The sequence below is a fragment of the Polyodon spathula genome, chromosome 2, assembly GCF_017654505.1.
Source record: "Polyodon spathula isolate WHYD16114869_AA chromosome 2, ASM1765450v1, whole genome shotgun sequence".
Classification (NCBI taxonomy): Eukaryota; Metazoa; Chordata; class Actinopteri; order Acipenseriformes; family Polyodontidae; genus Polyodon; species Polyodon spathula.
In genome coordinates this window covers 7793314-7865402 of record NC_054535.1, presented here as the reverse complement: position 1 = coordinate 7865402, position 72089 = coordinate 7793314, and the positions used below count along the sequence as shown (strand labels likewise).

The 72089-nt window shown below is 37.3% G+C and overlaps 2 protein-coding genes across 3 annotated transcripts in view; both read left to right on the top strand.

The window, feature by feature from the left end:
• The first annotated feature begins 14890 nt into the window (after window positions 1-14890).
• On the top strand, window positions 14891-54963 carry LOC121329659 (tyrosine-protein kinase Tec-like). 2 transcript variants are annotated; one of them, XM_041275377.1, is made up of 18 exons: window positions 14891-15034; window positions 16092-16281; window positions 26995-27099; window positions 28457-28538; window positions 30317-30445; window positions 30591-30640; window positions 31412-31608; window positions 33581-33646; window positions 35379-35433; window positions 36006-36085; window positions 36605-36738; window positions 38222-38296; window positions 39069-39240; window positions 47385-47601; window positions 50083-50147; window positions 50375-50493; window positions 51621-51778; window positions 53590-54963. In XM_041275377.1, exons 2-18 carry the CDS (start codon window positions 16105-16107, stop codon window positions 53662-53664), a joined length of 1956 nt encoding a protein of 651 aa, XP_041131311.1. In that variant the 5' UTR covers window positions 14891-15034; window positions 16092-16104; the 3' UTR covers window positions 53665-54963. The 2 variants fall into 2 exon arrangements, with proteins under 2 accessions (XP_041131311.1, XP_041131304.1); XM_041275370.1 differs by lacking the exon at window positions 14891-15034 and adding an exon at window positions 15107-15248.
• Window positions 54964-61866: 6903 nt separating this feature from the next.
• Window positions 61867-72089, top strand: part of txk (TXK tyrosine kinase) — a 22462-nt gene continuing 12239 nt past the window's right edge. Inside the window, exons 1-4 of the mRNA XM_041275387.1 lie at window positions 61867-62053; window positions 70638-70680; window positions 71104-71179; window positions 72038-72089. The exon at window positions 72038-72089 is cut by the window's right edge and continues 136 nt beyond it. Coding sequence (XP_041131321.1) covers window positions 62038-62053; window positions 70638-70680; window positions 71104-71179; window positions 72038-72089 — 187 coding nt within the window. The 5' untranslated portion in view covers window positions 61867-62037. The remainder of the gene's footprint in view (window positions 62054-70637; window positions 70681-71103; window positions 71180-72037) is intronic.

Genomic DNA, 72089 nt, shown 5'->3' with positions numbered 1-72089 from the left:
ATTGCACTTTATTAATTCACGTGCTGGGATTCAAGTGAATAATTAATTGGTAATTGAATCCCAGCACAACAGTATATATAGATGCACGTTGTCACATACTCAGGGTTGGGTGTTCGGTGAGTGGAGAACGGGATTGGAGACAGTGGAAATAATAAGTATAATAATAATAATAATAACATAAAGTATCTGCTCACCGTATTTTTGTAAAGTGTTAGTCCGTTTTTGTTTGTCTTTTTATTTTGGCATAGAGTTCCGTTTTCTGTTTGTTTAAACCCTTTTATTTACAATAAACCGGCGCAAGCAAGCGGCATCATCATTTCAACTCATCTGTCCTGTCTGTGTATTTCATTCCTCTTTCTGGTTATGACGCCGCCCACTTCGGCCGTCTCTGTGACAGTACCCTATACCAAAGAAGTAGCCATTGGTAAACTTGAGAGGAATTACCTTCACAACCACGAGCCTGTTCCAGCCTCCAATAGTTAGTCCAAAGCCAGGCCTTAAAATCTGCCATATTGAGTCTGTAAAATCTAAGATAGGATCGCACTCACTGGAGCCCCTTGAAACAGGGTCCAAGATTTCTGGTCTAATGGCCAGTGCCCCTTGAAGGTTGCAGACTTACCAACAGCTACAAAGCATCCCTTATTAGAGCCTAGCACTAAACCCAAAAACAGAAGAAAAGCTGCTCGTCTTTCCTAAAAGCCTTGTGCTATTAATGTGGCAGGACAGAGCCGATGTACTCCTGGCCGACGTCAAGGTTGGAAGAAAGGTAGTCTTGACAGAGAGATGTGTTACCGAGATTGTAGCCCTTCAGTAAACCTGGGGGGAAGCTGTGGGCTGTTACACCAAACACTATAGGCCAGAGTAAAAAAGATTAATATAACTAGTAAACAGTAACGAGCAAGCAGTGTGCCAAGCGGCCTGCACTCACAACAAGCCTAGCACTAGATTTACAGCAGCTGCAAAATATGAGCCCAAGCCTGGTATCCCACAACTAAAAACTGCCTTGTCCTCAACAGTTGCAAGACTAATAAAAAAAAAAAAAATATGCAAAAAATCTATTGTAAATATTTGTTGTGATTCAAACATAACTGACATTAGTGAAGTAGTGCCGTTTGTGTACTAAACTGTGCCTAAACTTGTAAAAGCAGGCACTGTTATCTAAGCTATAATGTAAGTGGAAAATAGAATGTATACAAGACAAAAAAAACAACTTGTGCTATCTTGTGAGGTAAAAACATTTGCATACACTTACCGTAAACATAGTTCTGAAACCATGCCAGGGGAAATCAATTTCCTGAACATACTAAACCTTCAAAAGATATACTCAGTGTCACTCCTGCATAATCCAACATTATCCAGCTACACTCCTTTGTATTTTTTTTTGACACCTAAATACAAATACATTACCTCAGGGGTATTTGTCCAGGAATCTGTTTTTCCTTGAGAATTCCTTGAGAATCTGGTATACAGTATATTTGAAACTGAACTTTCTTTCATGTAGACTTCTTACCAAATGTTAATTCCTGTAGCTTGCTGCTTAAATCCCATTGTAATGCCAAGCTCACATTTCATTTCACAGCTATGGTTGCTATAATGTAGATACACAATGTTTTTAATGAACACGACTTTTATTCAATGCGATTGTTAAAGAATTTGCCTTGTTTCTTTTAGCATTATTACATCTTAAAATGGAGTAATCTGTAGTTATTGATGTATTAATGATATGAATGTTATCGATGGTAACTCTTGACACTTCCATGTGTCCCCTTCCTGCATTGTGAATGGAAACAAATCTTTCACGGTTACAAATGTCAGTCAACATTTTTTATTTCAGCCTTGGATTTTTAACTATTTTTTTTTTAAATAAAAAATAATATAAATGAAAATAAAGCAAAAAATTTCTTTTATTTCATGGTATTGCTGGGGTTTTTTTGAGGGTTTTTTTTTGTTTTTTTTTAAAGTTGTGATAGCTGGACTGCGGTCCTTGGCCTGCATAATTTAAACAATCCAAATTCACCCAATGCACAGAGAAGACGCATCAAGAGAATTATTTATTATAATGATATTCCTTACAACGGTGATTTTGATTATTCTGTCGCTCTGCTGGAGTTGGAGAAACTAGTTGCATACAATGACTTTGTCCAGCCTGCCTGTTTACCTCCTAGCACTATTCAACTTTATTCTGGTCAAAAATGCAGTATCATTGGTTGGGGAGCAACAACTGTAAAAGGTAATATTTCAGTGACATTTTTTGTAAAGTCTGTTCATGAATTGGCTACCTTTATACAACACATGTCTGAGGTCTGCAGCACTAAGCTATGGCAATGTAGGTAAAAATGCATTTCACTTTTTGAAATCCCAACCTTTACCTATTACAAAGCATCCCACTTCACAAACCAAAAGCACTTCAACAATACAGTGCTAACCATCTCTGCTCCAGGAATGTGCAGAATGTGAATGTGTTCTATTTACAGGTTAATAGGTGATCCTAATATCAGCAATCAGCCAGTGATCTGTGCTCAACAGAAAATGATTCACCCAATCCTCATGCAGGTTGTTTAGCTGTCTTGTCTTTGTTTTATTTTAAAACAACAGATATACATTAAGGCTTAACTGGGAAAAATCTGTAGGACCACAGACAGGTCCCTGGACCGCAGTCTACTGCTCAAAACTATACAAATACTGAGGAAAGGTGGATAATTGTACTGAAGATAACAGCACTGTATATTCTTCATTATTGTACAAGACAAAGCATCATTACATTTTGTAAACCAAATTGTTTTTTTTACACAATAAAGTGTTACATTTTTTTGTTACATTACACAATAAAGATTACAGACTTTGTCAGATAAAAAAGATAATTTGATCAGTGGCAGTCTTTCTAGTAACCACAACACCATGTTAAACTTTGAGAAATATAGTAAAGTCAAAGGTTATACAATGTCTCTGGGAACGAGTAGCTTCAGTCAATAATAATGACAGTATACTGTACTTCTGTTATTACACCCCCTTCTTATATGAATACAAAATATTATGCAGCAATGGTTATATGAGTTTATTGAAGGGCTGAATGGCTGTATGTTTTTTACACAAAGTAAATTTGCATCTGTAATGGACAATGCATGTAGTAAGTCTTTCATTAGAATAATTATATAGCTGATATTCTGTTACTTTGACGACACAAATTGTATTTTTTTCTTCTACAAAAGCCAGAAGTTAAGGCTTAGCAGGAGTACAGAAAGGAAAATCAGTGTCTACTTGCATTTGTTTATCTATGACTGGTTGGAAAAATGTGGAGAAAAAATTTCTCTGTATATATAAACAGACACTCAAATGCTGTGAATTTTGCCACTACAACATGTTTAACCATCATTTTTTCAGCGGAAAGGTAAACTCTTATTTATTTAGGCGAGTAAACATTTGAATGCAGTCATTTATCGCTGAAGAGAAAGTGAAACAAGCAAACTTGTCATTACAGGACATATTTTAAGGTTTCCGTTTCATAGTAGTTTGAGCCATTGCAGCTTTTACTGTGAGCTTGATTAGACACCTGATCGTAACTTGTCATGTACATAAAAATTAGACTCACAGAAAAACCTGGCATGGCTCAAACTGTTATGCAGTCCTTTTTAAGGTTGTGTTTTTGATGCCGTTAAAATTAAGTCTCTATATCTAAGTGAACGAATCAGTTGTCCTTAACCTAAGTCAGCAGAGATTGTGTTTTAAAAAAATACTGAGAGCAGGTTGTTATGGTAACAGACCCACCTTTTGGTGGTCTAGTTAAGGCTTTGGCCCACAGTTTTAATACATTTGGTGCAGAGAGACCAAAAGAGACCAGGCCTGTGATTGTACAGCAATTGATTTTAAAACTTGGTCCATTGAAATACTTTATATATCAAACCAAGGAACTGCAGGGATCATATCAGGTGACAACAGAGTCGTTGATAAATCATATCTGAGTTGGGAAATGTGCATTTATCATTGTATTGGGAAATTAGCCCAACATTTCGTTAACACATTTTCTGAAAATAAAACAATAAAGAGTGTATGGTGCTTTGCATTTAACTGCCTTTCAGTTGAAACAATTCTATTATTACACAGAGTTGGATCTTGTTTTACTTACAGATAAGTCCAGTTTTCAGTTGACCTATATGTATGTTTTAAGGTGTAATATGTTTTCCCTTTAAAGATGCCCTCTTCCTTTACCTAGAAAACTGTCTGAGATGCCAATGTTTAGGATATTTCTATATTTCTTTGAGTCCGCAACAAGGAATGTTTCCCAAGATTTACTACCCTTATGGAAGGAAAATATATTTTGTAAATATATTGACATACAATATATTGTCATTTTAGTCTTAATGTTTTTTATATTCTTGAATGTTTTTGTTGTTTTTTTAACTACTTTAAAAGTATTCACATGCAAAAAATAAAATAAAAAAGTAAAAAATGTAATATTTGAGTAGGATTTATATATTGTACAATATAATGACAATATATTGGCATTTTATTCTAGAATACATTTTGTAATCTTCACTATATTGAAACATTTTAATCAATATATTACATTATGTTTCTCAAAATATTAAAATATATTTTTAATTCCGTAAGAGTATGTTGGATTACCAGGTATTGTGCGTTCTTTAGATTCTTCTGTGAGTAGTAAAGATGTATCTTCCAGTAGATGCGTTACCCCAAGTTAATTAATATTAATAAAATATATCTGATTAAAAGATGAAGCAGGAAATGTGTATTTGCCATTTCCCCATCTGTAAACACTATTTAAATCCAATGGTTTTAACATACAGGAAGTTTGTATTTTAAAGAAAGAAAACCGCAGTGTCCTTCATCAAAAACTAGATGGCAGTAACTTGCAATTTATTGTAGGAGTATGTTGTGGATCAGTTTTATCCTATAGGATTTGTAAAGGCTTTTCAAACAACCCAATATGCAATTTGTATTACAGATAAACACACGTTGTGGCACAGAATGGTACAAATGCACTAACTGGACAAAAAATATTGAATGTAATTAAAATAAAAAATCATACAGTCTGCTTCTACACCTGTTTCTACTTTTTGAGCCAGTCAGTCAGTCAGTGTATGATCCTTTGACAGGACTGGTTATCCTTGACTTCTTTTCTTTCTTTTAGGACCTCTGTGGATCACACTAGTACTGATACAGAAAAGCCAAAAGGTATTATTACACACTGAATAAAGTAAAAACAGAGCTGTAAACCTCCCACATGAAAACTGTAAATAGAATAGCTAGCTTGTGTCTTACAGAATCCATTCCTTTTATTTATGACCTGGTCACCCCAGCATGTCCTTTTAAATTTGACTGCATACACGTGTGCATTGACTCGGTGCAGTCATTCTTTCTTGTTGGTTACTTATTTATTAGCACTCTTCCTTTAAGACAGCAGTGGCTACAGATTTGCTTGTGGTTTTGGGTGTTGGGTGCCTGTATGCAGAAACAGGAACACCTACATTCTTCAAATATATATAACTCTGTTTATGAATTTCAGTTTTGTTAAACAAAAAAAAAGGAAATCATCCTAACATTCATATTCAACCTGTCAAAATCATCAAGCCTGCTTCCAACTTCACATTCATGTTACATGTTCTGTATACAGTGGGTGTGATGAGCACCTTTTCAGAGAAGTGGGGTTTTTTTCCATTCCAGTTGACAAATTCAAGCACTAAAGGCAAGTTTATCTCCATTCATACTGACATTATCAATATAAAAAACATGGTGTTTCAATTAAAAAATGTCACAACACTGTAGATGTACAATTTGAAATAGGCATAATAAATGTTTTACAATAACTCTCTAATGAGGTATGTTTTTAGATTTGACTTTTTGGTCTTGTTAAGATGTGCCAAGTGGCCAAATATGGTATTGCAGGGAAGCACACGGACAACAGAAGTTTCGTTTGCAAATTCTCTTTTTTCTTTTCCTTTTTATTTTTCTACATTCCAGGAACTGAACAGAACAAAATCATAACAAAACAATTTAAGAAAAAATAATGTTTTACAAAACAAAAGAAAAATAAATCCTAAGTGCAGGATGATTAAACTGTTTTTGGCAGGGAAACAGTAAAAAGGGTATATCTATATTTTGCTATGTCTAGCCGGGACACTCATGCAGCACCCATCTCTCTAAACCAGTGGTACACAACTCAGGTCATGGAGGGCCAGCGTCCCTCCTGGTTTTTCTTCTAACCATACCCTAAATTTGTCCCACAGAAGGAATGGGAAACAACTAAATTGTCTGGAGGATAAAGCCATGGCAAAAAAATCTACTCTTACACATACAACTGAAGAAGAAAAGCAAATCATCTATCTATATATATTTACAGTGTGTATACTAATGAGAAAGAATTATTAGTTAAAGATGTTGTTCTTTATTCAAAGGTGAGCTGCCAGCTTTGCTGTTTATTGCACCCCAGGTATTTAAAAGGACAACAGCCATTGTTTGAAAACGTAATGATGCCTCCAGAGCCAGACCGACATATTGTATAGCTCTGTGTGTGAAGGGACCATGTGTCTCTATGGGCTTGATTTGTACTACATTATGCATTTTCAATATGAGAACATTTGATCAAGAACTTCAGAGAAGCTATGGTGTTACAGTTTATTCCACTTGGGTTGTAAAATATGATGACTTTTTTTTTAAATGACACCTTTCTTGACAACAGTTGTAGTAGCATAGCCATGTGATTAATCCACCCCCTGTGTTTGGCCTACAAAAACGGTTGTTTTTGATTAAGTTAAAGAATTTTTACCACACCTGAAAAATTACTACTATGATTTTTAAACAGTAATTAGTATATTTTAATGGCTAGAATCAGCTGGATTTTTTTAAATGATGTCTGAATCTTGGGGGGGGGGGGGTTACGACGACTGTAAAGCCAACCATGAAATCTAACTAACTCATGACCACACACTTGATGTTTTATGTTTCCATCCCCACATTGACCACATCCTGATGTGGCTCTTATCTTACTAGTTCATACCTTCTTGTAGCACTTGCCAAACCTCAGTACACACACGTGTATGTTTCTTTATAATTATAAATACCATTATGTTTGTAAAGGTTTTATTTCTTGTGTTCCTGTGAATACAACAGTCAATGGCAACGTTTACATGAGCAAGTTATGACAGTTTGCCTCACGACTTGTTTGCCGTCTTTTTCAGGAAATGCGTTGCTATGCAGTTCTGATTTAGGAAGAAAAATCGGCCGTACCAATGCAGTCATTCGGGGAGGGGATATTTAAATGTCAGTGTCTGCTTACTCAATAGGAAAAGAACGACTCTGAATATCGTGAGGAGAGTTTCATGCACTGCCATGGAGATAAAAACATTTAACAAGAGAAATTAATTCATGTGTTGTCTTTTTACCTTTCTAACACACACACACACACACACACGCACACACACACACACACACACACACACACACACACACACACACACACACACACACACACAATTATATGAAATATAACTTCTACTAAATATGAGTTTTACTAGTTAGAATTTATATTTGTGTGTGTGTGTGTGTGTGTGTGTGGGTATATATATATATATATATATATATATATATATATATATATATATATATATATATATATATATATATATATAGTATTCACTCCCTTTGGACATTTTCACAGTTTGATTTACACAACCTACCCAACACTTTCAATGTGTGAAAAAATGGGGGGGACGACAACAAATTTGGCCTTTGCTATGACACTCCTAAATAAGGTCAGGTGCAACACATTGCCTGCAGAATTCACACAAGTTAAATGGAGTCCATCTGTGTGCAAAAAAAGTGGTTCACATGATTTCATATTAAATACATCTGTCTCTGTAAGGTCCCACAGTTGGGTAATGCATTCAAAGCAAAGATACTGCCATGAAGACCAAGGAGCTTTCAAAACAATTCCGGGATAAAGTTGTGGAAAGGCACAGACCAGGGGAGGGGTATAAAAAGATTTCAAAGGCATTGAATATCCCTTGGAGCACAGTCAAGTCGATCATTAATAAGTGGAGGGTATGCGGCACCACCCAGAATCTGCTTAGAGCAGTCCGTCCTCCCAAACTGAGAAGCCAAGTAAGAATGAAAAGCTTGTCAGGGTAGAGGGCAAAATGGTTGGCACTAAATACAGGCAAATCCTTGAGGAAAACCTACTTTAGTCTGCAAAAGACCTAAGACTGTGACGGAGATTCACATTTCTGCAGGACAATGACCCCAAGCACACAGCCAAAGAGACACTGGAGTGGCATAAAAACAAGAAAGTAAATATCCTAGAGTGATCCAGTCAAAGCCCGGACTTAAATTTGAATCCGTCTGTCACAGGACACAGACCCTAGAACAGCCCCTCTCTAAGCAATGTCTGACACATTGGATTGTGGATTCAGTCTCGACTGTGTATAATGGTGCTGGCTTGCCCCCTTCGGGTAGGATAGCCGCACACTCCACTAGAGGGTTGGCTACATCTTGGGCCGTCTTCAGAGGTGCCTCGATGTCTGATATTTGCACAGCGCCAGCTGGGCTACACCGCATACTTTCTCCAGGTTCTACCGTCTTAATATGGTAGACCCTGCCCTGCCTTCATTAGGCACGAGGGTCCTTGAGGGTGTAAGTTCACACCACTAACCACTGGGTTAGGCAGTGTTGTGCGTCCCTCTTATGGTGTCGTTTCTTCTCCCTCGTGACGGCTCTGTTGTACATTATCCCATACGTAATGTAATTGGTGGTCATCTTCGAATTGAAAGGGCGCGTTAGGTTACTTACCGTAACCCTGGTTCCCTGAAAGAGAAGACAACCATCAACCACGAGGTCGCATCGGTCGATGGTAAAAGAGAAATGGCTTCCTTTGGATGACAGTTTTATCCCCAAGGTGCACGGGACATCACTTGTGTACAGCTCAGCACTGGGAGAAAGTGGTGGAGAACAATGGATACCACTTACAACTCCAGCATATTATTTGCAGGGATGTCCAGCAGTTCGGCCAGGATCCGTGTACTCCTCTGCCTTCCCAGACCGCTCCCCAACCCAAGTTGGAGGCGTCTGTCATCACCATTTGGCGGTTCAACACTACTCCCATTCACACACCTTCGCTCATGTGAGAGGTTGTCCTCCACCAGCGTAGGGCTGCCAAACACACATGAGACACAGTCAGCCAACGGTGTCTGTCGCGTTTGGCATTGAGGTGGAACGCATTGAGCCACGCTTGCAGAGGGCGCATGCGAAGCAGACCCAGCTGAATGGCTGCTATGGCCATCAGACCCAGTAGTTTCTGGCACAATAGGAGGGTGACCTGTGAATCCTGTTGAAACAGGAAGAGGCAACCCCGGATAACTGCAACTCTGTCGTCTGACAGGTATGCACACATCGTACTGGAGTTCAGATGAGTTTTTGGTAAACTGTCACTTATTTGTTCACACTCACATCAACATTCCCCTTAATGTTGCTTTATTTACCCTTTGTGAAAACAGCCTAATGATACCGGTGTTACATCATCAGAGGAGTAGAGCAGAAGTACTAATAATAGCTGATCTGTAGAGCTAGCGCGTCTACTCCCAGAGGGCCCCCGTCTCTCTCCATGGAGAACCATAGGGGGCAATGAGTGGACTCGGCTGTGGCGAAGAGGTTGACTCATGCAGGTGGAAACCTCTCCCAAATCTGTTTCACCATTCCGAGCTGTCTGGAGCATTTCTGGACAGGAGGTCTGTTGCCTTGTTGTTCACACCGGGGAGGTGAATTGCCCTGATGGAACGCAAGTTTCTGTGCCTCCATGACAGGTGTCTGTCCAATGCGTGGTGAAGGCCCGGCGAGCGCAGGCCGCCTTGATGGTTTATGTAGGCTACCACTGTAGTATTGTCCGTCTGGACCAGCACATGTTTGTTTGAGCGTCTGAGCCTGCGCAGGGAAGGTGAGCCCCCTCAAGTGGTACCGCCTTGGCGGTGACCATCTTGCTTCCCCTGAGAGGGTGACCCACTGTGGCGGGTGGGGTCCTAGAGTATGCAGCCGATTCAGTTGCTGTGGTTGCGAAGGGCAAGCGTAGCCGCGCTAAGAGAGCCTGAAGCTTGAGAGAGGCGCTAGGCCCGAGCTGTTTTTTTTGTTTTTTGTCGCTGTGGCCGATTAAATCGGCATAGAGGACGACGCCACGAGCCCGTGGGTTCTCCTTACAGCACCAGAACAGCTCTCCACACAGTATTTGAAAACTACACAAAGCCGCTTACCAATCTCCAAAGAGGGGTTGAAACCAGCTCTAGTCAGTAAACTGACACAATAATTAGGTAGGAGCACTCTCACAAACGCTCGAAAGCGTGATTCTACTGTGGATTAAATAAATTTGATGGTAAAAAAAACAACAAATCAGCCAAATTCGGACAAAGAAAGCACAAACCAATCTGTGAACTGTCTCAGTGAAGTGAAAGAGAAAATGGAGATATGCTACTGTGAGGATGTCCCTCTTCAGCAGGAGGTGGGAGGGACTTTCCCCTCACAGCAGGGCCCTGATAGGGCAGCTTTTTTATATATGCTCAGTGATTGGTGGTCAGAGAGGGCTCTTCCCACTCGGTAATTACTGTCTTTCCATTGAAAGGGAACTTTGTACTCTTACCACATGTTACAAATATGCTATAGATTTGTTGAATTTAAAGTACTAGATTATATAGCTAACTAAACATGATAAAATGCAATAAAAACCAATTTATCTGCCTGGGACTGTCAATAGTAAATCTTTTTTTTTTTACAGCCTATAAAAAAGGGTGCCATGTTTACTTAAACTCTACAGTAAATATAGGCTGCCTGACATATACTATTTTTCTGAGCTAATCTAGTCATTTATAGAACACATGTTATTCAACTGCAGATTAAGAGAAAAAAAGTAATCACAGGGTTCAAAAATCGATTTATTCCTAATGTGCTAGTCCTTCCTTTGCTAAGTTGATGGATGTGCTGTGACACTTCTATAGAATTTCTCCAGACATTCAATTTGCTTTGACTGCCATAGTATAAGATCACTTCATGTGCAGCAGGTATTAGGACCCCCAGGACCACTTAGAGTCTGTGCTGCATAGAATTTTAGTGAGAGGCATACACTGTAAACCCCAAAATCATTTTAAATAGATTAAATCAAGTTGCATTTACTTAAAAATTCAAATTTTATTTGTTTATTGTGTTGTTGTTTTGTCTATGTGCGGTTGCACAAGTGTGTTGTGTTAGCTTGTCTCTTGTGCCCCCGACTGCTCCCTTACATGTGTTCTCCTTGTGTTGTATGTGGCCACCCCTGTTCAGTGGTCAGTCTGCGGATGTGACCTCCCCGTCTTCTCCTCCTATCTACATCTCTGCATCTTCCTGGTTTCAGCACTTGTAAATGCTGCACTGGCAGCTACAGTGGTTTGCAGAAGTGTTCACCCTCTACCAATAATGTCACATTTTGTTGAATTACAAATAATTAATGGACAGTTTTTCAAGCAAACTTTTTTTTATTCAAAGCTGTAGTGGTTAAACTGAACACTGTTATATGAGGGGGAGGTTAAATGTCAGCAAAACTTGCAAAGAAAATGTACAAAATGAAATTTACTGGTTGCATAAGTATTCAGCCCCCTAAGTCAATACTTGGTAGAAGCACATTTTGCAGCAATTACTTCTATGAGTCTTTTTGGATAGGTCTCTACTAGCTTTGCACAGTAGGATGGTGAAATTCTTGCCCATTTATCCAGTTCTGATAAGTTTGTTAGGGATCGTCAATGGACTGCAATCTTCAAGTCTCATAATAAATTTTCGATTGGATTCAAGTCAGGACTTTGACTGGGCCACTCAAGAACATTAATTCTCTTCTTGGTCAGCCACTTCAGTGTGGCTTTGGGTTTGTGTTTCAGATCATGGCCCTGCTGAAATGTAAATTTCTTCCCCAGTTTCAATGTCTTGGCTGACTCAAACAGGTTTTCCTCAAGGATTCACCTGTACATTACACCATCCATTCTGCCCTCTATCCTGACAAGCTTCCCAATCCCTGCTGAAGAGAAGCATTCCCATAACATGATGCTGCCACCACCATGCTTGACAGTTGGGATAATGTTGGTCTTGCGCCAGACAGAATTTAATTTTTGTCTCGTCTGACAACAAAACCTTTTTCCACATGTCTGCAGTATCATCTACATGCTTTTTCGCAAACTGCATACGTGAGGCTTTTTGGGTAATAGCTTCTTCTTGCCACCCGTCCATACAGGCCAGCTTTGTGTAGGGACCGGTTCTTGTTGATGTGTGAACACTGACTCCCATTTCAGATACAGTTTCCTGCTTGCCTGGCTGCTCAGTTTGGGAAGGAGACCTGATCTGGGTAGTGTCTGGGTGGTATGATGCATCTTCCACTTCTTAATGATGGACTTCACTGTGCTGAGAGGGATAATCAGCACCTTTGAAATTTTCTTGTACCCTTCTCCTGCTCTGTGCCTCTCTACCACTTTATCCCTGACTTGTTTTGAAAGCTCCTTGGTCTTTATGGTTGCTTTGTTGGATCACTATAAGTTGCAGCTTGAAAGTCTTTATATACCTGAGGGAAATTATCTACAAGTTAAACCACTTTCAGTACACAGGCTTTCAAACAAATCATTTGCACCTGAGCTGATTTAGGGCTGAAGTAGCAAAGGGTTTAAATATTTATTCAACTGAGATTAATCTGTTTTTACCTGTAAATCTTACTTATTTATATTCTATATGCATTTCTTAACTTTATCAACGTGGAGTAGTTTGTGAAGATTCTATATGAAAGTCTAATTTGAAAGCATCATTGTGTAGGCTCAGGTGCCAACAAAGTGTGAACTTTGCAGTGGGGTGAATACTTCTGTAAACCACTGTAATAAAATAGCCTTTTGGTTGCACATGCTGTTGCCTCAGCTATCTTTTCATTGTTTAAATGAAATAAAAATGTTCAAACTAACTTGACTATTAAAGTAAATCAGTTACAGTTAAGTTACACGAATATACATGTTATGAATTTAGGCAGGCCCTGATAAAGTTGTCGTAACAAATACTAAATGAGTAGCTAAACTTAATCATATTAAGGCAATGAATTTACTCAATTTTTTGGAGTAAATTTGACTTATCAGTGTTTACAGTGTAGGTGAGGGTCTAATACATTTAGTTGTAAGAGCCGTGTTTAAGTGTTGTGCCAGTCAGTGAATATATATTTTATTTTTATTTTTTGACAATGTAGCCATGGTGTGCCAATATAATATAACTGTAGGTTTAAGAATTATACCAGTTCAGTGCATTCCAATGAATTGCATTCATGATAATTGCATATTCCTGTTAACTTTAAAAAAGTGAAGCACATTTTCTATGAAAATGCACATGCAGTCGATTGCTGTAAAATGCATATCCCGTGTTCCTCACAGCTGTATGCATTTAATCAGAATAACAAACATACATTTTCAAAAGAAATGTACTTCACAATTGTATGCAATTATCAGGAAAACAATTTAATGTATTACACAGTATATGTTGCTGATAATTGCATAAAACAGTTTCAGTAGGCACATGGGCAATGCAATTAATAACAATCTAATGTAATATGACTTCACATGATGTGCTTCTGGAATTATTTAAAGTTGGGTTTCAGTATCTCTTAATAAATTCAGTAGATATTGAACATTTTACCAGCCTAATTGTTTGTGTTTACAATTATAAAAACAGGAACTTGAGCCCTCATACTAAATTTTTTGGGGTGGATCTGCAACACTGGAAAGGGAAATCCACCCAGTAATCACATAAGTAATCAAACTGTCTTTTAACTAACCCTCTCGTCTACACCTCCTGGTCGTTTCTTTGTTTGGGCATCTGTGCCTCCACCTTTCAGCGCTCCTTGTCTAGGTGGAAGGTGGCCCAGAGTGCCACTTGTCCTGCCCACTGGCATTAGTTATTCTTCAATCAATCAATCTACATTATATCATAGATCCACCAGAGCATAAGGGCGGCTATCGACCTCCAATATACAAGGCCATGGGCCAAATCATATTACGTTTCATTATGGGCATGGTCATCTGTCAAATGCTATAAAGAATTGTTCATTTCAAATCTTGTGGATGTCTCCTTTCTGAACAGATGTAGTGTTAGAAAGCAGTGAAGTGACCATTCAAATCTGGTACGTTATACTGTTTTCTGTCTTTTTCATCTTTTATAATTTAATTTATCATATTTTAACACCATTAAGAAAATAGTATGTGAATATTTATCATATACAATACATTGGGTCTTGTACATTGTTTTACTTCTGCAACTTTGCGGTGGCCTTCTCATTTTGTCTTGTTCGTCGTGAATTTTCTTTTTAGATAAATTGATTGTCTGTTTCCAGTTTAAGTTTGCAAAACAATTATGTATAATTTATGGTATGCAAAAAAATGATTTATAATTAATAAGCTACTAACAACCAAACGAGCAAGATGGGCCGAATGGCCTCCTCTCGTTTGTAAACTTTCTTATGTTCTTATGTTCTAATTTTAAAGGTACCTCTGTTTGACAATAGCAAAAGCCATCACATCGGAATTGATTGCACCTGTACCAAAATCTCACAGCATACCACTTTCAAACTTTCAGTGACAGCATACAACATTATTTGGTACGTGTAAATGCTTTCAAATTAATGCTTTCAAAAACCTGTTCCTGTGGTAGAAGTGTAAAAAAATAAAATAAAAGTGAATAAACACCAACAGCTATAGCATTGGGCTATTTAGTTTAATTAAAACAGCAAGGCGTATTAGTACTATAACTGTATTATCGTTCCTTTTCTCGGTGCTTCAGTCCTCCCTGTGGATATGCACAGGATTTTATATCGCAACTTCCTCGTTTTTTTCTTCTCTCTTCACTTTTTAACGACAGCAGGCAGCAGTTGTTAAGATTGGTGTTTCCGTATCAGGGCCAGCCAGAAACTCAGCAGCAAGAGCACGGTGTGAAAAACGAGCTGTTTGAGACTTCACTAAACTTACCCCAGCCAGGAACAAGGGATACGTACCAGGTAAACAACACAAACAGATTTGTTAATGGTTAACTATTTTAAACGGAACTAATGATTCGGTGTTCCGTGGGACATATTCTAACGAGTAAATATGCCTTTTCATTCGGGTTAAAACTGGGGTTTCCTGCTGGAGATAACTAATATATCAAAGCTAAGAATATAATTTTGGGAATATGAACTGGAACCGCGGAAGCAAGCTAGTTTCACTTGACAGGTGTGTGCTCTCTCTGATGACTGGGCGCTTTATTTTAAATTTTAAATGTTTTTTAAATCTGTGTTTGCATTTTACGGTATAGTAACATAACGGATAAATTAACGACTATATATTATATATATATATGTTTGTGGTTGTGTCGTGGTGTTTACACTGTGTGTATATATATATATATATATATATATATATATATATATATATATATATATATATATATATATAATGTGTGTGTGTGTGTGAGAGCCTACCTGTGTATCATGTTATGTGTAAAAAAAAGATTTGTTTTTCTGAACATTTTTTTTTAATTATAATTAAAGCTGTCATGGACCTATGAAAACTGTGAAAATTGCGTGTGCTGCTGCTGGTACTTTAAATACCATGACTGAAAAATTGAGGGGTAGTTTTCAACAGTGGTCATCGGTATTAATTGCTACAACACATTCTCGAACACAGTTTCGCTAGTTCTGGTTCATAAGACTTGCTGTTTTGAGGTCCACGAAGATTTTTGATGACTCATTGAGAGATATAACCCGTAAAGGCATATACCTTTCACTCAGTTACTGTACACGGAATTGTACTGAATTAAGTATCCTATCTCTGTATCTATTTGGCAGGGCAACTTCACAAATTCCAGAGTTCACATAAAGGGTTTTCAAAAAAATGTTAATAAAAGATTGTGACCGAAGAGGATATTGTGTGGTCTTATTGTCACGATGGGTAGGCCTGTAAGCTGTAATTATAAATGAAAATGACATTGTAACCATAGTAAGAAGAAGAGGAAGAAGAAGAAGCACATAAGAAACTTAAAAACTGACGCAACGGTTTTTTTGCCTGTGTTTCTAGTTTTCCAGACTGGATGCTCAATGGCAGGAGGGACAGTGTGCAGGAGGACGAGATGAATACCGATCCAATCCGAGAAGAGACTTTGATAAAGCGCTCACAGCAAAAGAAAAGAACCTCGCCACTCAACTACAAGGAGAGGTTCTTTGTGTTGACCAAGACCAGGCTATCATACTATGAAGGCATCGCAGAGGTAAGCAATGTCGATCCTGTGCTCCTACTCATACACTGTTGAAGAAAATGTAACATTTTGGAAAATGTAGTACTGTAACGTTAAAAGGTAACCTTGTGAAAATGTGCATTATTTTATGTAACTGTACAGACATTGCAAAAATAGTTTTCTATAATTTTACACAGTATTTCAACAGTATGTTAAATATTTCTGCTGTTCATCGTAACACTTGGATTGCTCCCTGCCAGCAGTGTGCAGAGTAAAGACCAGCATTGTAGTGGTTGTACATTTTGATCTGATAGTGAACTGCACTGAGCTTTCATTTCCTGCACCAGTCCAAATAATCTGACACCAGGATAAATGTCTATTTGTTTTTAATGCCTCTGAAAAAAAGAAAAAAGTAAACTTGGGGTGGCGATCTGAAAGATGTTTCATTTAATTAGTGTTATTTCCTCCCTAGTTTTTCACTTTTTTTTTTTTTTAACAATTACTTTGATTCATTTTCCAATGTTATATATATATATATATATCCACCAGGTGTGGTTCAAGCAGAGAGGTCGTAAGTGGGTAATGACGACGTTCTTTACAATGCAAAGGGTAGTTCACGTTTCCATTCTAAAGTAGGAACTAAGCAAAAATGAGTAAGCATATTTCATATTGTTTTTAAAGCACAATTACAGAAAAAAAAAAAAAAAAAACCCTACCAAAAATACATGGTATCAAAAAATCACAATGTTTTTATTTTACCCTGACTTTATACTGGATACTGACCTACACTTGCAAGCATTATAATTCTTAGAATTTAAGCGTACCAAACAAACTTAGTAAACAAACTATCACTATTACCCAGGACAGAAAGATAAAAACATGTTTTATCATAGAATGTCTTTTAAGATAACATTTAGGGGTAGATGTACTAAAGTGTTGTGTTTGTTGCAATAGTTGCAAACCAGTTGCAAACAAGTCTACAGAGTCTCGAGTGAAATGTACTAAACATGTGCGATGCTGTTAGTGACTTTTTAGGGAATTCTCTGTGGCAACAGTTTGATATTTAAGCGATAGAGCCCGGGCTCTACCGTGTGGTAGATGACCACGACTGGAGTTATGTGTCCCGAGCTGAAGGCGACAACAACGTAAAACCCTGCATCGAGAGGGCTCTATTGCTATTAGAAGATGATTTATTTCTTTATTTTCTCTTAAAAAAACTTTAAAACCTATATTTACCTTGAACTTCTGGTGTTTCTCTGGGTAACCTTCCGCTGAGGAAAGTAGTCCCTAACATAATTTCAATATATAAAAATGACATACACATAAGAAAACTTTATTATTATTATTCAAGTTATTATTATTTGGCTAACATATTTATTTATCTGGGTCTTACTCTTAGTATAATTTATCTGGATATGTGCAATCTTTGACTAGTCCGAGTTGTATTGAGTCGGACTCGAAACTTGTTGGAGGCGGGGCATCATTCAAGCAGGCAGGGAGTGGATTGGCTGGTGCGGAAAGAACTGAAACAGGGTTGGCAGTTTGGCTGATTTTGAGGGAGGGTGTTGTTTGGATCCAGCCGATGACAGAATTGTGAACCAATCTTGTCTTCCCTGTTGATTTGCTGTCCAGTAGCTGCGAATTTAGCTTTCATTACGATGTCCTGTCACATACATGATTTCTCTTGTCTCCAGACCAGCATCAGAACAAGCCACACACTCTGAAAACGTATCTATTTCAGGAGTTCTTTTGGAGTAACCCTTACTTGTAAAGTCTGCTGGTGCAATTTGTATAAAGGTTACTGTTGATGTTTAGATGTTTCTGCACTTAAGACCAAAACACAAACATAGGGTGTTTGATGTCAGATACATGTGTGTGTTTGTGTACTATAATGCTGAGTAAATCGACATTTACCAATACACGTTAAGATTTACCAATATTCAAACTTTTACTTTAACATATACACTGAATTACAAACTGTCTGCAAATGACTAGAAAAAAATAAATAAAACAAATAAATAGTCAGAGCACCTTTTGTGTCAATGTAGGTGTTATTTATTTGTTAGTTACAGTCTGTATTTCATGTTACCCAATGACTTGGCAAACTGCTCTTGTGTGGTTTGTGAATAGGCTTGCCTCGGTAGACAATGATCATATTGCTGATCTAGACCCAAGTAACAGGCTGCATTGGCTGTGCATTATCTAGCTGAAATATAAGGTCTGGCTGGTGTTGATTGTAAAAATTGATATTTTATCACCTCCAAACAGAGCTTACACAGCTTAAAGCCTTCAAATTCAAATGATTAACGCTCCGCACTATTGGTGTGCCAGTGTACCGTGCATATATTGTACAATACTGTTTTATGGTGTGATACAAGTGGTGTAAAAGGTTAAGTTTTACCTATTGAATGTTCATCATAATACATTGTTTCATTTTTACACAGAAATGGTTACAATATGATTTTCCTGAAGAATAATTTGGTATTCACAACTAGTCACTTCTCAGTCTCTCCTTGTGGCTTTCACAATGGGGAACTAGTCCTAAACTTGCAGTACTGAAACACTGTATTCGAGAGCACGTGCATTCCATTTAAGCTCTACATGACTACAAATACCTGAAAGTTACAAATCAGAATGAACTGGATGTTGCCTGAGAATTAAGTTGTTGCCTAATGCTGAAGTCCATTGCTCTATAACTACTGCTACTCTGGGATTTTACAACATATTTCAGTGTTGTGCAATGTCAATGCAATGCAGGGTAGCGCTGGGCACATTTTTATGTGGGAAGCAAGGAACAAGTGATCTTGTTAAATAGTAAATCTAGCCAGACTCCACACCTTATTAACACCTAATGTGAAGTTGTTTATAAGTAGGGCTTCTGAGTTTTATCTAAATAATTGTTTTTTGGTCAGGATTTTCATTTTTGACATACTGTACAAAATTTGTGTTTGTTATTTTTGAAAAAATATGTAAAGTAGTAAAGTACTTGCACACTTAAGTTGTACCTTCTTTCCTTTGCTGTCTTCCACAAGAAATCCCTATGGTCAGGGGCACAGTCATCTGGATTTTGTGTGTGTAGGTAACTTTGTACATTTTGCCACAACTCTTTTAAATCCTATATATCTTAACTGTAATATATCTTAAAATGGCGCTAATAAGCCTCCATCTTGATTGTAATCTCGTTTTAAAACTTGCAAAAGGAGTCTCCAATAGAAATGTAGGAATGTGCTGTCACTCAGTAGTTGGGGCGGGCTTAAAGTATTCAGAACAAATCAATGTTAGATGCAAGTCAGGAAGGCTGGACATTGCCCACTGGGAAATACATGTATTATTATTTTTGTAGTAGGTTTTATTTTTTAGTGGAAAAAGGATAAAGTCAGCATGAATTGATTAACCATTTCCACAGTTTGGTGTTTTCCGGTGTTTATTGTCTATCAACCGATTTCATTTTTTTTGTAAGCCTATTTTTTATAACCCTATTTATAATATAACTTATGTCTAAGGCGTTTAAAAAGTTTGTATTCGCTAGAGATTTCTTTATAATGTTATCTTCTACCCATAAAAAGCCTATAATATATTATGTAGCTGTCCATTTCACAAGATCGAATTCTTGCAAAGAAAGAGAAAAAGAACAGATTTTTTAAAAAAATCCTTTTGGAACAGTGCAAAATGGAATACCAGTCAGTTTAGATGACTGTATGATGAGCAACACGATGCATTATAAAGTACATACTTCTAAGCACTACTAGAATTTTCATAAAAGACCTCAGACCCCTGCGTATGCTTGCTGTGGCAGCTCATGATAGAAAGTACAATACTATATAGCATACACTGTGTTGACTTTTTTATTTGTTGCACTATTTTTCTAATGTTAATGCAGTATGAACAGAGGTGCTATATTGTTGCATAACCAGTCATCACCTGCATGTTTGGAATTTGGTAGTCAAAATGATAACTTGGCTTACATACATGCTTCAAGAGACAGGTGGACAGTTGCCAATAATCACAGCATTGTCTGGCCAAAATTCCAGGATATTTTTGAATAACCTTTTTGTTTTATGATGAAGAGGAATATACCACACCAGAGGGCAAAATTATTTAACTCTCATAGCAAACCAAGATAACAGAAATCATAACAAAATGTAATCCTTTCCTCACCAGTCAACAACAACAAAAACAGCTGTTAGAGCTACTCTTTGGAATTAGTGCTGCTCTGAGCTCACTCTCCAGACTCATAGCATTGCATAATCATCCCCGTATTCAACTGCCAAATTAGAGTTGACTCTCATGGTTTTTCTCGGGTGGGGATTGGATGCTTCTAATGAAAAAACTGTTGTCCCTTACTAGGCTGTGTAAATTCTCTTGGCCATACAACACTACTGTGGAATAGTCCTCTACCTGGAATTTTTCCAGAATGTTCCCTTATGTTATCTTCATTGTTATGTTTTATAATAGCTTATTTGCCTACTGCATTGTACATTAAATTAATGTTTTTTTTTTTTTTTCTGCAGCTAGTATAGCTGTGTTACCATAATAACACGCAGTTATTGGTTTTGAAAGGGTTTGTTTGCATTGTGTGTTCATCTAGGATTATCTACTGATATTTACAGTCTAAGCCAGTGGATACATCGATTAATTATAACTACAGTTCCCATGAGTGACTGACAGTGCTGCTATGCTGCAGCAGTGAGGTCAACTCCTTTTATAGTGTACGCTGTGAGTGTGTTTCATTGATGACACCAATTGCGATACAAACTCTTGCTGGCAATTGGTGGTATCTGGGATACTATAGATGAATGAAACACAATGGCCCTGTGGGTTTCATACATGTTTTAAAAACAAGTTGGCCTTATTTAAGACATACTTCAGTCCTAGTAATTAATTTTTTTTTTTTGAAAGGATTGCTCAGATCACCCTGCAGGAGAAAGGTCTCTCTGATATGGGAAAACTTTTTCGTGTAAGGTAAATTGTTCATACTTGAAAATAAAAAAAAAAGCATGTACACCACTACGAAAGTAAAAAAAGGGAAATGAGTTATTTTTACATGAGCTGACCCTTGGTTAAACAAGTATGGCACATAAGGAGAAATCTTGTGTTTGTACATTGATGGTAATAAAAATGTAAATGAGATGAATAACAAGCCTGCTTGTAAGTATCTCACAGTTGCCACCATTTGTGTTGTAGGTTAGTGTGGCAGAGTGTCCTGCTCCTTCATGTTTATTAGTGTTTTATGTTGTCTGTATTGTGTTAATGTTGGTGTTTATGTATAAAGTACACAGGATATAAATATGGGGTATGAGCATGAGTGTTATAAAGTGTAATTTGTATTTAGGCACGAGGATTGCACAGCACTTCACGTGCAGGTAAAATAATATGTGAGCACAGGGAATTGCACTTTTATTAATTCATGTGCAGTTGTACCGAGACTCCAGTTGAATGGTTGATTTGCAATCGAGTCTCGGTACAGCTGCATAAAAGCTGAATGTTTTCACGTTGGGTTCGTCCACGTCCATTTTCGTCTGTCTGTTTGTTTGGGCAACGCGCCCTTTGTTTTGTGTGTCTTGTTTTGTTTAAGTCTTTTGTTTATTTATTATTTAATAAATATACTGATCACGATAGTGTCTCAGTTTTCATCTGCCACTCATTGTTTGAAGTCTGCATTTCTGGTCTGATGTCATCCTGTTCACAGTTGGCAAGGTTAATAATAGACATTATAACTAAAGAAAAAATATTTTGTGACATTGCGTGGTTTCTCACCACTTCTTCGTGTGTAAAAACAAGTAACAGAAATAAACCCACCAGTGGCCAAAAGCCAAATGACTCTGCACACGCCATGTAGTCTTAAAAGTTTTATTTTTCAGTTACTGGGGAATTTTATTTATTTATTTTTTCTGTATTAAACAAAAGACATTTTAAAACCACAACATGACATTTTACAAAATGTTTTTTTATGTGTCATATATTATAATGAAAACTTTTTTAAATTGTTATTTTAGGTGTTTTGTGTTGACTTCACCCAAAGGTGTAAAGCTCTTTTTATGTTCCTGTTGAAAAGAATGTGCACAGGTATGCATGGCAGTGAACAAATCAAAGATCATTGTGTATCAGAGAACACCTGATAACGTCTAATGTGTAACGTCTAGTGACAGGTGTAATATAGGACACGTGGATGCCAGAGGTGAAACATTAAGATTCTTTTTGGTATAGTTGTGTTTTGATCATTATCTATTGTTAATGAACTTCCACAGTTTAGAATTGAGGTAGTTGCATATTTTAAATAGTCATCATGCTGATTAAAACATTCATGAAGCACAGAGGAATCACAAGTGAAAATTGTAAGACAAGATGAACAGTTTTGGTAGAAATTTCAACTGCAGTTATTTCAGGTTTTTTTCTATATGCTGCCGTGTTTTAAAATTCACATAAAAGAATGGGAAGCCCCATTTTATTTTCAGGTTACGTGTTTGAAATTTAAGTAAAGAGAAGTTAACTAGAGCAAAAACCTACTTTGAGATGGCTCTGTAGTATTATTAAACAATATAGGTAGCGTGTGATCCATATTGTTTTCTTTGTTTTGTGATTTGGTCTGTAAACATTCTTGGACTTTTCTCTGCTAATCAGAGTATTGGGAATCTGTTACCTGGTTAATCATAAGCATTCGATTAATAGCACGATTGTTTATTATTTCAGGCAGGTGAAAGGACACTAATTTATTATTATTAATCTTTTTTTTTTTTTTTAATTCTTTATAAAATGGTTTGGATAAATTAAGTGCTGTGATTGGCTGAGCAAGATCACATGACCGTGCGGTAATAATTGTCTTACCGCATGGCTATGACATCATAGACCAACTTACTTACCTAATGTATTAATATTACTACATATTAATAGTAACAATTATCTAAACAGTGTTTCTGTAGGTAAAAATGTCAACATACAACTGAAACAAGTGAAATCTCTCCTGCTCTCTACTGATACAAACGTTGGGCTATTCGGAATAGAATCCTATTGGGCTCGCCGCGGACGGGAAGGACTGCAGCACTGTGCAAACTGACACGGGAGTTGTTTAGACCACACATCATCTGATGCTGGTTTACAATGGTTGTCTGAGAGTGATGGGGATGAATATAATATTTGTGGATATACACTGTATAGGAAAGACAGGCAGGACAGAAGAGGAGGAGGGGTGGCGCTATACATAAGAAACAGTCTTGAAGCCCAGGTGTTAAACCTGGACAAAGAAAATAAAACCAAATCAATATGGGTCAGAATAACGGACAAAAATTCAAAGGGCATAATAATAGGAGCATGCTATAGACCGCCAGATTCAGACGGTGAGCAAAATAGTCTGTTACACAATGACATTAGAAATGCGTGTAGCAAAGGAGAAGCCATACTAATGGGGGATTTCAACTTCCCCCAAATAAAATGGAAAAACCCAGGGGGTAGCACGAAGGATGAAATAGAAATGGTGGAAATTACAAATGACTGCTTCCTAACACAGTTTGTCAAGGCATCGACTAGAGGGGAGGCATGCCTTGATTTAGTCTTTTCAAATAACGAAGATAGAATAACTAAAAAAGAGGTCAGAGAACCACTGGCAAACTCAGACCACAACATGGTCTCATTTGAAGTGTTTTTTAAAACCCCAAAAGTAATGACTAAAGCTAAGGTTTACAATTTTAGAAAAGCAAACTATGAAGGTATGAAACAGAGAGAAGTAGATTGGAGTAAAATAGAGAAAACACCCACAGAAGAAGAATGGTTGTTCTTCAAAAATGTAGTACTAGAGGCGCAAAACAATTACATCCCTAAAGTAGACAAATCTAAATGTAAAACTAAATTGCCAAAATGGTTTAATAGATCAATTAAAAAAAATATTCTGCGAAAAAAGGCACTTTACAGAGCATTAAAAAAGAACCAAAAAGAAAGTACGCAGAAAGAGTACACAGAACTGCAAACGCAAGTCAAAAAGGAAGTTAGAAAGGCCAAGAGAGAAATAGAAATGAACATTGCTAAGGGAGCTAAAACCAATTCCAAAATGTTTTTCCAATATTACAACAGCAAGAGAACATTCAAAGAGGAGATTAAATGTTTAAGAGATACAAATGGCAAAATCGTAGATGAAGAAAAAAAAATAGCAAATATATTAAATGATTACTTTTCTCAAGTTTTTACAAAGGAAGATACTGACAACATGCCCCACATGTCGTCCAGTTCCTATCCAGTTTTAAATAACTTTAGCATAACTGAGGCAGAAGTGTTAAAGGGACTAGGAGCTCTTAAAACAAACAAATCCCCTGGGCCGGATGAGATCCTCCCAGTAGTACTCAAAGAAATGAAAGAAGTAATTTACAAACCGCTAACCAAGATCATGCAGCAGTCTCTTGACACAGGGGTGGTACCGACAGACTGGAAAATTGCAAACGTAATACCGATCCACAAAAAGGGAAACAAAACTGAACCAGGTAACTACAGACCAGTAAGCCTGACTTCTATTATATGCAAACTTATGGAAACTATAATAAGATTATAGACTTATAGACTATAGACTATAATAAGAAAATTACCTATATGGTAACAGTATCCTGGGAGACAGTCAACATGGTTTTAAGAAAGGGAGATCGTGTCTAACTAACTTGCTTGATTTTTTTGAGGATGCAACATCGATAATGGATAATTGCAAAGCATATGACATGGTTTATTTAGATTTCCAGAAAGCTTTTGACAAAGTCCCGCACAAAAGATTAATTCTCAAACTGAACGCAGTTGGGATTCAAGGAAACACATGTACATGGATTAGGGAGTGGTTAACATGTAGAAAACAGAAAGTACTGATTAGAGGAAAAACCTCAGAATGGAGTGTGGTAACCAGTGGTGTACCACAGGGATCAGTATTAGGTCCTCTGCTATTCCTAATCTACATTAATGATTTAGATTCTGGTATAGTAAGCAAACTTGTTAAATTCGCAGACGACACAAAAGTAGGAGGAGTGGCAAACACTGTTGCAGCAGCAACAAAGGCCATTCAAAATGATCTCGACAAGATTCAGAACTGGGCAGACACATGGCAAATGACATTTAATAAAGAAAAGTGTAAGGTACTGCACGCAGGAAATAAAAATGTACATTATAAATATCATATGGGAGATACTGAAATTGGAGAAGGAATCTATGAAAAAGACCTAGGAGTTTTTGTTGATTCAGAAATGTCTTCATCTAGACAATGTGGGGAAGCTATAAAAAAGGTTAACAAGATGCTCAGATACATTGTGAAAAGTGTTGAATTTAAATCAAGGGAAGTAATGTTAAAACTGTACAATGCACTAGTAAGACCTCATCTTGAATATTGTGTGCAGTTCTGGTCACCTTGCTATAAAAAAGATATTGCTGCTGTAGAAAGAGTGCAAACAAGAGCGACCAGAATTATTCTGGGCTTAAAAGGCATGTCATGTGCAGACAGGCTAAAAGAATTGAATCTGTTCAGTCTTGAACAAAGAAGACTACGTGGCAACCTAATTCAAGCATTCAAAATTCTAAAAGGTATTGACAGTGTCGACCCAAGGGACTTTTTCAGCCTGAAAAAAGAAACAAGGACCAGGGGTCACAACTGGAGATTAGACAAAGGGGTATTCAGAACAGAAAATAGGAGGCACTTTTTTACACAGAGAATTGTGAGGGTCTGGAATCAACTCCCCAGTAATATTGTTGAAGCTGACACCCTGGGATCCTTCAAGAAGCTGCTTGATGAGATTCCGGGATCAATAAGCTACTAACAACCAAACGAGCAAGATGGGCCGAATGGCCTCCTCTCGTTTGTAAACTTTCTTATGTTCTTATGAAATGATGCTGCTTACTGGGCATCGGTGTGAAAACAGCCTCAGAAATGATTGGTCAGCTTCTGTTGAAGACCGCAAAGCCTGAGTAGGATCATTTCCTACAAAATCTAAAAAAAATAAAATGCACTCGGAAGCTCCTCCCTTGATGTTAAGTGGAGTGTTTGGCTGTTACATGAATCCTCCCTCAGATGTGGGAAATCAGTTTGCTTTCAATTCCCAAATGCTATTTAATCTGGAAAATGTTACTATAAATGGCAATGTTCAATGTAATGTTTATGGTAAATAAAAAAGTATAAAATATATGTTACAATCAAACAGTCCTCAGGGACTATTTTTTCTTAGTGGAAGGATACATAATATATTTCTCTTTTTTTTTCTTAAAAAAGCCAGTTTGTGTAATTATTTAAAAAAATAAAAAAGTACTCATTTTATAAGTGAAATAACCCACTCCAGTGTGTGCGCAAGACAATTCTGACCGCACTTCCCAGGGCATGTGGTAAGAATTGTCTTACTGCACACCCTGTCGTGGGTTATTTCTTACATAATTCTGCAATATTGTTTTTTCAATAGTGTAAACTCGTTGGTAACTAGCCAATACATAAATGTAGCCTGTCCAGCCTAAGGATATTTCATGTTTTTAACACACCTAAAGGAGAAGATGGTGATGATGATGCTTAATCTAATATGGTTTCTGTCATAAACCACCAAATGTGAAATGCCCTGCAAGCACACACTATTTTTTATCATGCACACAATTTACAAGCCACTTACTATAGCCCCTCACTGATAACATGGAGCCCCAGTACTACATCTTAAAACTGTGGTGGAAATCTAATTCATCAGTCTTTGTGAGCAGAGTCCCCGGTACAGCATGTTCTACTGTTGTATCTTATATTTATTTCTACAGAAGAAGTCCAAAAAGGGATCTGTTGATCTACAAAAAATCAAATGTGCAGAGATTGTGAAGAACAATGGGACAATTATTCCATGTCAAAACAAATACCCATTTCAGGTAGGTGTTGAGTGGATTCATACATGTTGTATATACTGGGGAAGATTTTTTTTTCAAATCAAGAGGTCAACCCTTAACTGATTTTATTTATTTATTTGTTGTTGTTTTTTGCTTTTAAATCAATGCTGTATACTTTATATCTCTTTGCCTTGCAATAATAATAATAAAAAAGCCCTGAAAAACTATTATTATTATTAATATTATACTTTTAAAATAGCATACCATGGTATGCCATGTTTTCATTTGCTTTGCCATACCTCTCTGGGCTTTTACCATGTTTAACCATGCTTTTAAGCTATGGGGAAACTTGTGTAATTGCTCATTTATCCTGTAGAATACGCTGTATGAGTGATTCCATTATTTCACAAGTACAGTAATGCAAGTTAAGGGGCTGTGACAAAGTGCCCGCCCCTGTGTATATTATCTGTTATATGTTGCATGTGGTGTGTTAAATGTTGGTGTATAGTCATTGGTACATGGGATATAAACGAGTCTGTGTTTCACGTGTGTTTAGAAATGTATAATTGTATTTAGGTGTCGGATTGTACATCACTTCACATGCATTTAAAGTAGTTAATATGTGAGCACGAGGTTGCACATAATTCATTCATGTGCTGGGATTCAAGTGAATAATTAATTAGTAATTGAATCCCAGCACAACAGTATGTATAGATGCACGTTTTATTCACTCGGGGTTGGGTGTTCGGTGAGTGGAGAACGGGAGAGAGAGGAGAAATCGTTTACAACAATTGCTATTGCGTGCTGGTGGGACCAGCACGATACTTGTTTATTCAAAACTCACCGTGTTTGTCAGTGTGTCTGTCTGTGCACCGTTTTGTTAAGTATAGTCTGTTTTTGTTTGTCTCTTTTATTTTGGCGTAGAGTGCCGTGTCCTGTTTCTGTTTGTTCAACCCTTTTATTTTGCAATAAACCGGTGCAAGCAAGCATCCTCATCATTTTAATTCATCTGTTCTGTCTTTGTGTATTTCATTCCTTCCTGGTTCTGACGTCACCCACTCGGCCGTCTCTGTGACAGGGGACTATCATTTCCAGGCTTCACTTTATCTCTCCTTTTAAATATTAGTACAACGCTTGTGGTCCACCAGGCAGCTGGGACATTTACTGACTATCTATCAATTTGTCAAAAAATATCTGCCAGCAGTTTAGAGAGGAACAGCATCTCAGCGTTTAGCTGCTTATTTCTTTCACTTATAGATATTCAAATTGTGTTTTTTTTTATGTGGGAGACAGTCAAGATCTATTAAAAAAATACTTTTAGACCAATGTCCAACTTTCTTCCATGAAAAGAATAGTAGAATGCGTTATTGCTGTCTCATGAATAGCTTTCCTCTTCTAGGTTGTCTACGATACCAATACCTTATATATTTTTGCCCCAAGTAACGACAGCAGAAGTGCATGGGTCCAGCATCTCAAAGAAGGTACATACCATTTGTACTATTTTATAGTATTGTTTTGGATTGGAAGTGTTGTTTTAGTATATTCCAGAAACAAATGTATTCAATCATCAATGTTTCACTTTGATTTCATTGACATCCTGCAATTTTTAGAAATGAGCATGGAGAGGTCTGTTAAAATATATAACTGCACTATACAAGGTTATTGTGATTATGGATATAGTGATGATGATGATTATTATTATTATTATTATTATTATTATTATTATTATTATTATTATTATTAGTAGTAGTAGTAGTAGTAGTAGTAGTAGTAGTAGTAGTAGTAGTAGTAATATTCAGATACCTGTATTAGTTGAAAGATATTCTGTTTTGCAACCTTACACAGAGGGTGCTGTCAAGGACAGATATTAAACTAAATATAATGTCAATGAAATGTTCAGGTGTAAAATGTTAGAAATTATGCAGATTTCCTCCATTTAGAGCCCACTGGTCAGAAGAGACCCTGATACCACCGGTGAACTCTGCATGAGCGTGCTCAAAAATAAACCAAATCAGACCATGGTCCTCAGCATGACTCCACAGTCAAAGAGACCCTGATATCGTCAGTGGACTCTGCATGAGCTTGCTCAAAAATAACCCAAATCAGACCATGGTCCTCAGCATGACTCCACAGTCAAAGAGACCCTGATATCGCCAGTGGACTCCGCATGAGCTTGCTCAAAAATAACCCAAATCAGACCATGGTCCTCAGCATGACTCCACAGTCAAAGAGACCCTGATATCGAGTGGACTCCATGAGCTTGCTCTAAAAGAACCCAAATCAGACCATGGTCCTCAGCATGACTCCACAGTCAGAGACCCTGATATCGTCAGTGGACTCTGCATGAGCTTGCTCAAAAATAACCCAAATCAGACCATGGTCCTCAGCGTGACTCCACAGTCAAAGAGACCCTGATATCGCCAGTGGACTCCGCATGAGCGTGCTCTAAAAGAACCCAAATCAGACCATGGTCCTCAGCATGACTCCACAGTCAAAGAGACCCTGATATCATCAGTGGACTCTGCATGAGCTTGCTCTAAAAGAACCCAAATCAGACCAGGGTCCTGAGCATGACTCCACAGTCAAAGAGACCCTCCTGGGCAATCTTGCGCTTCCTGGTCTTGTAAATGGCGACTACATCACCTGTCAAACAGCACTTGGAATTCATGTCGGGCGAGATCAGGCTTACTTGAGGTGGTGTGACTGATGTGACAACTGATGAAAAAATTCACTTTTAAACAAAAGGGGATGCTAACAAAGACTGGCCATTAACTCAACATTAAAAAAAAGTCTGTAAATGAAATGTTCAGATGTAATAATGAACCAAAAACAACTGCGCAGAGCATGCCACTTATAGCCCACTGGTCAACAAAGGCCATCATGTCACCAGTGGACTCAGAAATTGGTGTTCTCTAAAGTCATACAGGACCAGACTAGGGTCAGTCAGAGACCCTCCCTGGCTATCTTGCACTTCCCGCTCTTGTAAATGGCCAGTTTATCAAGACCCATACTTATAGTAGCAGCAGTAGTAGTAGTATTGTTGAGACCCTGTATGATTGGACTCTTGCCTGTATGATGATTCTCTCATACACATTTATTTTTTCATTCAATCATCGTTTAGGCAGCATGTGATGTAAATTAAATTAAATTAAAGGTCAACTTGGGTAGATAAAAAAGGAATGTGTGTCAAATGAGCCCAGAATTTTGTCAGTTCTTATTTAATAAATCATTTTGCTAAAATACAATTACATTTTTGCAGAAATAAAGAATAATCCCATTATAGTTGCCAAATTCCACCCCCAGTTCTGGAATGAAGGAGTTTGGCTCTGCTGTAGACAGGCAGAAAAACTAGCACCGGGCTGTGAAGAGTACAACGTGTTTGGGGACAGTGAGTATATTTTTCCAAGAAGATTATTTGTTTCTTGAAGGGCTTTCGTAACTTCTCAGTATAGGTGGTTGAATAATTGAATCTACAGTATAATAATCACTCCAATACAGATCTTTTTTTTCTAAAATGCATTTCTTTGTTTCAGTTTCAAGGAAGCCTCTTCCACCAACACCGAACTCCCCGACTTCAAAAAAGGTAATCTTGAATTTCATCTTCTGCAAGTTTTTTTTTTTGACCGAGTCTTTCTTGAAGTGAATACTAATGTCATTAGGCATCATGTACTGTACATTAACCTAATACATATACACATATCCATGGTCCTAATACATATATACATATACATTGACCTAATTAGTGGTGCATATAAAAACTACCACCATTTAGATACTAAAGTAGGCCCCTTTCTATAGCAAGTATAAGATAACCAGCTTCTCTAAAAGTGGCTCTTAAAGAGAAAGAAGCTTTCATTTCATTTTCTTACTTTGTTTTTACTTTCCCCTACCCTTTCTGTGATTGCAGTAGTTGTGAGTGGTTCTTATTGCAATTATTCAAATATTCTGAGTGTTTTTGTAAAAGAATCAGGACCATTTATCCTCTGCTGCGTTAAGTCCAGTTTCCTTTTGTTTTGCAGGTAATGCACTGCCATGCACTGCATGGTGCTGCCACTTAATAAGAGAATGATACTTTGGTGGATCTAGCCTCATTGTATAGCCCGAGTGTTTTTAAGTTTAGCAGTAAGTGAAGTCTTGCTGGGCAGTTGTATCGCTTTTTCTGCTTATGTTTATGTGTGTATATTCTTACCCAACATTGCTGCAGCTGGCCCAAACTGACCCAAACGAGGGTCAAAGTTTAACATTAAACAAAAAAATCTAAACAAGGTATACATTATTTGGGATTGTTGTGTTATGGTCTGTATAACTTGTCACTATCGCTTATGGTTTTGAAACGTGAATCTTGTCTCTCCAGCCTTGTCAGCTGCCTCTGCCTCCACCACCCACAGAAGAACATGCAGAGGGGAATAAAGAAGAGAAGGAGAATGTTGTCATAGCCATGTATGACTTTGAGGCTGTTGATACTCATGACTTAAACCTGGTTCAGGGTGAAGAATATCTAATCATTCAAAAATGTGATATACACTGGTACAAAGCACGGGATATGTATGGGTACGTTATCGATGCATCTATCTAAATACCAATATATGCTGCATGCTACTGAGGTATAGCTGGGTTTCCCTAGGATTATCTCAGCATCATCTGAGCATCAACTGTGAATCAAGTGGTTAGTGTATCCTTAAAAAAAAAAATTGCACTTTTATAGAGCTTGAAATGTTCAGGTGCTTTCCTGAAACTACAGCCATGCCACTTTTGTCATTCAGTACGTTTACATGACAAAGTGTTTTCCGAAAACTAATGTTTTCGGAAAACTGAATTAGAAAACTGATTTTCTTAAAACGTAATTTTTCTGTGTTTAAATGATTAACGATAGAAAATCTAATTAGAATTCAGATGTATACATGGGTTGAAGTTTTCGGGGAAAACACAGGATATTTTCGCATGCAAAGTACTGTTGTACGATTTGAACAAACCGGACATTTCTGCAACAGATAGGAGACCAATCCAATAACTCAAGTGCTTTATCAAAGTGTCAGGTCTTAAATTCAAAGATTACTATCCTATACCTCTATTCAGATTCCCCACATAGACCACATCCTGGTCTATATTACCAGTTTCTTTTGCAGACATTATTTTAAATTATCACGTCATTTTAAAGCTGGAAAACATTTGCTGCTTCAGTATGGGCTATTAACAAATACATACGGACTTTAACAAATGTATTACTTTATCCCTAACTAGACAAATGGATGCATGCAGACTGACTGCAGATTGTTATTATTTTCTGTTTTCTAAAACCATGTGCAGGAGAAAAGTGTGCACATGCGCAGTATGCTATTTCAATAAGTTTTCCAAAAAGTGTGTTTTGTTAGTTTTCATAATTTAATCAGAAACTGAAACTGAAAACTGACTGTTGGAATATTCCGATACATTTTCCGAAAACTGTGTTTATATGACTTTTGATATTGGAATTAGTTTTCCGAAAAATATCGGAATTCTTATGCCCATGTAAATGCACTGATTGAGAAATCCTATTTTGTTTGCACAGGAGTAGAGAATTTGAAAGGCAACGGAGAGTCAACAAGTTTAGGTTATTTTTCTTGGTTTACTGTAGGTTTAAAACTTTTCTTGGGCCTGTTAAGTTTCTTTCTGATGAATAGTGTATATCTTCTAAATAAACTTTAAGCACAGACGATAATCTTAATGGCAAATGTCATACAGTACCGCAGAAATGTAAGAAATAATACACTGTTGTACACACCTAGAAAATAAATAAATAAACCCAAGCCATCTCTGCACCCCTACTTGACTGAACTCATTGTATAAAAACAAGGAAAATGATGACCAAAATAAATACAGAAACAGTACTTACAAACGTGTGCAACTATAGCACAAATCCTAACCAGTCCTGGCTGAGAAAATTACCAGGTCATGTCTGCGTAGCATAAAAATTAATTCTTAAAAGGAAGCAACTGGACATTGGGGTCATGTTGAACACACAAACAAAAAAAAAATCCACCTAAAAAAACCAAATGAAAAAAAAAAAAAACGTTGTCAAGGTTACTTGCCCACACACTAGTACTGTCTGTGCCCTCATTCTTTCCATTCAACAACTTGTAGTTCATTATCTTCATTATCTTAAATATGGTCATGAATAGATATGAACAGAAGGTATTCAATGCAATCACTATCCCAAACCTTCATTTTTCTTTTTTACTGTTGTATTTTGCTATTTTGCATTTATAGGGGTACAAATGTAATTTTAACAGACAATATAGCAGGATGTGCTCCACCATCCAGGGGCTTTCCCTTTGAAATACTGTTATTTACTGATATTGAAACAAGTCTTTGTTTATTGAATTATTCACTCAAAGAGTTGGTCTAGAGAATGGCTGTAAAAAGAAGCTATTGAATAAACAATTGTAAATGTTTTTAATTATTTCTTTCAGATATCGTTCATTCCCTGTTGTTAAATATACAAGTATAAAGTATGTCATTAATGTTTTTACATTTTTGTATTTAGACATGAGGGATATATTCCTAGCAATTACGTAACAGAGAAGAAATCAAATAACCTTGATCAGTTTCCGTAAGTATTACAATTCTTTTTCATGATACAGATTTAAGGAACATAAATATACAAATTCAAATATATACCATAGAGCAGGGGTTCCCAAAATTTTGGTGATGGAGGGCCAATTTCCAGAGGTTGCATGGGATGGGGGGGCTCATGAAACTGAAATATGTCAGAAATCATACCTTTTTTTATTTCCTATACATTTTTGTATTTCAATTAGGAATGTATATTACTACCACTGAAGCACCAGCAACTTTGAAATGTATTTTTATTTTATCCTGTGTCTTGGTGCCACAACAGGCTTAGGTTTGAGCACCAATATCATACTGTCACATCTTACATTGTCCTGGTCACAATTAAAGAAGATAATTCTGAAATAGATACTCTTCAAACTATACCAATTAAACTATTTTCTTCAGTAGTGAGACAGAATGCGTCTTGACTTGTACAACTAACCACTTCACTAAGAGCTGAATATATGTACAGTGAACTCTGCTTAATTCAAATCTCTTGGGACCATACAAATAGCTTGAGATGTGCAAAATTCGAAATTAAACAAATTATGTAAATTGCTCCATGGTGTGGACATTTAGAGTTATTTCCATAGTAAATGTGCAGAAATAAAACACAGACGTTACTGTATTTTACCGTGATGTTTTTATTTATTTTTTCTTTCTGAAATCAACGAAATAATCACACATTTCTATTTAAAGTGCAGCGTTAATTATTCATAAATTATCTGCCATTAATACGATTGCTACGTAACATCCTACTAGCTACTGTACTGCAGCCTAACTGTGGTCTTATTCAGAAACACTGTGCAAAAAAGAAATGAAAACAGTAACAATTTTAAACTTTAACCCACCGTTACTACAGTAGTACTTTCCCTAACAAAAGATCCAAGTTGAACACCAAAACGACAATACTGTACAGAGTATTTTCCCGATATAGTTGAAGCTGAATATAGTTTAACTTTTAAAATAATAAAATAAAATCTACAACAGAAAAAGTGCCTGTATACTGAACCGAAACGTTTCTTGCAGTCGCTCTGTTAACATTACAGAAGCTAGCTAGCTACTTCAGCTGCATAAAGTAATCTAACGTTATTTGGGTGGTACCTTCACAGTCTTTGAGTATCTTCCCCTGTGGAAAGCGATAGGAGACGACAAAGTTATAACTTAAGAAAAGAAAAAGCGCTTTTTATTTTCTTAGAAGGTTCCATGTTATTTTCCTTAAACACGGCAAATCTACTGTGCACTATAGGCGCCATTATTTTTCTTAAAGGGACAGTGCACATATAATGACCGTAACAACTTAATTAATAAAATTGGCATGAGAGGGTCCAGATTTGATCCAAAACATGTAAAAAAATTTATGTTAGTGAATTTTTATGAACTTTGATTGCTGTGTATTATTAATTTCCAACAAATTACATGCACAATTTTACACGAAAATTTTCAGAAAATGTAACAATAAAGTAAATGGTCAGAAGGGGGTTGAGGGTGGGCCTTGGGGGGCTGCACTTTGGGAACCCCTGCCATAGATGATTAATGCTGAAGAAATCCTTAAACTTGCACATCTTTGTGGTACAATGAGAGTGGAACATTATATGATTATGACTTGAACAGCGGTAGAATTGTCTGTATTTGAGGTTCTTGTTCAAAACCTCAAATGGAATTGTTTAAATGAAGTGAAAGATGCATGTATTTTGAACCTGTTCTTTTTTTTTTTAAATTATTTTTAGATGGTATTGCAAAAATGTAAACCGAAATAAAGCAGAGCAGCAGCTCAAAATGGAGGTAGGTGTTTGTGTTCATGCTTTTAATGATTGTGGATTGTGAAAATATTTAAGCACTAATGTCCGACAATTCTCTGAAAACCATGTTTTTTCAAATTGGATTGTAACAAATGGATATCAAAATCTTTTAGATAAATGACGGATCCCGTTAAGGCTTATGAGAGTCACTTGTATGATTTCGCATGCGGTATGTTTGATTATTATTATTAAGAAGAAGAAGAAGAAGAAGAAGAAGATGCTATGTGCATGCTTAAACGAAGGGAGTGTTTACTAATGATTCTTTTCCTGAAGAATTTAATTTTAAGTGGAAAATATTTCCCATGATGAGTAACCCCCTGGAACAAGAAGATTTTTTTTTTTATCAGGGTCAGGGTTACACTCTGGTGTAGGAGATGTTCTTGGAGAGACATGATTCCAAGACCTCTGTTGAAGTCACATCGTTCACCAGGGCACCAGGATGTGATGACTGAAACAGAAAATGAAGACTGTGTGAATCGAAACAACAACAAGATCACTGCATGTTACACACCAGACATACACAATGGTCACCTAATCATCACATTTGTGTTCCAGGACAGAGAAGGAGGGTTTATGGTCAGGGATTCAAGCCAACCTGGAGCGTATACTGTGTCCCTTTTTACTAAGACTGGAGGGTGAGTTACAGTGATGCCCAATGCTATGTATAGTTTTAGCTTGTTAAGTCTGCACTTAGTTTAACTGGATTTTCCAGATCAAAACATATTTTTTTACTGTTGCTGTTGTAAAAAAAAATGTTTTTGTAGCACCTCAGTGTTTTTATAGCACACCTGTCACCTGTCATTGCAGCTGTTGTTACTGACAACGCCTTGCCAGTAGTCCTTTGTGAAGACTTGCATACATTCCTGTGCATTGTGAACTAATCTTAATGCTCATAAGTGGTAGTTTGATGGGTCTTTGTATTTTATCCCAAATACAATGAGGTGTACTAACATGGTTAGGTTTCAGGACATGCTTAGAATTTAGCACACCACACATGTAAGAGCAGGCTTGTTTAAGCAGTGTACAAGTATACTGCTGGAGTGCATTCAATGAATACTATAAATAAGATTTATAATTATATTGTTATAAAATTGTACCAAGCCTTTTGGATGACATTTACTTTTTTTTTTTTTTTTTTTTTTTTTTTTTTTTAGTGAGGGCACTTCTCAAGTGAGACATTACCATATAAAAGAAACACAAGCATTACCCAAGCAGTTCTACTTGGCAGAAAAATATAATTTCAACTCGATCCCAGAACTCATCGACTACCATCAGCACAATGCAGCAGGTATTCCATGTACTATATCTGAATACAGGGCTACTAACTAGAAAACTCTCTTAAGCCACATCTTTTTAAAACAACAACGCCAATGACAGGGCATGAGTTTCATATAGTGTCTTTGCAGTATAAAAAATAATTAATCTCATAGATCTTCTCTGTAAAACAACTTTCTCAAGAAATGCTTGCACATGCTGCACAGAGGTTCTGCTTTGCCTCGCTGTGTAAAAGTGTGTTTTGTAATTATTCTGGTATCAATTAATAAAAAGGGAATTTATTAATTTAATAACTTAAACACCAATTCAGTAAGTGTCTGTCAACAATTTGGCAAAGGTGATTCATAGCTGATAGTGTGATATGAGGTAAACCACCAAATATTTACATATAAACGTACAGTATGTGGTTATCTAAAAAAAAAAAAAAAAAAAAGTTGTACCACTAAAATCCCCTTGAACCTGACAGACCCAAACCTTTAGCTGGACTCGAGTTAACAGTCCTTAAAACACCCACTAAAACACTACCGTCCAACTAAAACACTAAACGTATGTGTGGCAAGAAATGGCATTGCGGTAACGTCAGGCTAGAAACTGGAAGAATAACAAACAGGCAGGTACTGCAGTTCAAAAAGACGCAGCGTGTGGCGTTTTATTTCAAATACAAAAATAAATAAAATATTTACACAAAAAGACACTGCTCACAGAGCGAAACAAAAGATGTAAACAAAAACAAATCATAAACACAAAATAAACTACATACAGAGGTCAGGCTGGGCAATCGCCTTCACTGTTCCAATATGTTTTAATTTTTAAATTAATCTCACTTCTCGTTCTCTCGCTCTCCACTTCAGAACACACCACCCCGAAATGCAGAGAGCTGCAGGTATTTATCTTGGTGGTCATCTCCCAACTAATAAATTAACTAATTAGACTTAGTTAATTGGATATATATATATACTAGTGTGTGTGTGTGTGTGTGTGTGTGTGTGGTGTGTGTGTGTGTGTGTGTGTGTGTATATATATATATATAAATAAATAAATAAACCAACACAAAATAACACAGGGGCGGAGGGGGAGACCCCGTTCTAAAAATAAGTGAACAGGGCTGCTCATCCTGTTACAATATGGAATAGAATATGTTACAGATACAGTATAGAATATGTTAAACGTAGAATAGAGTAGATTAAACAAATGGAATAGAATAAGTTAAATATGTAGAATAGAATATATTAAACATATAGAATAGAATACGTTAAGACAACATCATTGAACTAGATCATATTTTTAAAAACAGGGAACAGGTGGAAATCGAGAGAAATCAGGAAGGTGGTATTGAAATTAAATATTTTAGAATGGGCTTATGTCCTGATGAGATGATAAAAATGCTTTATGCTGGGGTAAACGCTCCACAAATACTAAATGGTTAATTCCTTTTTCCTGTTCCCTAATGTATTTTGTTCTTAAACACTCATCTTTACACTGCTTGTTTCTTGCAGGTCTTGTAACAAGACTTCGTTACCCAGTCAGCAAAAAAGAAGGGTCTGCACCAACAACAGCAGGTTTCAGCTATGGTAATGGGTGGTTCAATGAAGCTATTGACACATACAGTTGAAATGAAGTCTTGGAATGGCAGCTTTTAATATATCATTATTGGGCAAATACTGCATCTGACATATACGTTGCATATAATTCATTCTTTCTTTCTACTTATATATCCTCTATAACTAACACGTGCTATATTAAACGGATGTCCATATGCCTCACTGCACTGCTTTGATCTTAATGTGAAATGGGTGGTGCAAGTAAGCCAGAAAAAAAAAAAAATCCTTTGCCTCTGGAGGGCCAGATTAAAATAAATAAATACAACTATAAACATAGCATTGAAAGCTGTTTTACTATTTAGTTAACATGAAAATAAAGGAGTGATGCCATCTATTATTTTATCTTTTTGGGAGAAATGCATTCTCTGACAAGGCACTGGTGCTACAGTACATAGAACTATATAGCTATGATGTAGGTATGTAATTTAAAGCAGCCCTAAAATGCTCCTTTTAAAACAGATTGTGCCAGTTTACTCACACTAGCCACATCTCACTATTCCATATACAGTACCAGTAATACTGACTCTTGTTCTGTGAATCTGTTCTTGTGTTAAACACTGAGGTTTCTAGTTGTGAAGTTTTATCAATGTTTTCTTATGGTTACTGCAATGAACTGCCAGTTTAATAAATGTCAATATCATCATCAGTTTCTGGTATAAGCATTTATACTAATATGCTGGTAACAAATGACCAGGCCTGACAAATGAAGCATAACTAATATGATGAATACAAATGATTTCAGATAAATGGGAGATAAGCCCCTCTGACCTGACCTTCATGAAGGAGCTGGGCAGTGGACAGTATGGTGTTGTACGCTTGGGGAAATGGAGGGCACAGCACAAGGTGGCAATCAAAGCCATTCGCGAAGGAGCCATGAATGAAGAGGACTTCATTGAGGAGGCCAAAATAATGATGTGAGTAGCAAAGACTATCGTGGTTTTGTATATAAAATCAAAACATACGTGTTGTGTTGTCTCGATATGATAATATATGATTTCCAAACATATATTAACTACAAGGTCTTCATAAATTAAAATATATTTTTGTGTGTGTATATACACACACACACCAGACACACAGCTGACACACAGCAATTGTGTACAGTACTGTATTTATTAACAAATAAATAAATAAACAAAACAGTGGGAAAGTTTTCTAACATAACTGAACAAAAAATAATTTAGCAGGTAGTCTCCTTCTGTTGGGGGAGGTGGGAGCAGCAGGTAATCTCCCTCTAGTGGTGGAGGCGGGAGCAGCAGGTAGTCTCCCTCTGTCTCTGGGGACTGATGCGCCTTTCCCTTGGTCAAAGGAGACTTGGGTATCTCTCTCTTGGACTGTGGACGCTATCGTTCCCCCCTCTTGGGCTATGGACGCTCCGGCTCCCCCCTCGTGGGCTGTGGACGCTCGGCCTCTCCCTTCTTGGGTGCTGGATGCTTGGGCTCCCCCCTTCTGGGTGCTGGATGGTCTAACTCCTCCCACTTGGACGTTGGCTGCTCGGGCTCCCCCCCCCGACGCTGGCGTGGACATGCCTGCTGCCCATGGTGCTGGTGTAGGTGTGGCTCCTCCCGATGGGACTGGAGATGGCGGGGCCCCTCCCATATCTGCAGCCAGGTAATTGAGTACCATGGCGCTGATGTCTGGGAGGGACACTAGGTGGTGTTTCTGTTCCCAGGCTTCCCATCATTCCCCATCTTGGGCCCTCAGCAGGACAGTCATCCTTTAGAGGTCCTCTCTCATGCTCCCTTCAGGGTCCACCAGCCAGTCCCACATCATCTTCGAGTACCTTGGACCCTCGTGCTCTCCTCCCGTGCACTCTGTACACTCAGGCTCCACCTTCGTGGGCACTGGAGCTTGCGCCAACTTTTTCCCCTTCTTCCTGGGATGGCCTCTCCTCCCCTTCTTTTGGGTTGGTGGGTGAGGTTGAGGTTTTTCCTGGAGGAACCATTCCTCCGCTGACTCCAGCTCATCCCAACCGCAAGTTTCCCAGAGGGGGTTTTCATATGGGCACCCTGATGTGCCCATACACTCTGCACACCTCGCAGCACAGAGCCCCCTGTCTCTTCAGCCTCCACCACCCCGCAGGTTGTTTTCTTCATTGTCATCCCAAAATGGGCACACGGGTGTAGTGTCCCACCTCTGTCAGTCCAGGCACCAAGGACCTTCTTCCATCTTCTCTATTACTCATACACAAAAACAAATCCAGTAAAAAAGTGTACCCGCAGTATGGTCTGGCCTGAGTCTGTGGAAGCGCTGTTATCCCTCATCTGATCACCAAGTGTAGCAGGTTGGCTTTGTGGTGTGACATCATAGACCCAGACGAAGACAGACGAAGACACAGACAGCACTGGGATATGAATGCGCTTTTAATAATAAATAAACAAAAGTTTTCAACAAAACAAAATACCCAAAATAAACGGCTTGATGCCAAAACAAAGACAAAATCAAACAAACCTGCAAGTATCGTGCTAAACAACCAAAAAAAGCCTTGCATGTTTTTTGCAAGTGTAAAACAAAAAATTCCTGACAGCATAGAAATGTGTTTTTCCTCGTTATTCCGCACAAACGGATTCCTAAGATCCCTAGTAATCAGTGATATAGAAACAGGCACTCAATGTTAGACCACTTTGTGCTTAAATTTGGCATCTTAATAAACAATGTCTGATCTGAATAGTGCCATGCATTTAACCATTTGTGGCTATGTGTTCTTTTTCTGTTACTATTTTAAATGTGACATTTTAAAGTGATCAGTTAAGTTAGACAATAACATATTTTTCATTAAGTTTTGAAATTATTCCAGTATTTTTGGTTACTGTAGTTTTTTGATTTTATAGGCACAAGAAGTCAAAACTGCAAAAAGCAAAAATTATTTATAAATATATATATTATATTATAATAGATATATATATATATATATATATATTATTATATATATATCATTAATATATATATATAATATATCAGTTATAATAGTTCTTTTCAGTGTACACAGTACTGTACGTAATTCCGTTATACCAGTGCCATGACATGGACATTAATCCAATGTGAAAAGGAAGACAAAGAAGTAAACCCATTTGTGGTCAGCCATTGGGTTAAGAAGTCATTTTATCATGCTTATATTAATAGTAATAGTAGTAGTAATAATAATAATACTACTTTTAAAAGTGAATGCATTGCATTGCTTTATTACATTGTGTAACACATTTTTTTTTTTTTTTTTTTTTTTTGGTTCCTGGGTAGTAAATGTTATTTCCTAATTGCTTATGCCTCAAAAGTATAGAAAATGGCTATTGTTCCCCACAAACTTTGCTTTTGTGACCAGGACAGTGATATTTTGAAATGTACCTATTTTCCAGAACATTCCAGATAGATTCAGTGCTGAGTAAACTTGGAGTAACTTCTAGAACTTTCTAGAACTTTCCAGTAATATAAATAGTAGTATAAATACAGGGGCCTTAAGCCCACCAGTTCAGTTTAGTTCCAGCTGTCTAAGTGGATACATATCTGCATTTTTCTGAGATGGCATCAAGAGGCTGCAAGCATCCGGCAGATGCATTTTGCTATGTCTGCGGCCAATTTATCAAGACAAGAGCGAAAAAGTACTCTGTGGAAGCATCTGCTAAGATGTTTGAGGCCTACAAGGCATATTTCGGCATGCCTGTCGGGGATCAAGACAAACCCTGGGCACCTCATTTCACCTGCGAGCACTGCAAAAAAAACTCTGGAAGGTAAGATGGACAATTGTTGCTCGGAATTTTATGTTATAAAATTTGTTAAAATTTTTAAAATTGTAAAAGTTTCTAATTTTAAAATGTTTTACAGTTTTCAATGTTATTGAAAAAATATATCATATATGAAAAATGTTGCGAGAATCTCTTACACATTAGTCATGGGTGAAATAAATGTATTTTTGTAGGATGGTACAGAGGGGAAAAGAGAGCCATGAAGTTCGCTATCCCAAGAATTTGGTGGGAACCCACTGACCACTCAAGCAACTGCTACTTCTGCATGGTGGACCCTTCCAAACGTCGGACTGGCAAGAATGCACCTGCTATCACGTATCCGGACCTTCCTTCATCCATCGCCCCGGTGCCACACTGCCATGAGCTCCCCGTACCCACTCCTCCGGAGAGAGAGCAGCCGTCTTTAGAAGAGAGCAGCAAGTCAGAAAGCGAGGAAGACGTTGTAGATCCAGATGACAATTTCAGAGGTGGAGCTGAGGAGACAAACCCATACTACCCCAACCAAAAAGACCTTAACGACTTGATTAGAGATCTTGGTCTCACCAAGTCCAATGCCGAGCTTTTGACGTCTAGGCTCAAGCAGTGGAACTTGTTGGATGAAAGTGTGCAAGTCGCAGATCAGAGGAAGCGTCACCAACCTTCTTCCAGCTTCTTCACCTGTCAAGATGGGCTCTGCTTCTGCCACAATGTGACCAGTCTGTTCGAGGCAATCGGAATCACCTGTAACCGGAATGAGTAGCTCCTCTTCATTGACAGCTCATCCAGGAGCCTCAAAGCCGTGCTGCTCCATAATGGTAACAAGTACCTGTCTCTTCCCCTGGCTCACTCGGTGCACCTCAAAGAGGATTACAACAGCATCAAGACCTTGCTGGACGCCTTGAAGTATGATGAGTATGGCTGGGAGGTCATAGGAGACTTCAAAATGGTGGCATTCCTGATGGGTCTCCAAGGCGGTTTTACCAAGTTTCCCTGCTATCTTTGCCTTTGGGACAGCAGGGACAATAAGGCGCACTACCACAGGCAGGACTGGCCACAGCGGACCGAGTTCTCTGTGGGGAGGAACAACGTCAAGTGGGAGCCACTGGTGGACCCCCGGAAGGTGCTGATGCCACCACTGCACATCAAATTGGGCCTTAAGAGCTCTAGATAAGAAGTCGGCAGCCTTCAAGTACCTTCAAGACTTCTTCCCTAAGCTGTCTGAGGCAAAGGTCAAAGCCGGTGTCTTCGTCGGACCACAGATAAAGAAGATCCTGGAGTGCAATGAATTCCCCAAGAAGCTCACTAGTAAGGAGAAAGCGGCTTGGAACAGCTTTGTCGCAGTGGTTTGAGGCTTCATGGACAATCACAAGGCCGAAAACTATGTGGAGCTGGTTGAGACTCTGGTGAAGAACTACGGCACAATGGGCTGTAGGATGTCCCTCAAAGTCCATATTCTTGATGCTCATCTTGATAAATTCAAGGAGAACATGGGAGCATACTTGGAGAAGCAAGGTGAGCACTTCCACCAGGATTTACTGGACTTTGAACGCCGCTACCAAGGACAGTATAACGAGAACATGATGGGAGACTACATTTGGGGGCTGATTCGTGAAAGTGATTTACAGTATAATCGTAAATCTCGAAAAACTACTCACTTCTAAATCTTTTGTAGTCATTTTTGTATTACTTTAGCATAAATACATGTTCATTTGGATTCATATGTTGTTTTTTTCTGACTGTGAACGAAAAGACAAATTCGCCCGTTTTCTCATTGGAAATAGGTAAATTTCAAAATATCACTGTCCTGGTCACAAAAGCAAAGTTTGTGGGGAATAATAGCCATTTTCTATACTTTTGAGGCATAAGCAATTAGGAAATAACACTTACTACCCAGGAACAAAAATTGTGTTACATAGTGTTATTTCTAAAAGTCTGATGTGAAAGATTAAGTAATTTTAAAAGCAGAATCCTATATGTGTATGTGAAAATATGAGCATTGAATTATTGAAGCAATTGTGAAGCCTATGAGCCATTGAATATTATTTTCTGTGTAGTTTGCATAACTGGTCTCTGTCTTGGTCTTGGTCTCAGAATTTTGGTCTTTACTACATCACTGAATATATATGGGTGTCCACATTTGCCACCCCTACCCCCAAATCTGAATTTACAAAAAAAACCTAATGGAGGCACATTTACAGTATTGGTTTTCATTGGCTTAGAATAATTATTATGCAATACAACACCATGTTACCCGACTAATTTCAAACACAGTGCCCCCCCTCCTCCCGAATTATTTCTGTGGATGCCCATATATATAGTGCCTATAGAAAGTCTACACCCCCTTGAACTTTTTTCACATTTTGTTGTGTCAGTGCCTCAGAGTTTCATGCATTTAAATGATGATTTTTTTCCCACTTATCTACACACCACACGCCACGCTGTTAAGTTTTTATTGATAAAAAAAAAAACGATATTAAAAATGCAAAACTGAAAGATCATAATTGGATAAATCTCCACCCCCTGAGTGAATACTTGGTAGAAGCACCTTTGGCAGCAATTACAGCTGTGAGTCTGTTGGGATAGGTCTCTACCAACTTTGCACACCGAGATTTGGCAATATTTGACCATTCTTCTTTACAGAACTGATCAAGCTCTGTCAAGTTCCTTGGGGAGTGTTGATGGACAGCAATCTTCAAGTCATGCCACAAATTTTTGATTGGATTTAGGTCAGGGTTCTGACTGTGCCACTCAAGGACATTTACCTTTATGTTCCTTAGCCACTCCAGTGTACCTTTGGCTGTGTGCTTTGGGTCGTTGTCATGCTGAAAGGTGAACTTCCGTCTCAGTTTCAGTTTTCTTGCAGAGGGCAGCAGGTTTTCCTCAAGAACTTTTCTGTACTTTGCTCCATTAATTTTCCCTTATATCCTGAGACGTGCCCCAGTCCCTGCCGATGAGAAACATCTCCATAACATGATGCTGCCACCACCATGCTTCACAGTAGGGATGGTGTTCTTTGGGTGATGCTCTGTGTTGGGTTTGGGCCAAACATAACGCTTTGCATTTAGGCCAAAAAGTTCCATTTTAGTTTCGTCAGACCACAAAACTTTTTGCCACATGGCTACAGAATCTCCTGAGTGTTTTTTTGCATACTTCAAATTGGATTCAAGATGGGCTTTCTTGAGTAATGGCTTCCTTTTTGCCACCCTACCATAGAGGCCAGGTTTATGGAGTGCTTGGGATATTGTTGTCGCATGCACACTTTGACCAGTCTTGGCCATAAAAGCCTATAGCTCTTGCAAAGTTGCCATTGGCCTCTTGGTAGCCTATTTGATCAGTTTCCTCCTTGCTCGGTTTTCCAGTGGAGGGATGGCCTGATCTAGGCAGGGTCTTGGTGGTGCCATACACCTTCCACTTCTTAATAATTGTCTTGACTGTGCACCAAGGGATATTCAAGGCCTTTGATATTTTTTTATACCCATCCCCTGATCAGTGCCTTTCAACAACTTTGTCCCAGAGTTATTTTGAAAGCGCCTTGGGGCTCGTGGTTGAGTCTTTGCTTTGAAATGCACTACCCAACAGAGGGAACCTACAGGAACCGCTGAATTTATCCCAAGATCATGTGAATCACTACAATTTAACACAGGGGGAGGCCACTTTTTTGTTTTTGAAGGCGTTTGGTTACACCTGAGCTAATTTATATTTATAATAAAAATAAATAATATTTATATTTTATAATGTTTATAATTTATCATTTATATTGGTATTACAAGGGGGGTGGACACTTATCCAACCAAACTATTTCAGTTTTTATTTTTGATTAATTTTCTACAAATTTCTAGAATATTTTTTTCATTTGGAAGTTGTGGGGTAGGATGTGTAGATAAATGAAAAAAAAATATTTTAATGCATTTTAATTCCAGGCTATAAGGCTACAAAAGGTGATCGGACCGATTTAATCAACTAAAGCTGTTTGCAGATGATTTTCTTTTAAAATTTAATTGTGCATTAAAAATGCATTCTGGGTAGAGAGAGAAATGTATGCTGCTATTTAGGGCAGTGCTGATTTGAAGCACGGTTTCTTTTTCTGGAAGTGGTAGGACATTGTGGTTTTAAGCATGTATAAAAAGTGGTTAAAGTTATTTAAAAATCATAATTGTTGACTTATTTTATACAAGGATTACACATTTATCCCGAATAAAATAATAAACTGTTGATTTAGTTATAACCCTCTGAGTGTTTTTTTGTTTCCGTGTTTGTGCATTGCTAATAATTTTGCTGTTTAGGGGTTACCCAGCCCATGTAACTGTGCTATTCTGGCCCCTGAGGCTTGTGTAACTGGTTTTATCAGGTCTGTAAATCAGGTTTTTAGGGTAGTAGGATGGAAAGGTAACATTTGTTACATTTACTAAAATAAAAAACAATTATAAAAAAGTTTTTTAAAAAGAACAAATTCCCATTGGGCTTATTTTTTTTTTAGATTCTTTTGATTTAAGTATTACTATGCTATAAGATCGTTACCTTTATAAAAATGTGCACAGATTAATCTACTAGTTAAACTTCAACTAATGCCCATAAATTAACCGATCATAATCTTTAATCGAGTGACAGCCCTAATATACACACACACACACACATACACACACAGTGCTAAAAGCGTACAATGCTCTGTATTTATTACATAACAAATATTTCAACGTCTCGACTATGATTGCCACTAGCACTCGTTTCTGCCATCGGAGAGGAAGCTTTACCTCGAATTACAAATGTATCCATAATTATGTTTTCCTGCCATATTAACCAATTGTAAACTGTGGTGAAGCGATCATCGCCTATTTGACCAAGTGCATACTGCTTTGATGCATTTGTCGGCTACTTGAGCACGTGTATCGAGGGAACGGATTGTTCTATCTCAGGTAATGACTTCCATTTTCTCGAGATCCTGAGATGAATTATCTTGTGATCACAAGAGAATGGAATGTTTAAAATAAAAAATAAACATTAATTTCATTCTGATTGGCGCCTATGCAATCTTTGGAGGAATGCATAATGCATTGTGCTCCAAAACTGCTTCAGTTGATTGGTGTTTCCACTGAGATGGAGCTCAGATTTGTGAATTGCATATTTGCCTGTTTTATAGCACTGTTAACCTGATTAGGATCCCAAGTGTCCCTGTAAAATATGTGACCTCCTTTTCTATCTGCGTAAATGTTTGAAAAGTTTGTAAAACTACTTTCTGTTTAAATCCTGTCTGGCAAGCAATATAAAAACTTACCATAGCTAATGAAAGCCTTCCACATATTATACTTGTTGTGAAAATAACTTATTTTATGTTTTAACAGGACACTGTCACACCCAAAACTAGTCCAGCTGTACGGTGTGTGCACACAAGAGAAACCAATCTACATCGTGACAGAGTTCATGGAGCATGGCTGCCTGCTGAACTACATGAGACAGAGACGAGGACGTTTCAGCCAAGGGATGCTGATCAGCTTCTGTCAAGATGTGAGTGAAGGCATGGAGTACCTTGAGCAACATGGATTTATTCACAGAGACTTGGTAATTATTCATTATTGTATTAATTATAATTATTACATTATTAATTAAGAAAGTTCTTGGAAAGCAAGTTCACTAGACCTCAATGACTGAGTTTTGCCTTTTTGTATGTATATAATGTAGTAATGTATGTAAGGCATACATAATTTGGACTGATGTCTCTGTACATACTACACTCTACATTGCCTTGAGAGGCTTGACATGAAATACAGTGCATAAATGTATTGTGCTCAGTTGTATTATAAACAATACAAACTGGAACAGCCATCAAATCTTAGTTAGTTTAGCAGGGCTAGAGCTGGAGAATATTGTTAATAAGTGTGTAGTGATTGTATAAATAAGATCGGTATTTGTTTTAATGGGGAACCTGACGCTCTGTGTGTAGCAGCCTGCCTGCTGTGTGTAGTTGCAGGAACAAGCAGTGTGTGTGTGTGATAACCAGCTGTGAGCTCCTAATCAGCAGCCAGGCATGGTGCAGCAGAGCACTAGGAATAAAAGGGTCCCGATTACATAGATCAAGTCTGCTGTAAAGCCATAGGGTTCAGAGTGCTGCTGCTGTGAAGCCATAGGGGTCAGAGCACTGCTGCTGCCGAAGCAAAGGTCCATCTGTGCTGCTGAACAGCTGGGTTCAGGAAACGAAGTGACCACCTTGAACGGCGATCGTGTGTATATCCGAGGTTGGGAAGTAGTCGGGGGTTTGTCCTGAGAGAAGGAAGCTGCAATGAACTAACGATCCTGTGTGTATTCTGAGGTTGGAGTTGGGTGAACTGGCGGAGGGACAGGGAGTTAGTTTCGGGGTAGTAGATCCCACCCAGTATAGCAGTCAGCTGTGTAAGTGGTACCTCCATTTGTTAGTGGAGTAGCGTGAGCCGTCTTCACAGCACCTTTTGTTTGTAATTTTTGTACACAGTTTGTTTTGCCTTTTGTGTGCCGGGCTGTGTGCCCCACGTGATGCTACCATTGCTGGTAGCATCACGTGGGAATCCTGTACGTTTGTCTGTACGCCTATGTGAATAAACCTGCGTGCCTGTGGGGTGTGTCAGTCGCAACCTTCCAGTCTCAGTCTCCTGTCAATTATGCAGCAATCACGCATCCACGTCATCTAATCGGTCAGCCTTCAATCAGTGAGACTCCTGTTACAGTTACAGTATCACAGTATCTCAATGTCAGATAGACTAGCAGTTCGGAATATCAAGAAACATGTAAAAACTATAAAAACTGTCGGCAGGTGCGTGTGCTGTGGAAACAGAAGCAATGTCCATTCTCCCAAAACGTCCGTGTGCTAGTGCTGTGAGGGGAAGGGAAGTGCTCAGTGGTGAGTGCTGCAGGGAAGTGCTAAGTGGCGAGTGCTGGTGCTGTGAGGTGAAGGAAAGTGCTCAGTGGTGAGTGCTGGTGCTGTGAGGGGAAGGGAAGTGCTCAGTGGTGAGTGCTGGTGCTATGAGGAGATGGAAGTGTTCAGTGTTGAGTGCTGGTACTGTGAGGAGATGGAAGTGTTCAGTTGTGTGGACTGGCTCAGTAGCTGTAGCCCCTGGCTCCTTAATCCTCCTCTGCAACACAATAACAAATACGTAACACAAAACAAACAGACAAAGCTCTGGTCGTCAGTTATGTTCTCAGCGCAAGGGGCTGTACTCATGTAGCTGCATCCCCTTTGTACTACCCAACTCCTCCCGGCAATCAGCCCGGCGCCCTGGTGTAACCAGTCGCTGCCTGGCCCGCAGCTGATTGCCTGGGAATCGTTTAGAGTATGTGCAGCTACGTGCTTCCTCCAAGGTGGCCGACTTCCTGTTTCCTCCCACCGTCAGGTCGACCTTGATGGAATGATCTCTGAAGGTCTGACTGATGGAAACGATCCTCCCAGGCATGTGTGTGCTTTTGGTAACAATTAAATAAAACAATTACACTAATTTAGCGACAGTTTGCATAATTCACACTCACTTTACTGAATACATTGCAGTTTAGAGAGGTGAGTTACAAAACCTGACCTGGCTTAGTGTCCCGAGATTCTGGAGCCTGTTGGCAAACCTACTCTCAGATCAGACGACACAGGTTTAAACGCCATTAAAGAAAATAGCGGGTTATGGCAAAGGTGCAGCTTTGCTTTCTTGTAAAGGTTAAGTTAATGGTTCTGTATTTTGACTTTTCTGTTGTGGAAGGAGGGGGCTAGCTGTAAATTGTGTAAGTTTCAAACTGATATCTTATTCAGGGATATAATTCAATTCGGTAATAAAAAATGCTACTAACTAAAAGGCTCAAAACGATTGTGTGCATCCCTTGTTAGTAGCTGCCAGTCTGTTTTTCATTCAACAGTTTTCTTCAGTTTTCATAACAGTTTTTGTAGATTCGGTATTCAGCTGAATCTTTTGAGGTGGATTCGGTATTCAGTCGAATGCCAAAAACTTGGATTCGGTGCATCCCTAGTTCTTATGTTCTTATATTACAATTATAATTTAATTATAAACGTTTTGTTTGCATTTTTTACAGGCAGCCAGGAACTGTTTAGTGAATGATTCCCAGGTGGTTAAAGTATCTGATTTTGGAATGACAAGGTAAGTGTGTCCAGAGTATTTCTGTAACTGTTACTGTACCAGTATTTGACTTGTAACAACTTGCCACTATTAATCATACCTGTATTCCATCACTGGGACAAAGTCTGTCTTACTAGGGATAATTTGGAGGACAGTGGAGGATCCATGCATTTCCATTAGTACTGTGATACAGTACGTTCAAAATCCCCCAAATAGTAATGATTATTTCTAGTTTTTGGCTTCTTCAGGTATGTTCTTGATGACCAGTACACTAGTTCTTCTGGTGTGAAATTTCCTGTGAAGTGGTCCCCACCAGAAGTCTTAAACTTCTGCAAATACAGTAGCAAGTCAGATGTTTGGTCATTTGGTAAGTATCTCTCTGTAGGTAGTGAGTGCTGTAGAGGATATTATTTCTGTTATTAACGTGAGAGAGAAAAAATGCCTTTGAAGACATTTTTTAATTGTGTATTTAGGTTATATTGTATTTGGTTGTTTTAGGCTGACTAGCCTATAGTGATTGAAAAGTCCAATTCTGTGTTACCGGTGATGATTATGAAGACCTTTTGAGTTTAAACATCCACACATCTCTTTTTTTTTATTACACACAGCTATCCATTTATTCTGTAGTAATCGGTATGGTAAGGAGAATTATTATTTGTTTTCACTTTCGTCTGCTCTAAAGCTCTTCAGTTTTTTTAAGTGAGGTAGCCCTCTTGTGGTCACAGCTAATACAGCAATAATGTGTTAGTGCTGTATTTGAACATGTTTGTTGTCAATTGCAACAGTTCAGTGAAATGTCCTGTGATTGGTAGGGAAGTAATTAATGTAATGTATGTCTTACTGAGATGCATAGATTATGTGCACATTTTTCTAGGTAAGGTTGACACAGTAGTTTTGGATCTAGATATAAATCAGCAGTAATAGTGGTTTGTGTATGTATTTGCATATATAGCAGCTGACTCTTTGAGCTTATATATATATATATATATATATATATATATATATATATATATATATATATATATATATATATATAATCTTGTATCTTTGCTAAATTTTCAGTTATTGGAGCATATTACCAATAGTAAACTGCATACGAGAGAAAAAATATGATTGTATTGAAAAGCAAAAATAACAACATTGATTAAATAATTTGATTATCATTTTGAACAAAACAATTTCTGAACTGTGTGGTGATGTGTTTCACAGTGCTCTTTTTAATTGTCGCCTTTCAAATGCGAGGTAAACAACAACACTTTTGAAAGGCCTTTTGAATGGATGTATGAAGCATTTCAGTTATCAATGTACAGACTGAGTTCTATTACGTCATTGTTAAAGGGAAGCATAGCAACAAAGACATAATCGCTTGAGTGCCCCTTGAGACCATGCATGGTGTGATACTGCTGCACTTCAGGGACCACTCCCTTCATCTCTAGTTGTCAATTTTTTGTATTTATGTATTGCTTTTAACAATTATTTATATTTTATTGTTAGGTGTTGTAATGTGGGAAGTGTTTACAGAAGGTAAAATGCCTTTTGAAAACAAAAAAAACCACGAGGTAGTAGCAATGGTCAGCCAAGGTCATCGGCTATATCGACCAAAACAGGCCCCTCAAAATGTATATGAGATCATGAAAATGTGCTGGCATGAGGTAGGAGTTTAATTTTGATCTAACTGCAAATTATTATTATTATTATTTGTTATTATTATTATTATTATTATTATTATTATATAACTACAATTAGTAATACACATTTACATCTGTATAAACTAGTGTTTGCTGTCTTATTTATAATTGTTGTTCGACCCCTGTAACTTGATAAGACTGCCACCTGCAATAAAGGCATAAATGTATTAACCAACTTCTGCATTAGAATGACATCCAGATTCCAAATTATTTTATTCAAATTCTAGAAAATGCTTTAACAGTAAACAAAAAAAAAAGTGTGTGTGTGTGCATGTGTGTGTGTGTGTCTATATATATATCTATCTATCTATCTATATCTATCTATCTATCTATCTATATATATATATATATATATATATAGACACACACACACAGTGGCTTGCAAAAGTATTCAGACTCCTGACCAATTCTCTCATATTACCGAATTACAAATGGTACATTGAAATTTCGTTCTGTTTGATATTTTATTTTTTTAAACACTTAAACTCAAAATCAATTATTGTAAGGTGACATTGGTTTTATGTTGGGAAATATTTTTAATAAAAATAAAAAATAAAAATATCTTGCTTGCATAAGTATTCAACCCCTGTGCTGTGGAAGCTCCCAGTTTGCACCGATGAAAGAAATTGCCCTAACGAGGACATAATTACCATACCATTGGCCTCCACCTGTGAACCATTAAAGTTGCTGTCACATTTTCTGGATAAAAACCCCACTGTTGAAGGATCATTGGTAAGGCTGTGAATCTGAAGGAAAATGAAGACCAAAGAGCATTCTACAGAAGTTAGAGATAAAGTAATACAAATGCATAGATTAGGGAAAGGGTACAAAATAATATCCAAGTGTTTGGATATCCCAGTGAGCACAGTTGGATCAATAATCAGGAAGTGGAAGCTGCATCACACCAACCAGGCACTGCCAAGAAAAGGCCGTCCCTCAAAACTCAGTGCTCAAACAAGAAGGAGACTTGTGAGAGAATCCTCAGAGAGGCCAACAATCACTTTGAAGGAGCTACAGAGTTCAGTGGCTGGGAGTGGAGTAATGGTGCACCAGTCAACCATATCAAGAGCTCTGCGTAACACTGGCCTATATGGGAGGGTGGCAAGAAAGAAGCCGTTACTCAAAAAGTACAAGCTGGAGCAAATCTGTCAAGAAGAATGGACCAAAATCACTCTGACACTGTGTGCAAAGCTGGTACATACTTACCCCAAAAGACTTAAAGCTGTTATTGCAGCGAAAGGTGGCTTTACCAAATATTAATGTGTGGGGGTTGAATACTTATGCAAGCTAGAGATTTCAGTTTTTTATTTTTCTTAAAAATATTTCCCAACATAAAACCAATGTCACCTTGCAATAAATGATTTTGAGTTTAAGTGTTTTAAAATAAAATATCGAAAAGAACGAAATTTCAATGTACCATTTGTAATTCAGTAATATGAGAGAATTGGTCAGGGTTTTGAATACTTTTGCAAGGCACTGTATGTATATATATATATATGCGCACACACACATTTTTTTGTTTTGTTTTACTGTTGAAGCATTTTCTAGAATTTGAATAAAATAATTTGGACATTTTACTGAACATATGAGGCTGGAAGCAAGATCTGGTTTTGCCCATACCCACTTCTAGCATGCCAGGTTATGGATGGGTTGTATAGTTGGATACAAACCAAATAACTTTTAAAAATAAAATCAGGCTTGGTAGCTTTTATTGGGCTACAAACACCCACAAAGAACTTAAAAAACACTATCTGCTTGCTTTTGTTTTGTTTTAGAAAGCAGAAGAAAGGCCCTGTTTTTACGAGATATCGATTATGATCAATGAAGTGGCAGAAGGGGATTTTTCATAATCTTTGAATTGACAAGGGTTGTGGAAACATTGTGATTTTGGACAATCTGGATCTCAAGTCTGGTTTTCCTTCTGCATCTTCAAGAAACTCGGAAGGTCAACATAAATCTTAGCAATAACAGGTGATAAACAGATTTTAACACCTGCATGTGTTTGCAACTTGCTAATTAGAAAGATGTAAGTGAATTGAATGTCAAAATTTAAGATGGATGCAGTGAACAGAACTGCATTTTAAGGTTGAATTTTACTGAATTAATGTGTCAGCTTTGACTCCTTTATCATGGGTTATGTGCAGTTATTTTACAAAAGAATGTCAGTGACCACAACACAGTGAATTGGCTTCCTGCTGAAATGCAAACACCATCAGCTGGGCCAGTGGAAAACACTTTTATACATCCTGTCTGGGGGTCGCAACTTTTTTTTTTTTTTTTTTTTTTGTTTGCAAAAACAGTACAGGTTAGGAAAATGTAAAAAAAAAAAACAACCACCATATTTCATTCTTTTAATAACTCTTAAAGGTTAAATGTCATTCACATACTGGAAAATGTGGGAAATATATATTAGAATACAAAGTGTGAGTTTAAATTGTGCCCCTTTTGGTCTGAAAATAAGAGACTGGTTTAGCTTTTTTTGTTAAGTGGGATTGTCCTTCGTGTCTGTTAAGTGTCTCCTGAAACATTTCTGATTTCTGTTTTTGCATTTTTAACTAATAGAGATGTACAATGTTTGCATTTATTTATTATGTTTCAAGGAACTGTTTTAACACTAGATAAATGTTTTTGGTTTTTTTAGTTATCACAGGTGCGTCCTTGTAATGTCAAACTACTGTGTGCTGTATATATTTATATATATATGTGGACAGTAGCTATATTTGCACTTTGGCCCATGCAAAAAAAAGTTAACCATGCGATACAACTTTCTCTGTCGAGATTAGCTTGAGCAAAAAACATTTGTCACAAATTCAACATGTGGTCCTGTTTTCAACAACGACCTAACACCGTTGCTCAAAAAAACTTTTGTTTGTCTACAAGAAAATGTAAACGTGTCCAAGAAAACCAAATTTGACTTGTAAATTTGGCTCTTGTAAAATCTTATCTAATTCTTACCAGTAATGAAAAAAAGATGCCAGTGAAGTACCTGGCACTGTGTGTAGTGGGCTGCTTCTGTGGAAGCTACTCTCTCTCCTTACTTTGTCTCCTCGTAACATTGCTGTAGGGGCGGACCATTTTGCAGGAGGCTCTGGTCAGACTGTGAAGCTGGGGTTTGTGATTGCTGCATAATAAAGATCTTCTTTCCTTGAGCGTGCCTTGTTTTTTCTTTATAGACCCTGTAAGTGTCATCTTTTTAAAGATTACAACAATACTATTTTGAATTCAACATTTGTTATAGTTTTTATTCATTATGAAAAGATGGCAGTGAGTAGCCTATGAACCCGGATAGGCACAATCTTTTGTGAGTATTATTGATGGATTCGTTCTTGCGGTTTATGATGTCACAGAAACCCTCAATTTAAATATTATATATATACATATGATAGCCCATATATATTAGTAACATCTCTGGGTCTGCAGTAACTGCGTTCGGGAAGGTTCTGGCCCAGGGTCACAGGTGTTCAGGGATGTAAGAGACAGGAGAATGGCCACCAGTCGGGCTTGGCTTGCTGCTCCAGTGTCCCCAGTTGCAACAGCGTTGGCAGAATCATGGGAGGAGATGTTGTAGCTTCAGGTGATCATGAGCGGGAAGCCGTGTGTGCTTGGGATTGGTGGCTGGAGCACTGGGGTGTGCACTAGGGGGAGGGGGAGAGAGAGAGAGAGAGAGAGAGAGAGAGAGAGATCCTTTATTTAAACATTCCAAATAAAATCTGTTAAAATTCAATAAAGGTAAAACACAACAAAAATTAAGATTCCTACTGCCTCAGAATAAAAGGATCATAAAAAAATCAATAAAAAACACAGTGTTTTATTTCTGTTAAAAACAGATTAAAGCTAAAATTAATAAAAACATTAAAACAAACAAAAAATAAATAAAATTAAAATTAGAAACTGGAGCTCCCTGTCCTCACTAACATCACACAAGACATCTCCCACAAGGCATCTCTCCTGGAAGTCCTCCAGGTTATTATTTAGTTTAAAAAATTCAAAGTCCACCCTTATCCGGCTGACCACCAACACCCTGAACTGCAGCACGGCATCAGTCAGCCCGGTCCCAGAAATTTTGTTCTTTCTGGACTTTAGAATGGCTAATTTTGCCTGACCCATTATAAAATTAATTAAAACACACCTGTTTCTCTTTTTAAAACTGTAGGGAACCCCAAAGATAAAAATCTGTTTATTGAACTCCTCACCCTGGCCCTGCAGTAGCTCCTGTAAGAGATGGAAGAGTGTCCCTATCCTAACACACTCGCTGTACATGTGAAACACTGTCTCCTCTGCAGAGCAGAAACAGCACTCTGAGCTATTATTGGAATCAACTCTGTGGAGAAACCTGCCGGTGGACACAATACAGTGCAGATCCTCCACTGTAGGTCCCCTGCTCTCTTAGTGAGAGGCAGTTTATACAGTACCCTCCATACTGGCCTGTGCCCCTCCTCTACCTCCAGACATGCCCTCCACCTTGAATCTACCAACCCCCTCAACTGGTGAAAATGTGATATCTTCACACACAACTGGTATATTTTCTTACTCCCTGTTTTGTGAAGAGTTAAGTCTTTAACTGTGTTAAGGTTGAGTATCATTCCCTCATTCCCTCCATCCCCCTCTCCTTCACCTACTGCTGGACACACCAGCAACCTTGGAAAGATGAAGTCTTGTCTCTGCCCTGTGCCGCTGGACATCTCCCTCAAAGCCTCCCTGAGCTCGGGGGAGAGAGAGCTTCTCAGCTCACTAACCATTTTCTCTGCCAGCCTTTCAGAGTGCCAGCCCAGCTGCCCAGCCAGCTGTGTAGCAGTCAACCAGTAGGAGAGGTCAAGGTTGATCAAATGGCTCAGCCTGGTCACACCTGCCCTCACAAAACCGGCACAGAGCGTTATTGACTGAAAGAAACGCACAGGGAAGAGTAGATTGAAGAATAGGGGTTCCTCCAACAGGACCCTGCCTGTCAGAGACTCCTCATCTCTCTCCACCCTCACTAAAACACTCAAGTAAAAACAAGGGAGAACTATTTTAGCTAATCCAGTACTCTCAATTAAAAACAGGTGTTTGTCTATCCCCAGTCCCCCTACTCTGCTGAGAAAAAACAGGGAGACAGGGAGCAGCCCTGCCTAATACCCCTGCACACTGGGAAGGGTTGACTCAGCCCATTGTTGATCTTTAAAATGCTAAAAACATTTAAGTATAAAAGCTGAATGTAAGAGATAAAAACAGGGCCAAACCTGAAGGCTCCCAGGGTTTTAAAAAGGTATGTGTGGTCGACCCTGTCAAACGCCTTCTCCTGATCTAAAGAGACCAGCCCAACATTCAAATCACATGTATTAGCCATTGATAAAAAGTCTCAAATTAAAAACAAATTATTAAAAAAATGGAGCGTCCCGGTATACAGTAGGTTTGGTCCATGTGAATTACAGCTCTTATACATGTTTTTTAATCTATTGGCCAGACATTTTGAAATTATTTTAAAATCAGAACATAAAAGCAAAATAGGTCTCCAGTTTTTAACAAACACCGGTCTTTATCTCTCCCAACACCTGCAAAAAGTCCTCTCCAATCACAGTCCAGAATTTTTTTAAAAATTCAGCGGGCAGTCCGTCAATGCCAGGAAAGCTGTGTAACAGCAGTGGTCAGCTCCTGATATGTTAGTGGCTTATCTAATTGATGTTGTTCTTCTTCGCTAAGGGTGGGTAAATCCTGAAGCAGCCGCTCCATAGCCTATTGGTCACATGGCTGTTTACTGTATAATTCAGTATAACATTTTACTGCTTCCCTGCTAATCTCCTCCCGGCTGTACCTTCAGTGACATTGGTTGAAAACTTTTCTCTTGAGGCATAAGGGTAGTTTCCCATTTAGAACCATGCTTAATCTTCCAAAGGCACTCCAGCCCATTTTTGCTCTTTTGTTGATTTCACACATGTGATTCTCCATTGCCGAAACTGTCCTAATTATACGTAGTTATTGATTCCTTCAAACTTGATCCCATTGACTTCAATTGCCTGTGCCGTGGTATAGTTATTGAGCCTGTGTAGTTCTTGTATTCTTGTTTATAATTTTTCTGGGCATGTTGTAAATATGAGGATGTCATCAGCAAATCGTAGGTGATTCAAGTAGACTCCATTGATCTTGAGCCCCTTATTTTCCCAATCCAGTGTTTTGAAAATATCTTCTAGGGTGGCCGTAAATGTTTTGGGGAAATTGTATCACCTTCACCAACTCTTTTTTAATCTGAATTAAGATGGAGTCTTACTGTGGATATACATTCTTGTATATGCTGATCAAGTCTCTGTACATTTTCTCAAATACTTTCTCAGAGAGCTTAATACAGATCTTGTGTAAACAGAGTCAAAGGCTTTTTCATAGTCTATGAATCCCAAGCAAAGTGGTAGTTCATACTCATTGCTGGTTTGAATCACTTGCCATACAACTTGAAGATGATCCACTGTGCTAAACCCATTCCTGAATCCTGCTTGCTCATTTCATTGTGTCAAGTCAAATTTATCTTGAAGTCTATTGGTGAGTTCCTTGATAAAAATGTTGTAGATTATAGGAAGTAAGCTAATAAGTCTGTAGTTCTTGAGTTCTTCTTTATCTAATTTCTTATGTAAAGGGTATCACTGATGCATTGTTCCAGTCGTTTGGCACTTTCTTTTTCTTAACTACAATCTGTAAAAATACGTGACAGTATTTTTGTAATTTCTTCTTCCCCTTTCACAATGTCAGTCGTTATGCTGTCTTCTCAGAGTGCCTTTCCTGTCTTCATGTGTTTGATAGAATGTTATCTATCTATCTATCTATCTATCTATCTATCTATCTATCTATCTATCTATCTATCTATCTATCTATCTATATATATATATATATATATATATATATATATATATATATATATATATATATATATGTTTTCTTTTATTAAGGTTACAGTTATGTCGTGCCTTATTGGTTGTCAGTTCCCTTCGTTATAATTGCAGTGCTGTAAATTGTGGTTAAGCATAGCAAAGTATATTGTGAAATGAAAGTTAATGCACAGTGAAAGCATGGTGAACTGCAGGTCCATTATACAGTAATATACAATAAACTGTGTTATTGTATTCTGAAACATGATTTTGAAATTCATTATCACAATTGTTACTACGGTATTATTGCTATCACTTAAATTATAAAAAGTACTGTAGTAAGTTGCTGTAAATTAATAAAATATTGCATTGAACCACAGTGACCAAAGCAAAGTTAATACTGTAAATACTGAACATACTATACAGAATAGTATCTCCCCATTGAATGATGTCATAATAAGCATGTATACTTCAAGGTTGATGGTAGCATTCTGTATTCTATACTGGAACATACTGCCAGGGGTGGTTGTAATATTCTTGACCAACATACTGTAGGATTCCCTAATGCAAGGATGTCATAATTTATTAAACCCCACTGAGCCTCTTGGAAAATCAGATTGTACAGTATAAATAAAGCCTTTGTTAAGCGTTCTAGTGAGGAATTACTGCTAAAGAGTCATAACCCATTCCAGATGGCAACCTTGTGCAATGTTAAGAGAACTCTCGACAAGATGGCTTAAGGTGGCTACCATACTGGGGTCATGAAACATTTTAGTACGATCTTGGCTCCATATTGAGTACTAATTCAAGTTGTACGAGTCTGTCACCACAGTGTCAAAGCCTGATATTGCAAACGCTATTTGCAGAAGTCACTTACTATTTTATATAAACACTGCACTCTAAATGTATTGAAGACCTTTATAATGACCTCTGATATAATATGACATACAAAGTGTCTTGTGTATACAAACAGCATGCTGAGATATTGTCTTAATATTTGGTGCACAGCTGTCTTCTATGCATCTTTGTGACAGAAATACAATGATTCTTGGTTGCAAATCTCCCTGAGAGGGCGTTAAGCAGCGAGAGTTCTTTGGACTGGCTGGTCTGACAGTTCTTCTCCAGTGTCGGGAAGTCAGCCAGTCTGGAAGAAGGCAAGACTCGGTTGCAATAACTCATTGACCCGGAAGGGAAACAACGTGGCAGCCGTAGATTGGAGAGGCGGTTGCACTCATTTACCAAGGGGTCCATGTGTGATGGCATAAAAAGGGGACAGAGAATCATAATCTGTTCCTTCGCTTTGGTTACGAGAAGTAACCTAGAAGGAGCCGTGCAGTACTGTGATAACGTATCGTGAGTGTTTGTTTTGTCTTGTCTATATTTGTTACTTGTTGTATATTAATAGATGGCTAACACATTCCGGAGCTGTCACTAAGGGCCAGCACAAAACCCTGAACAGCACTACACTACTGTCAAGCATTAAACTCTTATCACCCACCACGAGCGCTACAGGGCGCACCCAGGACTGGTGACCGTGTTTGTACATTGTGGGAGGGATACTTGTGTTTATTGTTTGGGACTGCAAACCTGTTATTATTTACCCCATGCACTACACATTGCTGTGTATTGCCGGGGATAATTATTTGGTCACCAAACCTGGATTGTATTAATACACATTTTTTGGTCATTGTCTCATTATTGTTTTATTAGAGTCTAATAAAAAGCATTTCATAGCCAAATTTCTAGGTATACCTCCACTGTGTGTAATTAATTCTCAGTGGCATTATGTACACAATTGTCACCTATACATGTACGTAGACAGTTGTAGACACAAAATACACTTGCTTATGTCTAGATAGGTTTCAAATAAGTTCCACATGACACATTTTGTATCTTTTAAATATTGGACTGTTATGTTATATGGGATTTTAAAGAGGTTTTATTTATTTATTTAATTCACTTGGGCATGAAAGATCCTGAAGCAATTTATAAGAAGGCTTATGCAAGAATTAGAGTATCTGCAAAATCTCATGATACACAGGAAAGAGTTTGTCTAAAAAGAGACTTAAATACACCAGTGGGTGTGTATCACACCAATGGTATTGACAGTAACCAGTTCATCAGCAGTCGATTAGTTTAATTACATTTGTGTAAGCAAAATTGTGTTTACACCAAAAATTAATCTGCATTGTTTTTGTAGAAGGAAAATCAACCTGTTAATTTTATGAATAGTAACAAACTAATTCTCCTTTTTCAGGACCTTTTTGACACCACATTATCAAATTCAGCTGCTATATGACAAATTGCTAAAGTTCTCAAGAACTACTGTATGATGACGAAGACCAACCCACCCCGCACATATTCACATTTGGCAAATCACTTCAATCCTCTCCAAGACACTTATTCATATAGCAGTAACCAAGCCATATAAGGTTTGACATTTTGTAAGAATATGCATTCTTTTTTACTATTTTTCTTTCTATGTGTAGTATTGCGAAATGTATGTTCTTTCTTCATCCAGCAAAACATCTAAATTGAGTAATAAAGCTGTTGTGGAGACAGAGCTGTCCGGATCACCACTGAAATTAATACAACTAAAGAATGTGCTTCACTTGATAAAGTACATATTGGACTGACAAAACAACAATTAGACTGCCTTTGCAGTGTGAGTGTGAGTCTTCTTTTTCATATTGTGATGGTTCACCATTGCTTATTTTACTTACCAACTCATTAACAAAAATGAGGGCAACAAAAAGAGCAACGGTTTACATTGCAATCATACATTCCGTTAAATATTAGCTCCACTGATGTAAAATGTGTTATTACAGTAGAATTTAATATATCTGGTTATTACCTGTATTTCTGTTACCTGCTCTCTTTTTCACAAAAGCTCATTAACTATCACCTATCAAGTCTTTGTTTCGTTCTCTCCCGGGGCCATGAACTTTAAATAAAAATAAAAGGCTGTAAAGCTTGCATGCTATTATGATTGAAACTCAATAGTAACAATGTAATTACATATCTGCTTGTATATTAACATGGTAATTATTGGAAATTCAAATGTGGCGGTTTAAAGTATTTTATCTAATTTTTAAGTGTGACTCAAAATAGGTGTAGAGTAAAAACTGATAGTATCTGTCTAGTTCTTTCTCCCCAGCAGCTACCAGTAACTTACATTCTGCTTTCCTCTTTAACAGAAGCATCTGATTGAAGTCTGTAAGCTGTTGTGGTTAACATCACATGTGTGTCACCCAGTGAGCGAGTTGAGGCATCTGTTTTGAGACACCTGAGCTTCACTGCGCCCATGTCGGTCGCTGAGTTTTGCAATCAACAGTGAAACGGGACGAATGCCAAACATACTTCTCTTGGATATATCCCAGCACATCAACAATGACTCTTTCGACCTGTAAGTAGACTAGTTTATGAAATCGTATGTTAAAAAACACGATCAACACGAGGTTGTTGATTGCTTTGAAGAATGTGTAAACTAATAAGCCATCTTTAGTTAAACACATTGCTTGTATCATTTTGAAAAAGTTGCCCTTTTTTTCTGTAGTCGTCCACTGCAGTGTAGTAATTAGAGAACACATAGTTTGATGCCTAACAGTGACATTTCTGGTGTCCAAATGGAACAAAAATATTTCCAAAAAAAAAAAAAATGCTAGTATTTAATTACAACACAAAACTTTGCAGGAAGTACGTAAGAGTATGTAACCTTTATTAATATTTCATTCCCTGTAAAGATAAAATATGTAACATTCTAGTGAATCTAGTACCTGTCAGAAAGGGTGTGAAAATGGAAGTCCGGTCTCTGGAGACTGTGAAACTAGTCACATGAAGTATTAGATACAGTATGTGTCTCCGTCTAGAGAACACGGCAGCAACAATGGCATGTAAGTACATAAACCCTACCCTTGCATTTCTGATCAATTCATCAACTATCCAATATATGTGTATTTTTTTTTCTTTTAAAATTTTGCATCATGGTTGCAACAAATAATCAGCTGATGTTTTAATTGTATTTATTTATTTATTGATTGATTGATTTTGGAAAGCTGCCAGATTAAATATATATATGCAAACTAGATCCCAGTATTGAGACAGTTCACAGTGTTATTGTATTCATCAAAGCACTGTGAGGGTATATATACCTAAGGTATATATAATCCTCATCCTAAACTTAACACATACCTGTCAACATTGAGTTTTCAGACTAAAGGTATCCTTCCAACTTTTAAAAAAGTAAAAATATCAAACAGAAAAACAACCACATGTGTCACAGTCAGGTTCTGTGTTAGCCCCTGTGGTTCTTATTGTACTGATGTTGTAGGTGACTGATTTGGCAGCAGCCACAATACTTTATAAACATGTCCTCTGTAGTTGATTTTGCAAAACAGCAAAGCCTGCACAGTGTTGCTTCATCCTTCATCACACAACACACCTAAAAGACGAACTATGGCACCTACTTTATAACAAGAAAATAATAATAATAATAATAAAAGCCAAAATACACAACAGCATAGTATTACAACATTATTCATTACACTGCACAGATGGATCAACCGCTGTCAGTAACATTGAGTTCTCAACTATCTTCTGTTTTAAATAAACACACTACGTATGTAAACACATTTTATCAATCCATCGTAATTCCTAAAGCAATGTTGATGCTGAAATTGTAATAGAAATGCCTTTCACTGTCTGTGTGATGTGACTTTTAGACTTTCCTGCAGAATATTTTGCAATGTGTGAGTCTGGGAACACAAGTACTGCAGATTTGCTAAACTAGTCAGACCATGTAAATGTCTCTGCATATGCAACTTTCTTGATCTTCATTTTTCCTTTGGCACCGAAAGATGTTATTGAACTGCTGGTTTTCTGAGTGTCACTGATTTTTTGTTTTTTTTGTGATCTCTTGTGTCATAGTTCTTGCTCCCATATCCTACTGTTAAAATCAGTTTTGCATAGTTTACAGAAAATATGCCTTTTCCCAACATTTGCATTAATATTTTAGATTTTTTTTTTTTTTTTTTTTAATTAATTTCTTTTTTTACTGGGAAGACTATCTCATGCAAAGCCATCCTGTAAGCTTGCCTGGCACACTGAATGCATACTTGCCACAGCAGGGGCTCCCCTGGGTCTTAAACCATGCTAGATACAGATGGGGATTGCAGTAACCACAGACTGTACATGACTTTTGCAGAAATTAAAGGTTTGCTGGCATAAAGGGGTTTAACAGTATTGTTTTGATCAAAATACAGGAGAAAATCTGTCTGGGAAAAGTGTCCAAAAAACGCAAGAGTCCCAGCAGATAAGGGAGAGTCGACAGGTCTGTTAACACCAGCCAAGTGAGGCATTTGTTTTCATCTGTACCTCGGATCTTAGCTCGGCCTGTCAGCAGGATTGTATTTTGTCTTGAGGTCTTAATTTAAAACCAGATTTTGACAGTAAGTTGATGCAGCCGCCTGAATGCTGCCGCAGAAATGTTTAGCTAACAATGAAATTCATGCAACTACTTGGAATTTCAAATCATGTGAATCCTTTAACTTTTAAATTAAAGTCTGTTATATATAATTTTGAAGAAAAAAAATGAAATGCAATGCACATTAAAATTTCAGGTATAGGGTCAGGAAAAAAATGCTGTTTCAAGCAAATAATATTGTGCAAGCAAATGCAACATTTATATTATGAAAGGGGTTTCTTTTTATTCTGTTTTTAACATAGTGGGGGTCTATTCAAAGGAAATAAAGTGCCATTGTTTAAATCAATAAAATATGACCCTTTCAGATCACTGTTTTATACAGACAGAAAAGCACTAAAGAGACAGCTATGCAAACTGTTCGATAGCCAAAGGAGCCTTGTTTTATCATTCTAATCAGGAGCTTATTTATATTGTCCACCATTTAAATACATTCAAGCATGAACTATTATTATCAACTAATCATACATCCAGTCCTGAAAGGTGTTTTTGTGAGCAGTGCCTGGGGGAGACTGCTATTTTTACTTTTGACTCATTACTTTAGATGTATTTCATTTATAAGAAAAGTGTGGGGATATGCAGGGTCAGCCAGGAAGCGTGGGTTTCCTGCGCAGCTTCAGAAGCTTATCTGTGAGCACCTTCCTGTCTAAGAAAATATTCCATTACATGTGTAGAAGGCAGCATAGCGTACACAATAGCAGAAGAGCTTGTGGGTATAATATGGGTAGGCATATAAACAGCCTGTATTGTAACCACATGGACGGCTTATCCCGCATATGTACAATCTGTGCTTCCAGAATGTTGTTATTCTCATGGCCAAACACTTGAATGATGGTGATTATTATTTTTTTTTTATAATTAAAGAAATTTAGATCATTACCATTAAATTGGCAACTGTCACTTCAGTGTCAATGTTTACATCATTTTTTATTTTATTTTTTTATATATATTTACATGTCTGAATATCTTGTCATTACAAACTAATCTCTAGGTCTCGGTTTTTGTTAAAGGTTAGAAATTAAATCATTTGATACTCAAACGGCTCAAGTAAAATGGGAGCCCTTGAGCCACCTGGACTTCTGATCAGATACAATTTCTCGCTCGTTGCCTGCTGTGCACTTATATTCACTATAGTATGATGATCTCATATGTACAGTTTTACAGTTTTAATACATGGGGAAATGCATTTTCATATATATATATATATATATATATATATATATATATATATATATATATATATATATATATATATATATATATATATATATATATATTTATATATTAGCTCAAAGAGCCAGCTGCCCAGGTTTTGATATGTTGTACATATCTTTCTCAAGGGAGCCTGTGTTTGAATCAAAATATTAGAAGTATTTATAGGATTTTTGACGGTTACTTGTTATTGTATATATTCAGATCTATGATTTATTCTTACATGATGTAATGGTGTTCTGTATATTGTGACATCATTTTTACTTCTATCTTTACATCTGTATTATTTCTAATTAACATTATTTTATATAAACTTATATTTATATTATCATGCAATGCTGGCTCTGAGGATCAGCCTTGATATGGTCTCCCCAGCGTATCAGCATGCACAACTTTTGAATGAATTTTGTCTATTTATTTATTTATTTAAATGTCATAAATTGTTCATTCATTTTTTTTATTTCTAAATAATGAAAGGTGGTTCTGAATTCTTTTATATAAAGTTGTTCCAGTCTCTCCAACATATTTTATTTCATCACATTTTTCACGGACTATTCCATAAACAACATTGCTATTTTTACAGTAGGTATTAGTTTTTAGTGGATATGTGAGGTTCTTATGTTTAATTATATTTTCACTTTTGTCCATGTATTTACACACTTTACATGTACTAGTGCAAGTATTTGTAGAACTTATTCTGTCAACTATTCTTTTATGTTTACTGTGAACTAAAATATCACCTAAATTAGCTTCTCTTTTGAATGCTACAACTGGGGCCTTAAGAAATACTTTTTTCAATTTTTCTGAATTATGTAGAATCCGCAAGTGTTTCTAAACTATGTTAGAAATAGTGGGAAAAAGGTTAGATTAAGTCATTACTAATGGGACTCTCTTGATCTTTTTATCTCAATTTTTATAATCTAGTAGATCATCTCTTTTTAGTTTATCTACTTTTCTTAATTCTCTATAATTCTTTCTTTGTATTCTGTTTTTTTAAGATTTGTTTTTAATACATGTCTTTGTTTTACGTAGTCACTTTCTTTAGAGCATATTCTTCTTATTCTTATTCTTAGCCCCTTTGGGATTGCCCTTTTTAGCGTGTATTGGATGTGCAGAGGACATGTGTAAATACTGGTGCATGTCAGTAGGTTTATAGAAGAGGTCAGTCTCAATTGAACCTTCTTCAAGTTTTACTACGGTATCTAAAAATTCTATTTCTTTTCTTGTCCATCGAAGGTCCACCTTAATATTACTGTGTATTTTATTTGCCATTCTATTGCTGTACAATTGTTTTGTTTGTAATTCTTATCAACAAATGTAAAATAACTATTTTCTAAAACTATGTTGATCATGTTCAGCGTTTCTGCTGTTGGTATTGATTTATCTAGTCTATTATCTAGTGCTTTTTGACAAGCTTCTAAAGTTTCTTTACAAGGGACACTTGGATACAAGGATTTTACATCCATGCAAAATAAAATTGTATGCTCTGGAAGGTTGTGCTTTAGTGATTCAAGTCTTTTTAAAAATTGTGTTGCATCCTTAACATAGTTTGGTAATTTCTCAATGTCTGACCTACGTTGTTTTACCGCTATTTCAGCTATTATGTGTGTTGGATTATAAATCATGTTGACTATCATTTGCATAGGGTTATTTTCCTTTTAGGATTTCCTCTTGCTAGGTCTGTTCTTGCATTATGTGGCTGCATGTATAATTCTTTTGATATAATGCATTTATTGTATAGTCTTTCCACAATTTCCTTTACCGCTTTTACTGATTTATTGATCTCATTGCTTTTAACTTCTTCATATGTGTCCGTATTCTTTAATTCACATTCTACAGATTTCATATAGTCACCTGTGTTCATTATCACTATTCCCGATCCTTTATCTGCTGGTCTTATACTTATATCATCATCATTTAACAACTCAGTCATAGCTTGTTCTATAAAACAATTTTATACATTTGCACATCTCAGTTTTCATGTATCCAGGCACAAATCACACCATTTAATCATGTCACTGGTGGTTTTTTATTTACATTTTTTACTTTTTAACATTGAAAAGGGGATTTATCCACCACTACTTCACATTTTGTCATATCATTTTGGCCCCTGTGGTTCTTATTGTACTGATGTTGTAGGTGACTGATTTGGCAGCAGCCACAATACTTTATAAACATGTCCTCTGTAGTTGATTTTGCAAAACAGCAAAGCCTGCACAGTGTTGCTTCATCCTTCATCACACAACACCCTAAAAGATGAACTATGGCACCTACTTTATAACAAGAAAATAATAATAATAATAATAATAATAATAATAATAATAATAATAATAATAATAATAATACTAAAAGCCAAAATACACAACAGCGTAGTATTACAACATTATTCATTACACTGCACAGATGGATCAACCGCTGTCAGTAACATTGAATTCTCAACTATCTTCTGTTTTAAATAAACACACTACGTATGTAAACACATTTTATCAATCCATCGGAATTCCTAAAGCAATGTTGATGCTGAAATTGTAATAGAAATGCCTTTCACTGTCTGTGTGATGTGACTTTTAGACTTTCCTGCAGAATATTTTGCAATGTGTGAGTCTGGGAACACAAGTACTGCAGATTTGCTAAACTAGTCAGACCATGTAAATGTCTCTGCATATGCAACTTTCTTGATCTTCATTTTTCCTTTGGCACCGAAAGATGTTATTGAACTGCTGGTTTTCTGAGTGTCACTGATTTTTTGTTTTTTTTGTGATCTCTTGTGTCATAGTTCTTGCTCCCATGTCCTACTGTTAAAATCAGTTTTGCATAGTTTACAGAAAATATACCTTTTCCCAACATTTGCATTAATATTTTAGATTATTATTATTTTTTTTTTAATTAATTTCTTTTTTTACTGGGAAGACTATCTCATGCAAAGCCATCCTGTAAGCTTGCCTGGCACACTGAATGCATACTTGCCACAGCAGGGGCTCCCCTGGGTCTTAAACCATGCTAGATACAGATGGGGATTGCAGTAACCACAGACTGTACATGACTTTTGCAGAAATTAAAGGTTTGCTGGCATAAAGGGGTTTAACAGTATTGTTTTGATCAAAATACAGGAGAAAATCTGTCTGGGAAAAGTGTCCAAAAAACGCAAGAGTCCCAGCAGATAAGGGAGAGTCGACAGGTCTGTTAACACCAGCCAAGTGAGGCATTTGTTTTCATCTGTACCTCGGATCCTAGCTCGGCCTGTCAGCAGGATTTATCCACCACTACTTCACATTTTGTCATATCAGTGATGCACAATGATGTAGTGAAGTCTGACTAGCACGTTACAACAAGGCTTTTAAGGCTGCATGTTAAATGAATAAATTAATATATTAATTATTAATACAGTAAATACATACATTTGGAATACATTAAGGGACCCTTATGCATTGGTAAGTTGGCTGAACTAACTTGACAAACTTACATAAAAGGTACGTAAGTAAGAGAGACTTTAGGTTAAGAATACTGCCTGTTAGTGAAAAAAAAAAGCTACTGCAGTGTTTTTAAGTAGGCGTTAAATCACTTTTTAAAGTAACTTTTACTGAAAGAGGGGGTGGTACTTCCCACAGATAGGATTTCCGACAGTTCACAAAATTGTGTAGGTCTTTCCATTGAAAATGTACGCAAAAACGTCATAAACCAGAGCAAACTTTGAGAATTGTCTCTATGGTGCTATGTAGCAATGCAGTGTCCAAGCAAAACACAGAATACATACTGCCATGTATTTACTTGTGTAATCAATACTTCAAAATAAATAGAATCCTGCTGGCTTGCAGTTTCACAATATAACCCTTTAAGAGGCTTCCACTGTTAAACAACACCCCATTGTTGAGAAAGATCCTATTTTTCGTGATCTACTTTGTTCAAACACACCTGCTTATTTCATTACAGCCACCACCTCCCTACAGTTTTTCAAACCCAACATGGGAAATGTAAAGGAACATGTGGTTATTTATGTCATGCTTCATGAAAGTGAGGTTTCAGAAACAGGAATTTATTTTAAAATGCATTCCATATGAGGATCTATGACTCATATGAGAATCTATTACTCAGCAATTCAGTCATGTGACTTTTGTCATTCTCTTGTTTCAGCAATCGATTGATCAGGCAGGTAAAGCATGGGACAAGTAGAAAACAGTTCCTTGAAAGAAGCTGCTGGTTTTTAATTCTACTACAGTTTAAGTAATTGTAATTCTTTCACAACCACGAGTTAGAGAAAAGTTTAGCAAATAGTGCTGCATTCAATGCTAGGTGCATAACTCTAAAGGAAACAAATACATGTCAGACATAGCAATGGTCTGTGACCTAGGGATCAGGATTCAATATTCAGTTACTGTCACTATATTACAGAATGTGAAGCCTGCTGATCTATTATTTCTTTCTGGTTTAACTAAATTATTTTTGATTGTTGGTGTACTATAAGTGGAATATCTCTTATTTATTAGACTTGCCACATAATTGAATCACGCAGCTTAAAAAGAAAAACGAAGTCCACAGAACTTATCATAAAATGCCTATAGCTATAACCTCAGGCACACTTGGAGAAAACTCTCTAGTTTTAAAACCATGACTCAAGGTGGCTATCTCCTACATGTAATTCTTACTTTAGCTATCCCTTAAATACCTACAGCTGGTCATATGAGTGAATGATTTGGGAGGGAATTCAGTGGGATTAATTTATATTGGATATATTCACAAAGCATGCAGTGCAAAGTTACCATTTTTTGTTTCTAAAAGCAAAACAAGCCATTAGTGTTACTACCCCTCATTTCTCCCACCACCTCCCCTTTCTCTTCACAGCAGCTGCATTTGTCTCTTGAGGGGTTGCTTATCATTAGCTCTCTGCTTGCCTCGTTTTAGATAGCTGTGCTGAAGGCTGAGCGAGGCGAAACCATTGGGCCAATCGCAGCAATTACATTTGTGCACAGAAAAAAAAAAAAAAAAAACCAAAAATCCCTATTTGTTTCCTGACTGAAACACATATTTACTGCTACTTGTTTGTTAATATTAACAGTTCACGTTACTTACTTTTTAAACACGATATTTGATAAATACATTATGCATGGCATGATGTCAGTGATATTAGATTACCTTGAACAGGAACCGTCTGAAAGGATCATTTAAATAACAATGTCTAATAAATTCTGCATAAAAATGAGTTAAAATCATGGTGTAAATCAATCATTACTGAATCAGATTTTTTAAATATATATTATCCATACATTTCACTTTGTGATATTTTTGTTCACTTTTGTTCCAGACCAAATCATACGGTCAGTGTTCTGCTGCTGTTGCTCTATGAGGTAAGAAACAATAAGCATAATCATCAATGTGCTCACATGGGCATTGCACAGTCAGATGTAAATGTGTTTTTTTTTTTGTGCTTCTGTTTATTTGGTGTTCATAAAAGGCAGGGTGGCATAATAAATTTCCCTTGTAGTCCTGTCAGTCAGTTTTGGGTCTCTCTTTAGGAAAGATCTTGTTGAATTGCACAGAATAGTGGGATTGGGATGTGATTACTGATATGACCAAACACTTATTTAAATTGTTATTGGATGTACTGTGTGTGTGTGTGTGTGTGTGTGTGTGTGTGTGTATCAGCTGCTTTTAGAGAACCAGATCTTGGACACATTAATATGTTGTGATCCAAGCTAGGTATGAATCAGGGTTTGTGAAACAGGCTGTGTGTGTGTTTTTTGAATGTATGTACTCCATTTCACACACAGGCAGGTGGAAACCCGAGTGAGTGTGGAGGAAGAGCTGATCAGGGACCCTCAGTATTACAGACAGGCATCATGTCAAGTAAGTGCCCATATTCAATTATTTACATGAAGTGTTACCATTTATTTTGTATTACTAGGAAGCAGTTTCTTGCTAGTTTTAATTTAAATGATTGTGTTCCTCTCTGAAAACTGGACTTGGCGCTTACCTCCGAAATGGGCCTTCTGACTTAGTTAACATTCAGAATTCTAAATGAACATTCTGAAAGAAAAGAAAGCCAGAGAAATAAACTACAAGCTTCCTGATTGTGGAATGGTGTGCTCAGGTTTTTCAGCTTCACATTATACTCATCCAAAACCTGAACCCGTGCTTGGAAAAACCACAAAACGTTTCAGCACCCCCACGGCCGAAAGACAACCACAACGCAGCTTGAAGATGTGTGAGAAAATAGCAGACTGAAGCTAAAAGCCACAAAACCTGAATGTTCAATGTTGTAGAGATGGGTTTTTGTATTCAGCAGTGCTGTAGTATATTATATACTGTTATGTTCAGGACCTACCACTAATGTTTGTGTTCTGCAAAGAAAGAACAGTAAAAGTAAAAACATTGTGTTCGGATGGGTTGATTTAATCTCTGGCTCTTTTTTCTTTTCTTTTTGTCCAGCTGTTAAAACAGGAGTTTATGAGGGTTTAAAAATCTGCATCTACAATGAATTACAGCGGAGCGGTTACTGGTTGCCATTATGATCTTGCATGCGTACTATAGGAGAGAAGAGTGGTGGCCAACCATAGATACTTAGGAATATGCTGTATTAGATAGAACATTGCTTCCCACTGACCCACTCCACTGTCAGCACTGCAACAATTGCTACTTTCTACTTTACATTTGAGTACTCAAGGCAGCTCCTTTTCCACTGACTAACACAGTTATTTCTCTCAGTCACACAGGTCAAGACGAAAGCCCCCCCCACCGCCTCCAGAGGAGGAGGAAG

Bases quoted from the DNA above. Each gene is read 5' to 3' on its own strand.
- LOC121329659 (XM_041275370.1), top strand. From the start codon at position 15,208: ATGAACTGGAACCGCGGAAGCAAGCTAGTTTCACTTGACAG. The intron at 33,647-35,378 runs GTAAGTATTACA...AATTATTTTTAG, and splicing joins AATAACCTTGATCAGTTTCC to ATGGTATTGCAAAAATGTAA. The intron at 38,297-39,068 runs GTAATGGGTGGT...AAATGATTTCAG, and splicing joins AACAGCAGGTTTCAGCTATG to ATAAATGGGAGATAAGCCCC.